The following is a 72,089-nucleotide window of genomic DNA, read 5'->3' as shown; positions in this document are numbered from 1 at the left end:
ATTAATTTGTAAACTGGACACCATCAAATTAGGCCCGAATAAAGACTGGGAGTGTATGGGTCACTACAAAAAGTAATTTTCCCTCTTCTGATACTCACATCTTCTTGTCAACTGTTGAGAATAGGCCACTTCCACCTTATTTGAATTGGCCTCATTAGCACTGACCCCCCCCCCCAAACTTGGTAAGGCAACTCCCATCTTTTTATGTGCTGTGTATATATGAAACACATATATATAAAATACACACACACACACACACACACAGAGCTTTCTGTATCTTTCACTCCATGCATCTGATGAAGTGGGTTTTAGCCCACGAAAACTTATGCCCAAATAAATGTGTTAGTCTCTAAGATGCCACAAGGACTCCTTGTTTTTGCTGATACAGACTAACATGGCTACCACTCTAGAACTTTGTGCATTTGGCAGCACTTTGTATACGGTCAGTTTCATTGAGGGGCCATGGAATGCTACTCGATGCATTAGTTGGTCCCTCTGCCCAGCATACAATTGAGCATCTTTAGTGTTCAATCTAACTCCCACTGAAATCAGAGAAGTTTTTACTCTCTAGTGGAAACTGGATCAGGCCCTAGATTCTTATCCTGCCTTGTCTGGATCTACCACATATAGGGGGTGGCAGAAAGGGCTCCATGACCCATCCTTCCTGCACACAAGTCAGATGAATTTTGCTCTGAGATGTCAAAATAATTTTGACCCTCACTAATAGGTTGAGAAATGGTGAGTCAGCTTAAATTAATGTGGCTCCCCATTTTCTTTAAATCATAAGACCACAGTGACTTTGGGAAAATCGATTTACTCTGAGTTCCTGAGGCATTAAAATACCTAAGCTGCTAAACTTTAGCTACCGAACAAATTATGCATAGATTTCAAGCCAGTCTGAACTAGTAAATCATAGAAGAATTTGTGGCTAAAACACTAATCAAAAGGACTATAATCCATTCAGACAGCTATTTTGACCTTGAAAAAAATGGAGTACATCAAGTCAGTTTATATTACTAAATTATTAAAACATTTCTGAATTTACAGAATTATTAAAATTATTAAATCTGAATTACTTGAGTGCTGTTAAGAGGCTTGAATTTGCCTGGAAGAACTGTCTAATTTTGTAGAGCTGGTCTTCTGTCCCATTTGGGCTTTCAGAGAGATTTTCCTCAGCACAAAATAGGCAAATCCTACATATTTGTATTACAGGCAGAAATAAAAATACAGCATGTTATCCTAAATAGCTTTCATCAACTGCAAATCAGTGTCTGTGCACCTGTGCATATATACACTGATTTGCAATTATTTTATATATTATATTGCATATATAATACACATACATACACTGTAGACTTCTGATACTGCAATCATTTCAACACCACCATATTTTGCAAACTTAATTTTAAGACATCTTACATCTGTCATTAGAAGGAAAGGGGATAACTAGATATTTAGCCCTGTGGGGGGGTATTTCTATTATGCTAATGCACAATTTAATTATTCTCATGGCAATGAGTGTAGAATTAAGTTTCTCAAATTAAATTGTTAATGGTCTAATTTTTTCCAGAAAAAATTAGACAGGGTACAGGTCTTCAGTCCTTGTACTCAGACAAAAAACAAACCAAACAAACAAACCAAAAAAACCAACAAAACTTACCACTCAGCTCAATGTGCACTGCATTGTGGAATTTTGAATGTCAAAGCACAAGATGAAGTGGTGAGCAGGACAGCGAGTTTCTAGAGTAAAGCTTAAGGCCCCTATTCTGATGTCACTTGCAGCCCCTGTATACTAGCGCTGTGGGTGTAAAGGGGCCATAATGCTGATAGATCATCCCACTGAGGAAAGCTGCTAGTGTAGGAAGATTACATAGCCAGCAGAACAGTCTCTCTCCAGCCCCTCACATTCCCACTGTGTAGATGAATAGGGGGAGCTCCAGCTATTCTGGATTGCTGGATGGCTCCACAGGGGTATTGATGCAGACAACATAATTTGAGTTACACCTGGGGTTACTCCAGTGTATGCTGGGAAACACTGATCTCTCCAGCTGCCCCGAGAATCCAGGAGGCACAGAAGTGGCATTTAGCAACCTTTGCCTTGTCCCTACTTGGTCTGTACCAAGTTCAGGACAGCAGCAACCCAAATGGGGGCTAACAGGAGAACACAGAATCATAGAAATTGTAGGACTGGAAGGGACCCTCGAGAGATCTTTAGTTCAGTCCCCTGCATTCAAGGCAGGACTAAGTAGTATCTAGACCAGCACTGACCAGTGATTGGAGGTTTTTTAGGAGTTAGACAATGACAGATTTCATAACCTCCCTAGGCAATTTGTTCCAGTGCTAAAGCCTCCTCCCTTGCTGCAATTTAAGTCCATTGCTTCTTGTCCTATCCTCAGAGGTTAAGAACTATAATTCTTCTCCCTCCTCCTTGTGACAACTTCTTATGTACTTGAAAACTTATGTTCTCCTTCAGTCTTCTCTTCTCCAGACTACACAAACCCATTCCCCCCACCCCACTCTGTCCTCATAGGTCATGTTTTCTAGACCTAGAATCATTTTTGTTGCTCTCCTCTAGACTTTCTCCAGTTTGTCCACATCTTTCCTGAAATGTGGTGCCCAGAACTGGACAAAATATTCCAGTTGAGGCTATATCAGAGCTGAGTAGAGTGGAAGAATTACTTCTTGTATCTTGCTTACAACACTCCTGCTAATACATCGCAAAAAAAATGAACATCATTCTGGAACAGTATTACACAGTGGAGCACAAGCTAAATATGAGTCAGTGACCCGCAGATCTCTTTCCGCAGTCCTCTTTCTTAGTCATTTACTCTTTTGTATATGTGCAATTGGTTGTTCCTTCCTGAGTAGAGTACTTTGCATTTGTCCTAATTGAATTTCATCCTGTTTACTTCAGACCATTTCTCCAGTTTGTCTAGATCATTTTGAATTTTAATTCTATCCTCCAAAGCACATGCAACTCCTCCCAGCTTGGTATTGTCCACAAACTTTATAAATGTACTCTCTATGCCATTATCTAAATCATTGATGAAGATATTGAATAGAACTCGACCCAGGACCAATCTCTGTGGAACTCCACTTGGTATGTAATTAAGAGCCTTCATTGTATCCTCAGACATGGCTATTTTCCACCTACATCCTGCCACTTTTTTTCCCCTATATACTGATGAGCACTGGAGCATGCTTGCAACATTCTTGGACTTCTCTGCACTGAGGGGAAGTATCACAGCTTGCTCTTAACACACACAGCCTTCACTCCGTCTTGTGCAGCCACACGCCACTGCCTTGCACTTTTCTGTGCACTGTGTAAGTGTAACAAACTGTAGCAGAGTAGTCAGCATTGGGGACTGAACCTGGCACCTCTAGCACCAAAACAACATGAATCCAAACACTTAATCTAAAGAATCAGCTCCAGTATGAGCTTTGCCTAAAAGTAAGAGAAGCAGGCTTAAGTTGAGGTGGTTTAGAGTCCAGATCTTGAAAACTGCATATGCTCTTAATGTTCAACATTATTCCCAATGTCTTGTAGAAATATATGTAATAAAATATCTTATTTACATAATAGAGCTTTTATTTGTCAGTAATTTCAGTTTTAAAAAGCTATTGACAATGAGTGTTTACAGATGATGGAGCGAATTTAGCTGAAGGTCATATCAGAGTTATACAGATTTGACAGAGCAGAAGATGGTCCATGTTATTTAAGTTACAAATGTACACTTCCACTTCCTAAACTAGCTAATCCTCAGTACTTAGACTCTATAACACTCAAATAGTAACAAAGGCAGGAATGTGTTGAAGATGTCCCTACTAAGGGGAAAAGAAGAAGTGCATCAAGATGAATCACTCCTTCTTACTTGATGGATATCTTCTCATTATTGCCATCATCATCATCTTTCCTTTTGATATTAAGCTATTTAATTCTACTTGCATTTTAATTATTCTATATCCAAGTGTTTGGTGCAGTAAAGAGAAGAAGGATGGTCCAGTGGTTAGGCTGGTAGCCTGGGACCAGGTTTGATTCCCAGCTCCAGAGATTGTGATTTTGTGTAACTCACTAATTTATGCTCTACATTTGTCAATATAGTTATGTTGGGGTGTGTGAAATTCTTTAGCAACATAACTATGCCGACAAAAGCTCCTACCACTAAGGCTTTTGCTGGCATAGCTACATTAGAAAATAACACACACCTTTAACTGACATAGCTGTGCTAGCAAAACTTTGTAGCATAGGTCAGACCTTAGTCTTTCTGTACTTCGGTTCCCTATCTGTAAAATGGAGATTCTAAGGATGTTCTGATAAATACATTTGAGATTACTTGAGTACCTTATACTTTGACAAGTTATACAAGTACCTTAGCCATAAAAATCTCACTTTGTATAGGATTCAGAGTAGCAGCTCTGTTAGTCTGTATTCGCAAAAAGAAAAGGAGTACTCAAATAAATTTGTTAGTCTCTAAGGTGCCACAAGTACTCCTTTTCTTTTCACTTTGTATAGTTTCTATATTGAGCATACAGCACATACTTCTCATTTATTTAATCAGAATCAAGCTTTTAGTACCAGGTGCTAAGCAGCCTCAACTCCCATTGACTTCAATAGGGACTGACTGTAACCACCAAATTGCACAAAATCCTCAGCTTCTAGGCCTTATCAGTATTTATAAGCAGTAGAAGCAATGATCAGAAGGGGACCGATTTCCCATGGAGGCAAATTGATACACTAGGCTATGGCCAAAAAAAAAAAAAAAAAAAAAAAAATCTTGTTTGAACGTCAAACATGGGGAACTTTTAGATAAACAAAAAGCCATTGTGGATCCCAATAAATAGATCAGAAAGTCAAATACATGGGACCCAAATTAAGTCATCTGTAACCTTTCAGTCTTATTGAACAAAATGCTCTCACAGAGAGGCTGTTCTGGGGAAAAAACTAATCACTATGAGTTATATTGTGAAAGGATTCATTACAGGCAACCACTATGTGCAGTTGTGCATGCAAACAGCAATAGTTTCATAAAGGAAATTTAAGAACCCAGAAAGTGATTTTGAATGCACAGCTGAGCACTCCATCATATGGCAGCTATACACTCAAAATATCAGGTTTTGCAAAAAATTAAAGGAAACATGTTTGTATTTCTAATTGTACACTGTGATTCCCCTTTGCTTAAATACACACAGCTCCCTCCTTATTTCAGCCCTCACTTGCATTATGAAAATGGATTCCTTCCCATAGTTCAAGCAAACAATAGCTTTTGCAACTCAATAACAAACAGATAAAAAGAGCCTAATTTTATTGTTGCTGAGACCAAAATATTTGTTATGTTTACATTCATTAAGGTAATTCTCCAGCTCCTTTTTTCAGTCCCTCACAGACATTAATGATATTGAAGGTGCCCGGTCTGCAAATTAAAAATACTACTTCCAAGTTTCATCCCAGAGTATGATTTTTTGTTGGTAAGTTATAAGTGCTTGAAAATAGGGACAACTATTGTATCACTGTAATATGTCTGACCAGAATTTAGATTCTGAACTTCAGCAATATACTCCAGACAAGCAAGAGTCACAAACGACATATCCCAGAAGTTTGGATATAGGACATTAAGACAGTAAATTTGACACACAGAAGTAAGTTCTTCAGAGTAGACAAAGGAGTACAGTTTAGGCTGGCAGTTTAGGGATTTACCCCTATGTAGCGTATAAGAATTAGATGGTTTCCCTTTAAATCTTATTTCACAACTATATTTGTCTCTTTATGCTACTATCCATAAACTGATTCTGAACTACATCTTAAATGGTATTCAAAAACCACACACAAAGAAAAAAGTTACTGGAATGAGTAACGGATCATGTAAACAAGTATTTAAAAAGGTATAGAACTTGAATCTAGAGCAAACATTCTAATCCAAGAGATAACATGAAAATAGGTATTATCTGTGTATGCTGCTCTCCTCAGGACACCCAGAACCATAAGCCACTGTGTTACCCCTCTGCCTCAGCATGGCAGAGCTTTGTTGGGGCTTAAACTGTCTGCTCCCTGCCACCCCAGTCTGTCCACCCCACCAGCATACTCCCTGAGACTCTGCCAGTCTTAACTTTGCCTTGCAGGTAACAATTAGTGAACCCTAGTTTCTCAGAGACATCTCTGCAGCGTCTAGTCCCTCTCACCGGACACTTAGAAAAATCAGCATTATCTTGCTACCTCCAAAGAGACAGCATACACACCAGCCTGTTAGGTTAACTGAGGTTCCCTCTTCACTTCAATATAAATGGCCCTGTGATGGTTTATAGTAAAACTAAAAAGAAGTTAAAATATATTCTTTATTAATAAAGTGCAACTAAGCAAGAGAAAGAGAGACAGATATGGTTACAAATAAACAAAAAACACTGCCGAAAACTTAATTCAAGCAAGCTATATCATTGCCTAAACAGCTCTGTCACTTACAGCATCTCCAGCTTTTCTTGTTAAGAGATTCAGAGGGTGCTGCCCCCTTCATCCCCTAAGTGATGAATAACTAGAGTGTCTTTTTGCTCTCCTTATGTTGCCTACAGTCCATTGTCTTTGCCTCAAGAGCCAGGATGACTTCCTGAGGATGGAGACTCTATCCCAGGATGAGCTCACTAAGCTGCTGCTTGTTAGCTTAATTGCTTTGTTTACTTTATATGTAAATGTACTTTCCTTCTCCTCTTCCTGTAATCAAGCTAGTCAGACAGGTAAATCCACATTTCTTTGTGGAATGCAGGCTTGATCTAGTCACTGCCTCCAAAATACATTTTAAGAACATATTTCCAGATTCTTGCCGAGGTGATTATCACCACCCGCCTTTAACTATTTTAGTTTCTACAGCTGGGGAGGAGAAATGCCCAATCTTATCTGATCTGTGCGTTCTTAGACAAAAGGGTCTCACATGATGAACCATTTTCTTATTGTCTTCATAGGTGGGTCCTATTTGGGGATAAAGAGAGGTGGGATATCATTTTTGAGAACCAGAAGGAATCATTAGCTATTAATCATTCAAGACACATGAGTCCCATATATCCCTTACAACATCACTCAGTGATATTCCTGACCATCACGTTGCCATTTACACATTGATAGCTTATAAGATACTTTTTGGAGACTTATCACAACAACTGTGCGTTAGGGATAGTGAGTGTCAGGCTTGGTATGAGTTACAGCCTAGTAGGCCTTCTGCTGGCAGGCACTGAGGTGTTCTTAGGATCACACTGTGTGCTTCTGTGACTTTCAAAACCAGTGATCTATATATAGCAACTATGAAGAAATGACATAGCTTTGTGACAGGAGATTGTTAGATATTGTAGAAAAGAAACAATTGCTTTATGTAATTGCAACTTTAAGACAGAATTTACCTCTCCAGTCTGCACTGCAGACGTCTATTGCCTATGCTGAACTTGTTCCATTGTGGAACAACCACTGGTGTCACATGCCAGCTATTCAAGAGAGTTTCACACTGCTAACAGTGTGAATCAAAGAGGAGAATTTTGTCCTATATGAGAAACTAAAGGGGGGAACTTACAATCACTGAAAGCTATTGTAAATGTTAATTATTAAGTGATTGCTTGGCCTTCATGTCATTCAAAAATAGTTTTCACTTATCCTGCAAGTATTTTTTCCCTGCTGATATTAACCAGATTTTTTTTGCCTGGTAACATGCAGCAAAATTATTTTGGCAAGATGTCTGCAGAGAAGATTGCTCTGGGAGCCACCATTTCACCCCCATAGAAAGTAATGTATCAAAACAGTTGCACCACAGAGGGGACAACCTTTTGAAGGAGTATCTTAAATATTTCTAGGTCCATGTCTTATGAACTCAAATCTCTCATAAGTGAGAGAGACTGGGAAATAAGAAATCGCCATACCATCCACAGCGGACAGAGTCACTTCTGCAGGAGTAATATGTGAATTCTACACACAGAGCAAATTCCACACACCAAATTACTTTATGAAGGACTGAGAAAAAAAAAATGTACCATAATTCTGACATAAGCAAAACAGAGAAAAAAAAAAAACCACAAAAACAGAACAGCTGTCAATTCTACTCAAGGAACCCTGTCTCCCATATGTTGGTCTCCCTTCATGTGCCCTTCAAGCTTCATGTGAGGATTATTGTTTTAATCAGGTCATCTATTCTATGCTTAGTACAAAAAGAAAAAACCCACACCAAACAAAACCACATATTGATGCTAAAGGGCTAATCATGGACCCTGCATGCAGCCCAAGCAAGTGGCTTTTGTGCAGGGGAGTTCTGGGGTGGCCAGTGGGAAGAATCCTTCCCCAGGCTATGAAACAACAGCCACCACTCTATAGCTGGTACTAAACGCTCAGGATTGAGCCACTGGCTGCTGCAATCCACCCCTCTTGAAGGATTTGACTAGTGGATATGCACAGTCATGATGGATCCTCTGGAACTGGGCCATTCATGACACTACCCAAAATCCCTCAGCATGCTGTGCAGAGCACAGTTTCATAGTGCACAGGGGTTGCCAACCTTCCCCTCACCCCCTTAAGTGTCACACATTTTGCTCCCTCTAAAGTAATACAACTGGCTACATTCAGGGAGAGAGGGCAATGTTTTGTCTCAGAAGGAATTGTGCACCTAGATAAAGAGGGAATAAAAGGACCCACCTTTGCTCGTGGATCATATGGTACAGCCTCACAGGTACCGATGAACTAAAATGGAAACTCATTTCAAACCATGTTTGCCATGGCCATGCAGGGGCTGCGTCAGTGCTCTCAATCTGCCTTAAGACTGGGAGGGAAAGTAGTTTCCCTCCAGCATCTGCATAGGCCCCTTTCACAAAGCTGGTTTACTTTGACTAAATAGCCTGGGGCCAGGATTTGGCCCTGGATGAGATTTAAAGACTCAGCATGGGAGTTTTAAAAAACACAACAGCCCTAGCCAAACTTTTTCTATTGAAGTCAATGGGAGTCACCCTTCTTTATTACTTGCTACAGACTAGTCAGAGAGATGCCACATCCTCCAGATCAAGGACTTTTGTTTTCTGTTTCCCTAATTTGTTTCATGGCATTTTTAGTTTTTTCATCAACATAATTAAGTGCTTTTGTTAGAGTTGAGCATATTTCCCTGATACTTTGTAGAAGATCTGCATTAATGCAAACTGCTTTTCTGCCATGTTTCAAACAGCTTTTGACTACAAGCAGCTATACTGTGTGTATGCATATACAAAAACAACAGGGAGTCCGGTGGCACCTTAAAGCCTAAGATTTATTTGAGCATAAGCTTTCGTGGGTAAAAAACCCTGCATGGACTCCATGCATCTGAAGAAGTGGGTTTTTTACCCACGAAAGCTTATGCCCAAATAAATCTTAGTCTTTAAGGTGTCACCAGACTCCCCATTGTTTTTGTGGATACAGACTAACACAGCTACCCCTCTGATGTATGTATATAAGCATTTATAAGGAACATACAGAAGGAAACACATGCATGATGTTTGCTGATGATAGTCTGTGCCAGTGGTGGGCAACCTGTGGCCTGTCAGGGTAATCTGCTGGCAGGCTGCCAGACAGTTTGTTTACATTTGCGGGATTGTGATCTACTGGTTGGTGACCACTGCTGTAAACAGTCAAACAGCAAGATGGAAAAAGAGACAAAGAAAATCTTCATATCCACACACACAGGTGAAAGAAAACAGCATGATCCATCTTTCCTACCAGATTCCTTCTGCTCAACTGAATAGAACTTTATGAGTGGGAGCTTAACTATAAAAGCGAGGGGCAAATGCCCCAAGGTCTCTCACTCCCTGTCCATTTCTCTTTTTACACCAAAGATGACAAAAAAACCCAGCCATTGGCCTTTGGGGGAGGCCTGAACATTTTGGTCAGTAATTATGTTGAAAAATGTGGTAAGGACTTTACCTTGATTCAAGTATAGTTTGTTAAGTTAGGAAGTGTTATTTTTCTTGTAACCATTTCTGACTTTTACGCCTCATTATTTGTATGTACTTAAAATCCGATCTTCTTTTATTAATGAAATTGTTTGATCCAATCCAGTGTTTTAAATTATTGTCTGGGTAACTCCATTTAAGGTGGCAACTTCTTGTTTATTATTCCCTCAAAGGGACAATGGCTCTAATATCTTTGGACTGTCCAGAAGAGGGCTGGACAGTACAGAACTTGGGAGGAAATCTGAGACTGGGATTGTGTTGGGATCACCCTGCAGAAGTAACCAAGGGTGGTAAAAGCCAGAGTGCAATCCATGTGTTGGGGGCAGGCTGCAATTACACACACTCACACTCAGAGATGTGACTTGAAGGCTGGCAGACTATTTGTGAGTGGCCCAGGTTGAGCTACTGCAGCAAGGCATTGTAAGTTTGCAGGGCAGGAGTGACACAGCCCCTAACTTGTCTTGATTGCACCCTGAAGATTACAGGGGCTTCCCCCTCCCCCCCATCAGATCCTGTAAAGCTTTTCTCTAGGGTGGCTCCTGCTCTGTCTGGGTTGCAGCTTTTTAATCACAGCTGTTGTTAACCAGCCATTCAGCCCCATCTGTGGGTGGGGTGGGGTAACTGCTCTCTTCATTACCCATTTAGTGTCTGCTGCCAGGTAGGGTCTATACATCCCATCACAGGACTGAATTTTACTGCTGCCTTCCATTGGTGTTCTAGAGTAGGGACATGGAGCTCTGAGTGCATCCGCGTAGGAGGCAATTATAATTTGGCAAGGTCAGACAGTGCTCCCTGCAGCATTCTGTATGTGACATCATGAGGTCTTGACAATGGTGTCATTGCTGTCAAGAGCCAGGAGAGTTATTTTTGGAGATTGGTCACTATGCTTTTGTCAGCACATAGGATTTTATCATTTGACTCAATATTTGACATACTTGTTAAAGCTGCAACTCCTGGAATCACTCAGCTATGTGAGACATTCAGTTTATTAAAAAAACACAACATTTCCAACCCTCACCGTTGGGGAGAAAAGCTTGGAAACCTGGCCTGCATGAGCCCTAATGGGCCAGAAACCAAGAATGAAGCCCACATTTGTTACTTTTTAAGAGGTCTTGTGATTTTTAATCTCATTTCAAGATTTTTCCACACCTGGGGGTGGCAGTACTGATAGAGCAGCACTTACTGAGAGTGGACTTCCCTATCAGGGATTTACTCCATTAACTACTAACTGGTTCATGATCTCAACCTTTAGCTAGAGTTTCTCAAACATATGTGGATTTAAGTAAAATGCCTGACTGCTTGTGAGTCAGTGTCTCTCCACAAACAGTACTCATGCTTGTACAGGCCACACTCCACTCCCTTTCCCAGGGTTTAGCTTAATAAAGAATAAAACAAAGATTAGCTCACAGCTTCTCCAAGCAGCTTTACTGCTTCCAGAGTTCCCCCTCAAGAACTGCCCAGCCCTCATCCCAGAGGGCCACTCCTGCCTCCCAGTTGAGATCAAGAGTCACCTGCTTCAGCGTCCCAGCAGGATCAGCATCTGCTAACTAGGTGGGATGTTTCATGGAAACATTGCCAGCCTGTAACAGCTCTGAAAAGTTTCATTTAGAGTCAGATTGTAGACTGGTCCTCCATGGTTGCACAGCAGCATAAAGGGAAAGCAACACACTTTACCATGTAGCCTCTCTGCACATCCACTTCATGTGTGTTGGGGAATGCCACATATGCATACCCTCTGTTCCCCATCCATGCAGGTGAGAAGAGAGTGGTCAGAAAGAGAAAGGGCTGGATTGAGTGTTACCTCCACATCCCATAATGCACTGCTAGTGTAGCTAAGCTCATATGAAGAGGCAGTAAACTGCTACTAGTTAGGAGCCAGGGCCAGGAGCAGATTATTTCCCCCAGAAATAAGGGAGGAGCAGGGAAGAAACTATGACTACCTGAGTCACACTTCCTTTCCACTCTGCTCTGGGATGGTGCAGCTATATGCCACCCTATCACGGGGCCCAATCACCACTATGGGCTCCTCCTCCTGGCCACTCTGGGGATTAGCTCCTTCCAGGTCTGAGGCTCTCTAATACTGCTTGCTTCCTCTTCATGACTTAGCCCCCTGGCCAGGTCACTATCTGTGTTTCCCCTTTCCAGGCTACCAAAATGTATCTTGACTGCTCAGGCAGTCTTCCCATTCACTGCCCAGCCAATAGGGGAACCCAGGCCTACCCCTGTTCCAGCTCAGGGGCCCTATAACAGCAGCCAAGTTTTGCACTACCTTATTCCTTACTGCTTTTCCCCTGAGCAATGCCTACCTTTCTGGTTCCTTCCCCCACACAGAATTCCATTTTGCCAGACCAAACTCCCCCCATCCCAGGGAATGACTGTGTCTACCCTTTATAGTCCTAAACACCCACAGCCAGGGAATGACAGAAAACTACTTCCCTGCACCCCTCCTGCTCTGTTCTTGGGCTCTATACAAGCCCCTCCTGTTCCTGTCCAGCTGAGCCTCATCTCCTCAATCCCTGCGCCCTGGCTCCTTCTCCAGGTGCAGCCTGAGGAGTTAATTGGCCTATCTAGCCACCTTAACCTTTTCAGATCTTGTGTGGGGTGTCCATTCCATCACATACTCCTTTCACAGAGCTAGGTTCACAGGCACAATATAGCAGGCACAGGCATTTTAATGGCATTACAAAATAAGAACTTGTGCTATGCTACATATTTTCTGCAGTCCTTACTCAGGTAAGGCTCTCATTAATATCAGTGGGAGTTAGCTTGAGAAAGGCTGCCAGGTTTGACCAATAAACATTGTCCCAGAATAACACGCTTCGCCATGGAAACAATTGCTCATGGTAACTCAGCTCCTTTCGAGATATTGGCAGAAATTGCACAAGATCCTTCAGTGAGTGTGCGTCATTGTTGCATATAGAGTTTAAGGGCTCAATCATGCGCTCAGTTACAGTGGTGTAACTCCACTTGGTTGTAACTGAAGGCAGGATTGAGCCCTTAATGGCAAGTCAAACTGAAAAAGAGTGGGTTCTCAGGAATATATTACGTGAAAACATACCCAGTTCCAGGATACTGTTATGCTTTATAGAAAGATTCCCCCGAACTCAAGGAATGTGTGTCTGTTCTCTCCATTGTCTCTCACCAGGCCTTCAGGCATAGCTTTCAGATTTCTCAGTGCATGTATGTGATTGTATTTCTCAGTGCTGTCTAGAGTCCAAAGTTTTGCTGCTAAATATTGAGATTGATTTCTGTCTTTTTATTTCACAAACTTTCATTCTAGCTCTGTATATTAAAAACTGCTGCTCTCACTAGCTAGGGTGACCTCATGTACAGCACGTTGCCACTCTTGAAATATTTTGCTGTGTGTAACCATCCCAAATTGGTCAAAATAAGTATGGCCATGCCAGAAGTCATCTTCTCTTCTAAGTGATGGGTATCCTGGTTTCACTAAGGATGCTTTGTAAGCTAGCTTCTTTTGATGTTTAAAAGTGATTCCTCCTAGCACATCCATCTCATAACCATTGCCTGAGTGCTTCTGGTGCTCCCCAAGTCCTACAGAGTGTATCCACCAAGCTAGCCAGTTGTCATCTCTAAAAGACTCGCTGACACATGGGATGCTTTAAGACATTTGTCCCACTACTGCTAGTATCTCACCTCCAAAAATAGCCTAAATTCCTACTCTCTTGTCCTGGTGCACTACATCACTTGAGGATCTCTTCACATTTTCAAGGTGGGAAACAGACACACGCTATGGTGTGCAATGCCCTTTCCTCCATCCAGCAGGGACAGTCAGACTCAACAGTGCCCATTTTCCATCCAAAAAGGCGGGATCACTCAGGCAGCCAACCAAATATCATATCATATGCTTCCATATTAGTATCCATCTCAGCACTTATATCCCCTTCCCCTCAATCACCATAGAATTGGAAGAGTCTAACCTATCAAAGATTAAACCTCATTAAACACATATGGGGTACAGAGGGTAGTTTATTAAATACATCAATTATGGTTCATTTGGTCACTCCAATCTGCTAAGAGAGTAGGTTGTAGGCAGTCAGGACCAGTGGCCAGACCAGGACATCAGAACCAGAGTCAGAGTCTGAATGCCAAAGCCAGGGGTTAAGACAGAGTCATCACCAGAAACCAAGGCTCAGCATCAGAACTGCAATCAGAGTCCAAATTCCAGAGCCAAGGGTTGAGACAAAGTCAGAGCCAGGAATCAGAGCTGAGGGTCAGAACTGGATTACCTGGAGTCAGAGAAGGCAGGAGCAGGGCTGGTTTCAGAGGCAGGAGCAAGTCTGGAACAAGATTGGAATGAGGCCAGTTACACGGCAGGGTCAAGGCAGGCGCAGAGCAGAAGCAGGGCTTGGAGTGAGGCAAGCACAGGAAGACAGAGAATCCACAGCCAAGTCCATTGAGCAGCCAGTGAGCTACTGCTGCTGCTCCTGGGCTTAAGAACCGGCCAGCTAGCTTCCTCAGCCAATCAGGCAGGACTCAGTAGGCCACCAGGAGACTGAACAAACAGAGTTGCAGGGCCTCACTCCAGACATGGCTTGGATAAATATGGCCATTTTATAGGTAATATATTCCAATAAGCATTGGCTTTGGGAAGGCATGCACCTATCACAGAACCAATGGTGATGAGTAATTCAAATACCTGCCCTCTCAAATTTTAATGACACATTCTGTGCCTACAAGAGTTAACATACAGACAAGTACTGTAGTGCAATCTATCATGAAAATGCAACTTAGAAATGTAGATTTTTCTATTACTGCACTCAAAAACAAAACAATGTAAAACTTTAGAGTCTACAAGTCCTACTTCTTGTTCAGCCAATTGCTAAGACAAACAAGTTTGTTTACATTTATGGGAGATAATGCTGCCCACTTCTTATTTACAATGTCACCAGAAAGTGAGAACAGGCATTCGCATGGCACTTTTGTAGCCAGCATTGCAAGGTGTTTACGTGCCAGATATGCTAAACATTCGTATGTCCCTTCATGCTTCAGCCATCATTCCAGAGGACATGCTTCCATGCTGCTGACTCTCGTTAAAATAATGTGTCAATTAAATTTGGGACTGAACTCCTTTGGAGAGAATAGTATGTCTCCTGTTCTGTTTTACCCACATTCTGCCATATATTTCATGTTATAGTAGTCTCGGATGATGACTCAGCACATCTTGTTCATTTAAGAACACTTTCGCTGCAGATTTGACAAAACACAAAGAAGGTACCAATGTGAGATTTCTAAAGATAGGTACAGCACTTGACCCAAGGTTTAAGAATCTGAAGTGCCTTCCAAAATCTGAGAGGGACGAGATGTGGAGCATGTTTTCAGAAATCTTTAAAGAGCAACACTCCGATGCAGAAACTACAGAACCCAAACCACCAAAAAAGAAAATCAACCTTCTGTTGATGGCATCTGACTCAGATTATGAAAACGAACATGTGTCAGTCCACACTGCTTTGGATTGTTATCAAAAGAACCTATCATCAGCATGGACGCATGTCCTCTGGAATGGTGGTTGAAGCATGAAGGGACATATGCATCTTTAGCGCATCTGGCATGTAAATATCTTGTGATGCTGGCTACAACAGTGCCATGTGAATGCCGGTTCTTACTTTCAGGTGACATTATGAACAAGAAGTAAGCAGCATTATTTCCTTCAAATGTAAACAAACTTGTTTGTCTGAGCAATTGGTTGAACAAGAAATAGGACTCAATGGACTTGTAGGCTCTAAAGTTTGATATTGTTTTATTTTTGAATGCAGTTATTTTTTATACATAATTCTACATTTGTAAGTTCAACTTTCATGATAAAGAGCTTGCACTACAGTACTTGTATTAGGTGAATTGAAAAATACTCTTTCTGTTGTTTTTTATAGTGCAAATATTTGTAATAAAAATAACTATAAAGTGAGCACTGTACATTTTGCATTCCATGTTTTAATTGCAATCAATGTATTTGAAAATGTAGAAAAATCCGAAAAATATTTAAATAAATGGTATTTTATTATTGTTTAATAGTGCGATTAATCACTCAATTAATCATGATTAATTTTTTTAATTGTGCAATTAATTGTGATTAATTTGTTAGTCGTTTGACAGCCCTTTACATTACCCACTCGCTGAACTAGGGACAAGGTCATCTTCAATCCTTAAATAAAGATTGATTGGAGAGCAAGTGTGGTGCCAGCAGCCACAATGATTCACATGTTCCAACAGTACATATTACAGCTGCTGCAGTTGAAAAACTCTTTAAAAGGAGTTTTAAAAAGTGAGATTTGGTGATTGAATTGGCAAACTACTGCAAACCATCACACTGGTACCATGAAACCATCAAACTGGTACGAGGCCCTGCCTTTCAGAACTCCCTTGATGACTTTAATCAGTGGTCCTTGTGGCTTTTACTTTGAAATATTCTATTCCTGATTCTTCTCCCTCTTACTGGAGTAAATCAGGAGTAACTCCAATGAGGTCAATGGCCCCAATTTCCTTGTGTATGGAGTCTGCTTTGTGCTGATATAGCTGGCACGAAGTGAACTTAGAACCATAGAACCATAGGGTGAGAATGGACCACAAATGGCTCGCAGGCCGTATCCGGCCTGCGGGCCGTAGTTTGCCCACCCCTGGCTTAGACACAACAAATCCTGTATCTTGACAGGGGTTAGGTCAAGGTTAGACCAGATGACCCGGTCATCCACATGGTTCAGCTCCGCTCCGGTGCTCTGGCTGGGGCGGTGGGTCAGGGGCCGCACCAGTGATTCAGCCCCACTCCAGCGCTCTGGCCGGGGCGCTGGGTCAGGGGCTGCATCAGCGGACGGCCCCACTCTGGCCGGGGCACTGGGTCGGGGCCACACCTCGCAGCTAGGCCCTGCTCCGGCGCTCCAGCCAGGACGCTGGGTCGGGGGCTGCACCAGCGGCTCGGACCCCTCCAGCCAGGGTGCAGGGTTGGGGCCTCACCACGCGGCTCCCAGAAGCCATGGCATGGCCCCGTTCCAGCTCCTACGTGCTCCAGTGGGAGCTGCAGGGGCAGTGCCTGCGGACGGGGCAGCGCACAGAGCCACCTGGCCTGGCCTTCCCATAGGAGCTGGAGAAGGGACATGCCACTGCCTTCGGGAGCTGCTTGAGGTAAGCGCCCCCTGAGCCGCTCCTCATGCCCCAACCCCCAGCCCCTGTTGTACCATGGGTACTGTGCTATATAATTGGTTATGTTTTGGCTATATACAGTGTATGTTTTATAGGAAGAATTAAGGTACTAGAATAAATGAATAGGATAGTGGATACTAGTATTAGCCATTTTCTTTTTATTCATGCCTTGCAAGTAACAGGCAGGATTTTGTCTGTGTCTATGTTAATTAGATTAGAGGACTTTCGAAGGCCTAGGCCCCAACATAGGAAAAGATAGTTGCAAGATTTAGGCTATGGCGACACTGGCACTTTACAGTGCTGCAACTTTCTCACTCAGGGGATTGAAAAAACACCCCCCTGAGCGCTGCAAGTTACAGTGCTGTAAAGCGTCAGTGTAAACAGTGCCCCAGCGCTGGGAGCTGTGCTCCCAGCGCTCTACGATAATCCCCTTGTGGAGGTGGAGTACCAGGAGCGCTGGGAGAGCTCTCTCCCAGCGCTGGTGCGCGACCACACTCACACTTCAAAGCGCTGCCGCAGGAAGTTTCGAGTGTAGCCATGCCCTTAGTAAGGCCTAATTTACGATGCCTTTCTTGTTCAATATAAAACACTGCTATTTCTTACCTTCTGGAGGTCTCTGTAAAGAACTGTTTGTGTAAATGAGGAATGCATGCATCAGGAAAAGATAAGGTGTGAAGGCCATTGTTAAAGCCAGATGACCAAGGGAGGAGGAGTGAAAAGACTGAAGAGACTTAAAGACACCAGACAACCATCAAGGTGCATCCATGGTTGAGGAGGGGCAGACTGACAACCTGAGGTGAAGGCTGGCACCCTTAAAACACAAGATAATTGATTAAATCGAAACCAGACAGGATGATGCTCCCGGAGGTGTTTTGGGCCATCAAAAGATAACACCCACTGAGGAGTAACCAGTCATAAACTGACACAGCAAAATCCATAGACTGGTAACGATAAACATTGACTGGCAGGACTGTGTGCATGGTGTGTGTGTGTGACTGAAAAGCATATGCTAATTGCTGTATTCTCAATAAATGCGGCGTGTTGCCTTTTCCCCTATAAAAAGATCTCGTGTGCTTTGTTTAAGCATAACACCCCAGCCCTGATCCCACTCCCGCTCTCCAAACCCCTCGATCCTAGCCCGGAGCACCCTCCTGCACCCCAAAGCTCTCATTCCCAGCCCCACCCCAGAGCCCGCACCCCCTTCTGCCCCCCAACCCCAATTTTGTGAGTATTCATGGCCCGCCATACACTTTCTATTCCCCGATGTGGCCCTTGGGCCAAAAAGTTTGCCCACCCCTGGTCGAAGCCATCCAAGACAGATGGCCATCCAGCCTCTTTTTGAAAACCTCCTGTGAAAGAGATTCCACAACCTCCAGAGGCAGTTTGTTCCATTGTCCTACTGTTCTTACACTTAGGAAGTTTTTCCTGAGATTTAATCTAAGGCTGCTATGCTGTAGTTTGAACCCATTGCCTCTTGGCCTGCCCTCTGTGGCAAGAGAGAACAATTTTTCTCCACCTTTCTTTTGGCAGGCTTTTAAGTATTTGAAGACTGCTATCATGTCCCGCCCTTAACCTCATCTTTTCCAAACTAAACATACCCAGTTCCTTCAGTCTTTGCCCATATGGCTTGCATCCCATCCCTTTGATCATCTTCATCGCCCACCTCTAGATCCTTTCCAGGTTCTATACATCCTTTTTATACATTGGTGACCAAAATTGGACACCGAACTACAGCTGATGCCTAATCAGTGCCAGTAGAGCGGTACTATCACCTCCCGTGACTTGCATTCTATGCTTCTGTTACTGCAACCTTAAATTGCATTTGCTTTTTTTGTAACAGCATCACACTGTTGACTCATGATGAGGTTGTGATCCACCACAACTCCCAGATCCTTCTCAGCAGTGCTGCTGCCAAGCCAGTTTCCCCCATTCTGTATTTGTGTATTTGGTTTTTCTTTCCTAAGTGTAGCACCTTATATTTGTCTTTGTTTAATTTCATTTTGTTGTCTATCACCCAGTTCTCCAATTTATCAAGATCCATTTGAATTTTAGTTCTATCCTCCAAAGTGTTTGCAACCCCCCCGCCCCCGCTTTGTGTCATCTGCAAATTTGATCAGTATGCCCTCTATTCCTACATCCAGGTAATTAATAAAGATATTAACTGCAAACAAAGAGTAACTATTAATGAATGAAGTCAGACTGGAAGAAGGTCTCGAGTGGGGTTCCACAGGGGTTCTGGGTCCAGTGTTATTTAATCAAGTATACATCTATTTAATGGTACTCTACTGAGCCTGCATTTCTTCAGTTTAGTTACAGAATGTGCGACTGTGTCAAAAGCATTGCTAAAGTCCAGGTATATTATGTCCATCGCATTCCTCCTATCCACCAAACTAGTTACCTTGTCAAAGTGGCCCCAGCCACTTGAAAATTCCCCCATTGTAATGCTTCGGGAGCGCTGCAACTTTGGATCTTACTCTTGAAAAGCCAACTAGCTCTGCAGGTCCTTCTCAGCTCTCTCCTTCACCCCGGGGCAGATCCCGCCTGCCCAACCAGCACACAGACCCCCAGCCAATGATGTACATATCTGCCACCTGCTGGTTACCCACCACTGCAGCCTCCTGTTTCCCCTATGCTGAGGGGGCAGGGGGAGGAAGAACCACTGGACTCACCTTCACATCACTCCTGCCTTCCCCACCAGGCCACCACACCCTGCATGTGAGGAGGGGCCTGCTGCAGCTACTTTTGTCCCTGCAATGGAGGAGGTGGGGAATCATTGCTACCCCTGATGTCCCACTTGTGGGACGGTGGAGCCAAGGTCACCTACTGCACTTGGCCATTCCCTTTTCAGAGCTTCCTACATAGCTTCCCCTTGTGCTCCGCAGGAATCTCAGGGCCTACTTGCCCCTCAACTGCTGCAACTAACTCCTACCACTTTACAGCCTTCCTGCCCATCCTCCCCATGATCCCGTCTCCAAGCTCTGCTGCCCACCGGATTTCCCCGCCCTTCCTGAATACTCAAAACCAATACATCCAGGAGGGAAAGGGTTAAGGTGGCTGGAGCACGCTCCCCTCCTCCTGTAGGCTAATGGGGCCCCTTCGTTTTCCCTGGAGTAGGTTTCTTGACGTCAAGCCCATGAATATTGTACGAAGCTTCAGGATTGTGAGTGCAGCGAATCCTCCTCGGGCAGAGAAAGCCAGGGCTCTGTGCTGGGGGTGGAAGCCATTGCGGCGGCTTTGGGGAGGGAAGGAAATCTCTCGCAGAGAAGAGGCTTTGGGCTGCCTGCGTGTGGCACAAGGGATTGCTGCGAAGGGGGAAGCTTCACGCTGAGCTCTCCAGAGGGGCCTCTGGGGCATGTGACATCCACACAAGGCACCGGAGCGGGAGGAGAGGAAGCCTGCTTCGAAGCACTCATCCCCATCCCTAAAAGAGGAGCCCAGCTCAGCCCCTTAGCCAGCATGTCTGCGAAGGAGAGGCAAAAAGGCAAAGTGACCAAGGACAGCGTCACTCTATTGCCCTGCTTTTATTTTGTGGAGGTGAGTGGAGCACCTGAGCGCGTGTCCCTTCAGCTTTAGCATAATGCAGCTCGTTAGAGGCATTTTAGGAACAACTTTGGTCCCTGACAGCATGCGTCTTTCACTGGGGTCTGCTCTGGTTAGTGCCTTCCTCACTGCCTAGGTGAAGATGTAGAGAATAGCACTACGGAGAGCTGTACATGCTGAGCGAGAGAATGTTCTATCGGCGTATTATGCATGTGTGAGAGTATGGCAGCGTGTCTCATTCCTCTGTCAGTGTTTGTTATGTCAGCATGTGTCTGGGTTCGGGGTCTGATTCGTACCTGGCTGTGGATTTCAGTTAGGGTAACATTAAGCTTTGCTTGTAATATATTTGCATGGAGTTCACGTCTGGTTCTGAAACTGGGTCTACATCATCTGAGCTGTAATCCACGGTGGGGTGGGGGGAGGGATGTTCTTTACATCTCGAAAAAGAGAGAGTTCATGTTGATAATGTTTCAGAACCATTTCATGTAAAATATGTAGGTGATGCTTTGCATAATAAAATCAGTACCAGACAGCCATCAGTATTCTGAAGAGCTGGTTTGAGATTAAAATCTTCCTTGCAGGATACAGGCTGCTTTTATGGGAATTATTTCTGAGAGAATCATTTTGCAAATGGACTGGCAGCGAAATGAAACCATGTCACAGACATAGGATCATCTCAACAGGAAGACATGTTTCAGAGAGGGGTTTATATGCAAACAGATATTGCATGTATTATCTCCATGAAAGGAAAGTCATGTTGTAGAAGGAATGTTAAAAAAATGAATATGGTTTAAAGTTGTTAGATAATCAGCATTGTGTTTTTAATCAGTCCCCAGTAACCTGCCTGGATTGTCAGAGATAGCTAGGTAACGATGCACGTTTTGTATCTTGAAAAAGTGAAAGAGTTTCTCAGTAGATTTTGTACTGAAAGATTGAAACATGTCATGGCTGCTCTGTTGGTGCCAGGTGAAGTTACACTTCCACAGGTTTCAGAGTAGAAGCCGTGTTTGTCTGTATTCGCAAAAAGAAAAGGAGTATTTGTGGCACCTGAGAGACTCAAATAAATTTGTTAGTCTCTAAGGTGCCACAAGTACTCCTTTTCTTTTTACACTTCCACAGGCTCTCACTGCTTCAGAACTGGTGTATTGCTTAGAGGATTTTAGCCTCTTTTGACAGTAAGTAAAAGAGCAAACATGGTTTCAGCTTCAGGAAATGAGTATGTGATTTCTGTGTTTGTTAACCGAGCAGTAAGTGAACACAGCTTGCTTCTGATGACTCCACTTACAGTAGGGCAGTTACTGAGTCACTCGGCCTCTGTGCCTTAGTTTCCCCATCTGTAACACAAGGATGGTAGTAATTGCTTCACAGAGGTGTGCTGAAGATAATGCACAAAAAGAACTTTGAAGGTTAAAAACAGGAGGGCTATGTAAGAACTAAGTATAATTTTTAGCCTGAACGGCAATATTAAAAATTTTGCTTAAATATACTGGGAGATAGGAGGCCACAGTATGAGAGGGGCTTGTAAGTGGTGGCAGGCTGTCTCTCTTCCCCCTAAATTCCCTACTAGTTGCCTGGGACAAGGGAGATGAATCATATTAAAAATAAATATTGGATGGGATACTTTTCAGAGACTGTTAGATTTTAAAGTAACAGACATGTCTTATTATTGTGGATTAGGCCCACTTGGTGAAATGTACCCACTGATGGAAGGCTCCTTCTGGGCCACATAATTCCTGTAGTATTCTTGTCAGAGGAAAGAGGTCATGTGTAGAGAAGCCAGCTAGGTGGGGGCCTCTCTATCCTCCTCATACTGGAGCAGAGGGTTCTATACTATCGGAGACCATCCCATCACTGAGAAGAGCTTAGGGGGCAGACAAGGGAAGGGAGCACTTCTATACTGATGCAGATCTAGTAACCAAGGGCCCCCTCACACATGCACACAAGGGGAGTAGCAGCCACTTGGGGATTTGAGGGGTTGCATTGCAACTCTATGGTCTGATCCCACACTGTGGTGGGATGATTTTTTCGAACAGTAGCGCATAGCCCAAGAACAGTGGTCACACTTAAAATCAGTTTTGCCTGGGATAACATTACCTCAGAATTTAGTATAGACTCAAGGAGCTCAGTCAATTTAGCTTAACAAAGAGAAGGCTAAAGAGGTGACTTGATCACAGTCTATAAATACCAACATGGGGAATACACATTTGACAACGGGCTCTTCAAACTAGCAGATGAAGGTATAACACAATCCAATGGCTGGAAGTTGAAGCTAGACACAAATTCATAGTGAAAATAAGGTGTACATTTTTAATGGTGAGAGTAATTAACCATTAGAACAATTTACCAATTATTCATCACTGGCAATTTTTAAATCAGGATTGGATGTTTTTCTAAAAGATCTGCTCTAGGAATTATTTTGTGGAAGTTCCTTGGCCTGTGTTATTATACAAAAGGTCAGAGTAGATATTCACAATGGTCTCTTCTGGCCTTGTGGCACCTTAGAGACTAACCAATTTATTTGAGCATAAGCTTTCGTGAGCTACAGCTCACTTCATCGGATGCATCCGATGAAGTGAGCTGTAGCTCACGAAAGCTTATGCTCAAATAAATTGGTTAGTCTCTAAGGCGCCACAAGTACCCCTGTTCTTTTTGCGAATACAGACTAACACGGCTGTTACTCTGAAACCTGTCTTCTGGCCTTGGAATCTATTTGCAGTATTCCTTAGAAACTCCCTGTACTTCGTATAGTGAGTACTGCAAACCACACTAAAGCGACTGCAGCTTTTATGACTAAGTCACTGGACTGGAACTCAGGAGATAAGGGGCCAGTTCTCAGCTCTAGGGAACACTCTTTGTAAGACCTTGGGTAAGTCACTTAATCTCCTTAAATCTCAGCTCCTCAGCTGTGAAGAGGAGCCTTTGTCTGTCTTTTCTATTTAGGCTGCAATTCTCTGGGGCAAGGCGTGTTTTTCTTTTTGTGTATGTACAGCACCTAGCACAATGGGGCTCTGATCTCAGTTGGAGCCTCTAGTATAGGCACTACTATAATACAAATAATAGTCTGTCCACTGACCTAGAGAAAACTGCTACTGCTGATGGTTATCTAAGACAACAGACAAGTTTTTAAGTATGACCATTGTGCTTGGGCTTTATGTAGGATTAGAAAATTTCACCCATTGTGCACAGACACTTTGGGAAATGCTGTCAGGTGACAAACTGCATTACTGCAAGATGTCACATGTCCGTAATAGTTAGGATTTCTTTGTTGTAGTTATTTTTAAACTCTTCATTATTAAATTCCATTTTCTATTGATTCACCTCCATTGGGCCAAAGCAGGACTCTGCCCCCTTCTTATGCACATTCCATTAGTGTCGGTGGGAGTTACATATGTTTATAGAGAAGAGAGGAGACCCCATACTGCTTGTTTGTAGCAAAGGATAAAGCAAATAGATTTTGTATGTATTTCTGTGCACCAGCCTCATCAGTGGTGGGCTGCAGGAATATGCCCAGCTTGGGGAATGAGTTTAATAGAAACTAGAAAAGCAAGGAAATCTCCCATGCTATATTATTGCTGTTGCAGAGGCAGAGTGGAGAGGTTTTTAGCATATCCATGTTGTTATGCAGAAATTGGCTTTCTGTATACCAGATGAAGTGGGCTTCAGCCCTCATCTGTTGTAAGGAAAGTTGTCAGGATACAGACCCTTACAAGTAGAGAGGGGAACTAAAACTGAAAACCTTGGGATTCCAGGACAAGCTGTGAGGACCCTTCCACCTTGCCCATGTCTAGCACCTGGGAGCACTGAGGATGTTCACATCTAGATTTGAATTTTATGGTTGGCCCCAATCTGTGTATTGTTCAAAACCAAAGCTCCAGATCTGAACAGATACAACATTTAGGGAAATTTGGATCCAAATCCAGAGATTCAAACTTTGCAACTGGGGCCCAACTCCAGTTCCCCTGAAGGTTTAGGGGTGAGGCTATTGTCCTCCTCTTCTATTTCTCTCCTTTTCACCTGCAGGTATATTTGATGAGACAGAAGGCCAAATTCTGCTTTCAGTTACACTTGTGTAAATCAAGAGTAAATTCAGTAGACTTAATTGATACCTGCGAAAAAGTGGACTGAGTCCAGAGTATCCAGTATTCAAATTAGAAAATTGTTATGGTTGCCTCCCCCCCCCCCCAACTCTTCTTCTGTTCAGTTTCTAGTGGTAAGACATATATTTATGATTTACCCACATATATCCAACTCTAATCTGATCCCTGAGAATGTGCTCCTGGAACTTTATAGGTTTCAGAGTAGCAGCCGTGTTAGTCTGTATTCGCAAAATGAAAAGGAGTACTTGTGGCACCTTAGAGCGTAACAAATTTATTCGAGCATAAGCTTTTGTGAGCTACAGCATCAGACGAAGTGAGCTGTAGCTCACGAAAGCTTATGCTCAAATAAATTTGTTAGTCTCTAAGGTGCCACAAGTATTCTTTTTCTTTTTGGAACTTTATAGTACACGATAATACTGAGATTAATGAAACAACCACCTGATAGCCCCTGTGGTGGCATTAGCAGAAGGAGGAAAATGGCTTAAACATTTTTGAATTGTTATTGGTTAAAGAAGAACGTGAAACTGGCTCACCTCTCATATATATGTGTTTAAATCAGGAATAGCTCTATTGAAGTCAATAGAGCTACCAATGTAAGGGACAAGACAGGCAGGCCCTGTGAGGTTAACTGGCATTAGTACACAATGTGGATGCTTTTTGCATACCATAGGCAACATCATCATCCAAATAAGTGTAAACATGAATATAGGAGACAAGATTTAAGTAAACCAGCCACCTCTTAAATGTACACAATTTGGGATTTTCAAAATTTATTTAATAACAAAAATGTTTTAAAGGGTTTAATTCAGTAGGTGAATAATGAAAAATGATGAAAAATGCAGTTTCTCCCCTCTGTACATCTCGCCTTTCTGTATATTTCCTTCCCATTCCATTCTGCCCTACTCTCAGGTCAGGCTTGCCCTCCCCTGGCCTGTTCTTAGTTGCAAGTCCCAATCCACTGCCCCTTGTGGCTAAGCAACAATTAGTTTCATTTTGTATTTTGAGAAAGACATGAGGAGCTTCTTTCTCACCTGTGCAATTAAATAATGAAATGCCAATCAGAAAATGCTGGAGGATCAGGGCCACAGGAAGAAGGCAGATGTATCACTAATAATGTCAGCAAAATAATGGGAAACTGTAGACAGGCATTATTTCCCCGAACACTAGAGGAAAGGGAGGGGCCCAGAAAATTATCCAGGGAAAAGGAGAAAATGGAAAACCAAAATCACACGATATAGAAGGGTAGGTTAATACATAAGCATAATGTAATACATAATACATAAACAGGGAAGGAAAAGATGCCTTATGGTCACTGATGTAACCTAAACATGCATGGAACTTTATAGAGCAAAATTAAAACAAACAGATTTTCTGCCTTCAAAGGGCTTGAGCCTGCAAACTCGCATTATGGGGAGCAGTACTTACTATCCTGAAGTCAAGTACTACTCAGAGGAATAAGCACAATTATGTCCAGTAATATCTGTTTGCAGAATTGAGCCCTAAAATGAAACAAAAAACAGTCAGAGACTACAATTAAGGGAGGGGATGAGGAAGTGGTTGAGAGAAGAGGAGGACAATGATTCCAATCCTGCAGATGCTTACTACTAGGCACAGTGTTTATTACCATGATGTCAACAAGACTACTCATGTTAGTAACCAATACTTATGATTATAAGGATTTATAACACTGGACCAAATATGATTATATAGTAACTTAGCAAGCGAGGCTGCATTTCTATTGATAGTTTCAATCTAAAAAAAAAATTGTGGGCCTGATTCTGATCTCATATACAGCAGTGTCAATCAATAGTAACTCAACAAAACTCAACCAAGTTACATTCAACATAAAAACGATGTAAGATCAGATCAGGCCCTATCTAACTTAATTTATTAGAGCTACAGGGCCACATTCTCCTCTCACTTACACCAGTTTTACATTAGTGGCTTCAGTGGAGTTATTCCTGATGTACAGAGATTAGATAAACGGAGAAGCAGGCCCATGGGTTAGAAGCTGTAGAAGTGAGAAGGAAATCTACAGACATACAGAAAAGAATTAGAGCAGCAGGTACGGTGGATGTGGCCTAGGCTGAAAAAATAGGGAAGCAGAAAACCTACAAAAAAGTTAATGAAACTTTATTAAACACAGCATAAAACATTTCATGACTTTTTGCAGTTTTCACTATTCGTGGATTAGTATGTATCTCATAAAAATGTTTAAAGTGTATTTAAACATTATTTTTAAATGACCCTATTATAATGACAGTAAGAGTCTTACACTTTGCAGAAGCACATATCACGTGATCTGGCTGGATTTAGTTTTACCTGTGCATCGCTACCTTCCTGAAGTGTATATTAATCAGCACTTCCACACAAAATGATCTGTGTTATTTTTTAATTATGTTTGTACATTTCACAGTTGTATAGAATATGTGGATAATCTGAGCTTCTTCTTTAAAAACTAAGGGAGAGGACTACTCATGGAAGCTCAGTTTGCATCTGTTTAAATAGAAGGATATTTTCATAATGAAAGATCTATCAGCATCAGGAAAATATTAGGAATTGAAACATTGGGCTAGTCTACACTGGCAACACTAAGCGCTGCCGCAGCAGTGCTTTAACGTGGCTTGTGTAGTTGCGGCAGAGGGCTGGGAGAGACCTCTCCCAGCACTCTGAAAAAAACACCTCCACGAGGGGCGCTGGTACACGGTCTACACTGGAGCTTTACAGCGCTGAAACTTGATGCGCTCAGGAGGGTGTTTTTTCCTCACACGAGCGAGAAAGTTTCAGCGCTGTAAAGTGCCAGTGTAGACAAGCCCATTGTCTGTGACCATTCCTGGAAAGAGATCTGCCCTTTGCTTTGTTGATCTTCCCTCGTTAGCATATTCAGAGTACATCCTCAGTACATTCAAGGACAATAGCCAGAAGGTTAGTGCCTCACATTTTAAGTATGAATCTGGAAAACTTCCAGGGATATATACCTCCTGTTCCCCAGAGGATGAAGATGTCTGCAGATGTAGCATGGACAAATACATTTATTCATAGTGACAGGAATATGCTCTGTTTCAAGGAAAAATCTGTGTGTGATTTTTCTTCACTCATTAACCAAACATCAAAAAATATCTGGGGTGAAAGCCTGGAGCCTGAGAGTTTTACCACGGACTTATATGAAGACAGGATTTTACCCCTTGCCTTTTGTCTTCAGGGTTAGCATGTACAAACACAGAAGGCCTAATTTTCTCTCACTTACACATGTATAAATATAGAGTAACCCCGCTGAAGTCAATGAAGTTACACCAATGTATAATGGGTATAAGGAATCGGAGAATCAGGCTCAGTAGATGAAATCCTGGCCCCGCTGAATTCAATGGGATCAAGATTTCACCCATTCTCAGTACGCTGAAATACAGAATGCCAGATCCTGAACTCCTGTAAGTCAGCAAAGCTCCGTAGATTTAAATGCTAGCTGAATAATTGGCCTATAAACTTTGTGTTAGTGTGGATTTATTGGCAGAATATCCCTACACCAGTTACTTGTCTCTGGGTTTGCTGAGACGCGAATGCAGCTCAGAGAGACTATCCACAGAGTTAAGTTTTGTTCCTTACCTTTTCATGTGCTATGTAAGGTGGTAATGGGGTTTCTTTTGGCAGTATTTCCTCAAGCAGACAGTATGTGACCCAACCAATCACTGTTATAATGTGGATCCCTTCTCTGAGAATTGATCATCCATCCACTTTTGTTGTCTACCAGACAGGCTAGAAAGCCAGTGGTAGGCAGTACCTTAGAAAACACAAAAGAGATCTATTATATTATTGTAGCAGTCAGTTCTGTAAACTGGTGGGTTTCCTCGGCTCCAGTTGAAATAAATGGGTGTTGAGGATGTTCAGTGTATCTCAGGACCAGACACTTAGTTCCCATTCATTTTTAACTTATACTGACAAGGTGAGATTCAAAATGTCAGATGTGGATGCACATCACCAAGTATCTCAACAATTCCACTTCAGTCATTTCTGGATTTTTTAGGTGTGTAGATATGCATGACACACATCCGCATTAAAATTATTTGCTTAGGACTCTGCAAGGTTTTTGTAGGCTTGACTTCCAGGATATGCATTGCCTATGGGAATTTAGTGATTAGAATGGGAGTTTTACCTCTATAAGGAATTATAGGATCAGCTCCTCAATTTCGGGGAAAGGGCAATTGCTGTATGCTAATTAAAGGGTTCAGAAAGAGTCAGGAACTACACCAATGTCTCTTGGAGGCACAATGGGGGACTTTCCTCCCTAAATTTAAATCCAATGAAAAAGCATGTTTAATCTTAAAAAATAAAATAAAAATAAAAAAGCAACCTGTAACACTGATGAGCTGCACACAATCATTTTGATGATTTGGTCCCATGAAGGGGAGTTTCCACTTTCATCACAATAAAGATCATATGTCTAGCCCTTTACCTTGTGAAGATAGCAGCATCAGTTTACTATTCCTAAGCTAATCATGTGAGCAACTATGAGGGGGTGAAATGGACAAGCACCTGGGTCATGCAGTAGCAGGAGGGGCATCCTAATGACCCACGCTCCTCACATATATACCTTTTTATGTGAAAGGTGTCAGTTCAGTCTGGTATGTACCTGAAAGAAGCTCTAAGCCCCACTGAAATCTTTTGGCTGGCCCTGAAGTGTGGTCAAGGTGCACAGGAGTCAGTTTTGTTTGGGGGAATTATGTTCAAGACCTGGCCAAAGCATGCTAAGGAGAGCTCTGCTTGTTCTTACTTCTAACACATTCTGAGGCCAGGACAGAGGTGTCTGCTGCTCAGTCAGGCAGCTGCCACCAAAGGTTGAGCCTGCTGTGGCAACTGCTACCCATTTATCACTCCTTATGCATTGCCCCCTGCACCACTAGAAGTGCATGGTGGATGCACTTGTAGACCTGCATTCCACACCACCATCCTGCCAGCCTCTCCAGCAGCTCATGAGAAGGAGAGGAGGTGGGAATATTGTGCCCTGAGCACATTTGGCAGTGTTGCTCTTGGGGCCCACCCCAGTGACCCTCCTAAACTGTGGAGCAGACAACAAAAAATATATATAATTGTGTGCAAGTCTCTTTAAAGAGAGTTCCCCCTCAGAAACTCATGCTTTAAAATATTACTCACTTCCAAAAAAGGGGACCATGGTCTTTTAACTCTAGCCCGGATTTCCACATTGAAACCCCGAGGCTAAGCAGCAGTGTGGTAGATCCCGTGACCTACTAGCCCATTGTTGTGGCCTCTCGGTGATACTGCAATATATGGTATTAAATAAATTTATCAACAACATTGTCCTTTGGCCTAACCAGTAAGTCAGTATTCAGGGCCTTGCTGGATTGTTTCTGTTAGAACAAGAAATTGATTTTACTAGTCAGATATTTCTTTGGTGCAGTCTTGTTTTTTTATGTAGAATGTACCCACAGTCCTGTTTCCCTGATCACAGTAGGAAAAAAAAGCAGAAGGCAGAGGAGGCAGTTTCTCTGCTCACAGTTTCAAAGCCTGTCTTTCCAGCCTGTACTCTGCACAAAAGAAAGCTCTCTGTTGGCTTCCTCCTAGGGCAATGCTCACACGGTTTCTCTGGTTTTCTGCTCACTTTCCCATTCTTTTCACACACTCAGGGCAGGTTTACACTTAAAACTCTGCAGCTGTAGCACTTCAGTGGAGCTGTTACTATGCTACAGCAGAGCTTCTCCCCGTCAGCGTAGTTAATCCACTTCCATGATAGGTGGTAGCCATGTCAATGGGCAAAGCCCTCCTAGCAACATAGCGCTATCTGCACTGGGGGTTAGGTCAGTAGAACTGCGTCGCTCAGGGGTGTGGATTTTTCACACCCCTGAGCAATTTATTTATACCAGTGTAAGTTTATAGTGTAGACCTGGCCTCAGACAGCTGCAATCAAATCAGTGCCCCAGCCCCTGCGTTGCAGTCAGTCTCCAGGCAAACCCCTCTGGCCACATGGCTCAGCTTTTACTCAGGCATTGCCTTTGATGGTTTCTTCTGTTGTTTCAGTTATCATGAAATGAAGAGGCTAACTGCTCCCTATTTACCCTTGATAGAAGGCAGCTAACACATCCATCAGCTTCATAGCTTATAGATCTAAGACACGCCTGCTGGCAGCCACATACACGCTCCGGCACAACAACAACAATATAAATAAGATAATACATATACTTTACGATCATGAAGAGAGTCATAGGTAACAAATAACAGGTGTAGAGTACAGCATGTTATGAAGAAGCACAAAGATTGCATAGATGTGTCATACAATGTATTATTGATACATAGAGGATCTATGAGGACAATTTCATGCAGGTGAAGATCAGTGTGAAGTCTTCACTAGGTGAGTTGTTGTAAAGACGCTAACCAGAGTTGACCATCAAGGTGTTTAGTTTTTTAGTCAGGGAATTTATTATTTTTGTGTTCCCTGAGCATCAGCAAAATACTGTCATACTGGGGGGACCAGATAGCCTATTATTCTGCCGAAGAAAATGCATTTCCAACTGGGAATGTGTTTTTTATTGGTCTCTTTCCTTTTGTTTAAGAAAACATATATTTTGGACCTAAAGTTCTTGACAATGTCATTTCATGAAACGGTCAATATTTGCTTGCTAGTGACTCAGAGCAAACATCACTTGCAGAGAAAATGAAGCTTTGGTTTGGAAAATTCTCCATGGGGGAGGAAAATCTTGTTTTTTTTTCTGATGGCTGGACAGCACGGTTATGAATGCAAATATAGGGATTCTGAAAAGAACCTGTGAAAGGGTAAAGCCCTCGGCCCAAGATTTTAACTGTGTTCAGTGCTCCAAGCTAGCAGGAGGGGTTTGTGGCTAGAAGCATCGAGTCATAGATTCTGTGCTAACCCAGCATTGATCTTACCCTTCTGCAGGCTTCTGCTCTTTAGTAAAGGCTTCTGCTCTTTAGTAACAGGGGTTTGTCACCATCACTCAGCACCAGTCACATTACAACAATACGAATGGTAGTGGTAATGATAACATCTGAGGCGGCAGAATGTAACTGATTATTGCTTCTGGGAGCATTCAGTCCTGTGTGCCTTTTCACTTGGAAATATTTTGGTTTAAGAATCATAGAAATGTAGGGCTGGAAGGGACTTCAAAATCCAGCCTCCTGCACTGAGGAAGGACCAAGTAAACCTAGACCATCCCTAACAGGTGTTTATCCATCTTGTTCTTAAAGGCCTCCAGTAATGGGGATTCCACAACGTCCCTTGGAAGCCTATTCCAGAATTTAACCATATTTCATAGTTAGAAAGTTTTTTCTTAATATCTAATCTAAATCTCCCTCACTGCAGATTAAGTCTCTTACTATTTTTCCTACCTTCAGTGAACATAGAGAACAATTGACTAAACATAACCAATTTTTTTAACCTGTTTCATAGATCAGGTTTTCTAAACCTTTTATCATTTTTGCTGTTCTCCTCTGGAATATTTACAATTTGTCCATCTCTCTCCTAAAGTGTGGCACCCAGAAATGGACAGATTATTCCAATTGAAGCATTACTGGTGCCAAGTAGATCGAACAATTAACTTCCATGTCTTACATACAACACTGCTGTTAATACACCCCAGAATGATATTAGACTTTTTGGCAACTGCATCACAGTGTTAACTCATATTCAGTTTGTGATCCACTATAACCCCCAAGATGCTTTTCAGCAATATTACAAACTAGCCAGTTATTCCCCATTTTGTAGTTTTGCATCTGATTTTTCCTTCCTAAGTGAAGTACTTTGCATGTCTTTATTTAATTTCATTTTATTGATTTCAGACCAATTCTCCAATTTGTCAAAGTCATTTTGAATTCTAATCCTGTCCTCCAGTGTTTGCAACCCCTCCCCTCCAAATGTTAGAAGTATACTCTCTAAGTAATTAATGAAAATATTGATTAGTACCAGACCCAGGACTGATCCCTGTTGAACTCCCACTTGACTAGACATCCCCCGCTCCCTCAGTTTCACAGCAAATCATTGATAACTACTCTTTGAGTATGGCCACAAAGGCATACGCAGTGCAAAGTGGCTGGTGCCTGGCTTTTTCCCCCTCCCATGCACTAGAAACTATGAATGTATGAGTTTACAAAAATCTCTTGGAGGGGCTTCCACCAGATCTGGGACCCCCTCTATAAGGTTTGGGTCTTGCTGACTAATTAGAGCTCCTTTGCTTTGCACTACATCATGAAACACAAAGGAGCATTTGGCCATTATTCTTCTCCTGAAAGTATTTGTGAATATGTTTATCTCTTGTTAAGTTTTTTGGGGAATGGCATGATAGGGCTAGGTCCCCTGCAATATAAATAATAATCATCATAGTAATGAATAATACAACTCTATGGCTTAAGAAAGCCTCTTAACTAGAATGGGGGTGGGGGCGGTGTCATGAAAATTTGACCAAAAATGGGCAACATTTGAAGTTTTGTAACCAGCTCTTCTCCTAACTGTGCTGATTATGATCCTAATACAAAGTCCTTTGAAACCAATGGGAATCTTTCCATTGATTTCACTGGGCTTGTATCAGATCTTCTATTTCCAGGGATAAATTATAATCCAGAGCAGAGATTAAAAGTCAGAAATTTCTCAATCGACTGATCATGTCAGAACACGAAGACTCATTAGCCCAGGTCATTGGGTTTACTTTTTGTATTCCAATTAGAAATAAGAAAAAGATTTTCTATTTTGGAATTAAAACAATGCATATTATTGCCTTCTAATTATGTCTCACATGTTCAGGGTGTCAGAAGCTAATGCTTGTAATTACAATGCTTATGCTGCCCTAAGCAGAATACTCAATCAGTATTCGTATTTTTAAACAGCCACTTAGAATTATTTAGGATATTGAACAAACACTTCTATTTTCTTTGCCTTTTTGAAGATGCATTTTATATTTAGGTTGATAAAAAAGATACGAGAACAAGACGTCTTATGGGACCTGACATACAATATATTGCAAATTGTCTGTAAAAGTATTTGTTTGTATTGCTGAGGAATTATTGTAGGGGTTATTAGGCCTTTAGAGTTATTCTTTTCTTTTGGGGAGAGGGTGGTTATGTTCCAAAAGAATATGGTAAACCTAGAAGTTAAAAGCACAATGTCCTGTCCTTTGTGGGGGTTTCTAAGCAAATGTGGATGTTTCCTGGATTTTGTAATTAGCAATAATAAAACTGCAGTTAGCATATGCAGAATGCAGATCCCTTCGAAAATGATCTGTAGGCACATTAACTCATTATACTACATCACTATATAAAATATTACATATTTAATAATAGCTGAATCTCACTAGATAAATGCAATTATATAGCTGGGAAACAATCAGATTGGAAATATGGACTTGTTGGTAACATACTGTCCTAAAACTCAAGAAATCTGGGTCCACACCAGTGTGACCTGGAGCAAATCACATAATCTCTTTGTGCCTCAGCTCCCCCTCTGTAAGAAGTAGGATAATTATTCCTTTGCCTGTTTTGTCGATTTAGCTCTTGGAGGCCAGGACTGTCTCTAATTATGTGATTTGTACAGCACCTAGCACAATGCTGCCCTGATCTCGGTTGACGCCCCTAGGTACTACTGTATTGCAAATAATAATAATAATAATGATTTTGATGTCAGATTTTACAATTGCCTAAACCATGATGTGTGGTGTCAGTGAAATCACATTGTGTGTGGGCCTACATGTTGCCTAGCCACGATAGAATGGTGCAGAGCTGCACTGGCCCAGGTGGAGCTAAGGTAGGATTGTGCCACTATCCCTCGCTGAGTTTTCCAGTGGTGGGGATAACACGTACACTGTACCATTCCATTGAATGGACATCTCCCAACCTCCCGCGAGCTGAGACACAAAGAGATTATGTGATTTGCTCCAGGTCACACAGGAACCCACCTGAACAGCTCTGGGTGAGTGCATCAGGGGAAGATAAGGGAATACACCACTATAAGCCTCCATCTTCCCACCCCATTTGGAGATATTTGTGCACCCAGAAGCAGTCTCAATAATCCCCTGAGCACAGGGGCTGTGACTGTCCCTTCCAACTGCTGGGGGAGAAAACCGGGGGAAAGCTCCTTGTTCCTTACTTATCCATGCAATCATACTGAGTTACTACACATGCAGGACTGTCACTGAAATGAAAGGGAGTTCTCTGGAGTGCCCAATGTGAGATGAGAATTAAACAATTCATCTAACTAAAAAACGTTATTTCCAATGACAGCAGAAATCACGAAATTCAAATGGGATGAATTTACTATTTATTTAAGTAAATCTAATGGATTTCTTGTGTTATTTTCAAGACACTCTTGGGAATGCCACTCTTTGCTTTATTCAGGATGTCAATTCACATTCCTTTCCTATGCAATCACAATCAGCCTCAAAAATGTAATTACAACACAATCAACCTGACCACTGAGAACAAGGAATGCAAAGTTATTCCTTAGACTACCTTCAGTGCACTTTTCATAGCAATACTTTTGAAAACAAGCTAAACTCTGCAGCTCTTTGCACTGTGTAGCGCTTCAAAGCAAAGCTGTTATTTTCAAAAACCAAGACCCATTATAAAGCCTGTTTCAGTGGAGTCCAGCTAACAACCTCTTTCACCCCTCCCCCCCCCCAATTACATTTTCTTTTTAAAAAAAACCTGTACTAACAAAAGCAAACATCTTAAAGTTTGGAAATGGCTAATTAATGGATCCGGACAGTTTCCCATTGCACTTTACAAACATCATCATTCATTATCTTGTCACCCGACATACCTTACACACCTAGTCTTCACTCTGTTTTACTCCAGAATGGCTATAAGCAGAATGTATCACCTGCTTTTATCCCTTTTTATGAAATGTGCAATAAAGATTTAAAATGCAGCATAATCCAGTGATACATTAAATTCTGAAGGAAAACTACATTTTCTCAGTGTGATGTGTTGGCATAGAAGAATATTTTCTGCAAGGGAAATAGAATAATTCATGTTTGGTGCTATGAAATATCTTCACTGTCTGGTGCTGTAGGTATATGCAAATCTATGTGGACCTTGCAAGTTTGTACTTTTAGCTATATTAAGAAGTGGAGGAAAAGCAAACATAACAGCCATCTTCAAAATAAGAAGGAAAAGTAATGCTAGCAATTACTGTTCCATTAGTCATGTTTACCTTCACTGCTGCAGGGAACTGCAAATCTTACCTCCCTGGGTCAGCCAGGTTCATTGCATCCCAAGGGATTTCCGGCTAAGGGAGGGCAGGCAGGGTGCTTCTACTGTGGCCCTCCTCCATGGGTGGTGCTGGGTAAATGCAGATTTCAGTTCTATTGAGCACTCAGTGAGGACCTCCTCAATGGAAACTGAGAAGCAGGAGGATGCAGTGAATCATCATATGCTGCTGCCCCCTGCCAAGCTGCCTCCCCCACCCACTCCTGGTCACTTTGTGGACTGTACTAGCCCTTACATGCACCCTCGTAGAAGGGTGCTTTTGCCTGCTTGCCATTGCCACAGCTTCTCTGGTACACTGTCTGCCAAAGAGGGCCCTCTGATAGAATCGGTGCTTTCAGAAGCTCAGGGAGAGCCTGGGTGAAGTTTCCTCCTTAAGTCTAACTTTTCTCCCTAATGAATTAATGGAACTAATCTCTAAAGGGTAAAATCACTAAACATCTAGATAAAGGAACCATGACCCATAATCATCAGCGTTTTCTACAGGAGTAAATCCTGCCAGGCAAAGTTAATTGTTTGGGTTTTTTTAATAGAAAAAAAGCCTTCACCCATAATGAATAGGTGAAGGCAATTCACTCTCTCTCTCTCTATATATATATATAAGAAAAGCATTGGATACAATTTCTCATAAAATCTTCATGATTGTCTCACCGATGAAAAGGCTAAATTGTTTGGGAAATAAGATTGCAACAAATAGTTTGACCAGCTCAATTGACTAAGGCAGTGGTGGGCAACCTGCGGCCCACGGGCCACATGCGGCCCGTCAAGGTAATCCGCTGGTGGGCCGCAAGACTGTTTTTTTACATTGACCGTCCACAGGCACGGCCACCTGCAGCTCCCGCGGTTCGCTGTTCCTGGCCAATGGGAGCTGCGGGAAGCGGCGCGGGCCACAGTTTGCTGCTTTTGCATAAATATTATAGGGTTGTTTGGGGTTTTAGGTTTATTATTACAAAAAAATAACAATGAATTGTTTTTCTTTCCTTCCTTCCCAGTTGCCCATACTGGCATCTTCTGTTATTAGTCTCTATTTTCTTGAACTTACTGATGTCTTCAAGCCAGTTCACTCTGGATTCAGCTGCTATGACAGGAGTCTGAGTATGCCATACATTGAACCTACACAAGAGGCTGTTCCCTTCCTGATGTTGCTTAGTTTGACTTTTGCTGGACCTGCAATCACAGTAAGTTATGGGAATGTTCACCTGCCTCACCTAAAAAAAGATTTAGGAGCAGATCTTCAGTTGGTTTAAATCAACACGACTCCATTGAATTCAATGAATTACATGAACTGATGATCCGATTGTTAGGTTTTAACATGCAATTTTTATCCTTCTAACACAAAATGTTAATAGGGCCCCAAACTTTGCAACAGAAAAAGTGTGGATTTTTAAAAATCTCTTATTGACTTTTAATAGGCTTTAGGGTTCCCAAGTCACTTGGGCAATTTTGAGAATTTTACCCATTAATCCTAAGTAGTACAGTTATGAATTAAGAATAAAACATTCATCATATTGAAATTAACAATGGAATTTCTCTCTCTCTCTCTCACACACGCGCACACACACACAATGTTAAAGTATGTTAAAAGGATGAGAGTAAATAAGAAAGTTTCCTTCTTAACTGTTTATATTGAGATGCCAATCGGAAATGCATAATCAGACAAAGGCTATCATGGAAGACACTCTTAAATGCAAATTAATTTTGTTCTCTCCTTTTCACTCAGAATTTAAATACCTTTTCACGTGTGCTAACGTTTTTGTCAAGTAAATCTTCCTGTGGTTACAGAGCCAGAGCCAAATTCTGCTCTGAGGGCACGTCTTCACTGGCAATGTTAAAGCGCTGCTGCCCCCAAGAGGGGAATAGCTACCAGCGCTGGGAGTGCGGCTGGTGCACTGTCTACACTGGAGCTTTATAGCACTGAAACTTGCTGTGCTCAGGGGTGTGTTTTTTCACACCCCTGAGCGAGAAAGTTGCAGCACTGTAAAGTGTCAGTGTAGACAATCTATCAAGCAATCTGCAATTCCAATGAACACTCACTGTAGTTGCCTGAGTGTAAAGACAACAAAATGGAGCCAGTACATTTGTGTGTAGGCTGGGAACAGCAGAAAGTTTCTACACAATGTGAAAAAGTCCCTTAACTCTGTCTTAAAATGACTCCTAGTAGCACACTAGTAAATTATGGTTGCAGTTCACCCCTCCCTGAGCAACTGGGCTTTGTGCAGAGAACAAAGACGGGTGGGAGGGATAGAATTCACCTTTTACAGCCTGGGATGAAAAGCAGGCTGTGTATGGCTGTTCATTCAGTGCATTTCCCAGCCTCCTCCACAGTGTTTTTTGACTATTCATTTGCATAAATTGAGATCCCACTGACTACCCATTGGCCAATCAAACAAGTCCTTAACACTGGCCTAATTAAAACTAGCATAAAGATATTTCCATCTGTAGTTCACAGGAGAGACTGTGGAGTTCCACCCATGCCCTCTTTGCTATGGGCATGAACATTAGAGGGCGTGCATGGATCTTCTGTCCCTTTGTGAAGATCACCCTATATAAATCACTGTTCTATATATTATGCTGAATGAAATAGTGTTTGTACAGGACCTTTCATAGTTTTGTTAATGAGCATGATCACTAGTGCAGGATTTTTTTGGCAAATGGAGATGCCAGGTTACACTCAGCAGTGGCTTACATGCAGTTTTAGATATAAGAGCCAGGTTTCTTCAGTGAGTGAATATTGACACTGTGGTTTTTTATTATTCTTTCCAAAACTGCCCTGGAGTATCTAACTTGTAAGCTATAGGATAGGCAAGAAGGAAACTAATTCAATGGCTCATCCAAAGGGAGAACAAATTTTTAACAGAACCTTCCCAGTACAGCACTTAAATATCAGTGTATGAGCAATTCAACTACTTTTATATAGTAAATGAAATAAAATGATCTTTACTAGTATAATAACCCTGCTGGAATGACAATGTGAAGGTAAAATGAAATGTAAAAACGTTATTTTTATGTACGCTTAGAGTGCTGTCTACACTGCTTTATTGGGGCACTCATTTGCTCATTTAACTGTGCACTTAGTAATACCACAATGCTATAGCTACCTCTAGTACACAAGAACAGGCAGGCCAACAAATTCATCCCTGTTCCTAACTCCTTTGAGTTTAACCAGGGATTAATTCATTCCTTTGTGCTATATCGGATAATATGAAATTGTGAAAACTCTAAAATGCAACTCTGCATATACAGAAGTGAAGAGAAGGGGTGAAATCCTGCCCCCACTGAAGCCAATGCCCAAACTCCCATGGAGTTCAGTGGAGCCAGGATTTCACTCTATGAGTTTTTAAATAGAGGTATGGCACTCTGGTAAACATCTGTGTCACTACTTCTGTTCGGGTATCCCACCTTTTTGAATGTGCAACGCAATGAATGACAAAATTCCTTGAAAGTGACCTATGGGCCCTGTATATACACTGGGAGAACTTTGCTAAGAACAACCATGTTCATAAACTGGTAGGAAGCTCACCTACATTCTTTATCATTCTTGAACAGCTGCTCCTCTCTTGCCCACAGTCCCTTCCATCTCACCGAGGAATTCCGCCTCAGGGTCATTCATGTTGGTGTGCATCTAATTTCAGTATTCCCAGCCCAAGCATTTCAAAATCATGAGTGGAAACCAAAAAGTCATGTGATTGACTTAAAGAATCATGAGGGGTTTTTTTTTTATTGGTTTCTTTTTATAGGTCTCATGTAAATAATATGGTTTCAGCAGCAGGGGCTTTAAGAAAAATACGAGCTATCATGACACTTGTGATAAAAACAAGAGATTGGCAATGTTGCTGTGTATGTGGCCACCTTGGGCTTATTCACTGCTGACTAAACTGGATCCAAAAGGCTTGCCCTTGGAGAGCAGATTGGCTGGGTAACTATGGGTTTTTTTAATTCTGTCAGAATGGATTTTCACACTGGCATCTACAGGGAACAGCTGCAGGAGTCATACTGAAGTCATACAGGCTCAAGGACTATGAGCGAGATGCAGTCTTGGCATAAGTGCACTGAACTTTATTGATGTCAGTGTATTTACACCAAAGCTGACTATTAACAGACACTTTCAATGGAGGTAATCTCTGTTCTGGGAGCACTTCTAGCTTGAATGGAAGAACCATGGTATATTATGAGTTTTTCATGTCTTTTTTGACACTGGATTCATAGGACTTATTTGGTCATGCCTCTGGGCCAGGAACTGCCCACATTTCTATGATTCTATATACAAGTCAACTGGAATGCTCTAAGATTGCAAAATAGTTCCTATTTTAACCCCTTGTTTTTATACACTCATAATTTATTCAGCCACCCATTGGATGGAAATTTTCAATGCTTTGTATATGCCTGAAGATTATGTTTTCTAAGGGCTCATTTATACAAACACTTAGATCACAACAACCTGGGGTGTAATCTACCCTGCACTTGCCTGCCACTCACTAAGTGTTCGTGTGGACCCAGCTGTCAAATGCTAAAAAGTTCTCTAATGCACTTTGGTCTATCCTACTTGGAAGCAGGAGCAGAACAACAGGAACTAGGAAATTTTTGCTGCATAGCAAAAAAAAAAAAGGGGGGGGCGCCACATGGACATTTAGTGCATGGCAGGCCAGTTCAGGGTAGATTTACACCCGAGCTTGCTGCAAACTATGTGTTTGTGTGGACAAAATCTAAGTCTGAGCAAAATCCCTTGAACTAGGCTTCAGTTCAGTGAGAATGTCAAAAAAAAAAAAAAAAAGTACTTTCCCATTGTGAACAATTCTAATCACAATGTTGCTTTAGACAGGGCTAAATGCAAAAAAGGCTGAAAATTAAAACCTACTTTGAAAATAATCCTCACCAATGACTAGTGCATTTTCTTGCTTTTAAAAAAGATGGTTTTGATTTGCCAGTTGTGATTATTTTAAAATTGCATGAGACTGTGCAGTAGAAAATGTTGTGTTCAACAAGTGAGTACTTAAGCCCTTGTCTTGCAAAGATTTACATGTGAGATTATTTTATGCACATGAGTAGTCAGAGTGAGTCAGTGATGCTACTCATATGCGTCAAGTTAAATAGGTGTGTAAATCAAGCAGGATTACAGAATAAAAGATGCATCACAGTTAGTTCATTGTGCCTTTTTCAAAACTATCTTGCTGATTTTAAACGTTCATAATGTTGAAATTCCTGAAGCCATTTTCTCTGAACTTGGCTTGTCTATAATTGTCTGAGTATTTTTTTAAAATATTTTTGAGACTTAAATACTGAGCCAAATTTGAAGAAAATAAGTCCAGAAGCGTCAAAGTTATAACCATTAATTATTAGCCAGCTCTAGGAATGCCTTAATTCACGCATACTAATAAGGACATACACCAGTACATTTCCTTGTACCAAAATGCATACTTAGCTTGTATTAATAATAGAAACTAATGACAGTGGTACACACCAGTTGTCTGTTACTCACTGGTACCTGTGAATTATGGAACTAGAGACTTACCTTTCTTCATTTTTTTCTTCTTTCCTTTAAATAAAAATCCTAGGAAGTTAATGCACAAAGAATATACTTATGCAAAAGTTGAGTTGCACAGTTAAGTATTTTGTATTTAAATTTTCATTAATTTTCCAAGGAATCATAATTCATACAAAAGATGCAATATATAAAATGAAGCACTGAGAACCATACCAGGAACTCCAATACTCTAACATAAAATTTCCAGAAGCCTAAGAGATCCGTACATAACTTACTACATTATGGGAGCAACAGGAACTGAATATCATTGTCAAGGTTCCTTCCCCACTCTGAACTCTAGGGTACAGATGTAGGGACCTGCATGAAAAACCCTCTAAGCTTATTTTTACCAGCTTAGGTTAAAACTTCCCCAAGGTACAAACTATTTTACCTTTTGTCCCTGGACTTTTTGTTGCCACCACCAAGTGTCTAACAAATATAACAGGGAAAGAGCCCACTTGGAAACATCTTTCCCCCCAAAATCCCCCCAAGCCCTACACACCCTTTCCTGGGGAAGGCTTGATAAAAATCCTCACCAATTTGCAAAGGTGAACACAGACCCAAACCCTTGGATCTTAAGAACAATGAAAAAGCAATCAGGTTCTTAAAAGAAGAATTTTAATTAAAGAAAAAGTAAAAGAATCACCTCTGTAAAATCAGGATGGTAAATACCTTACAGGGTAATCAGATTCAAAACACAGAGAATCCCTCTAGGCTAAACCTTAAGTTACAAAAAGACACAAAAACAGGACTATACATTCCATTCAGCACAACTTATTTTATCAGCCATTTAAGCAAAACAGAATCTAACGCATATCTAACTAAATTGCTCACTGACTTTTTATAGGAGTTCTGACCAGCATTCCTGCTCTGGTCCCGGCAGAAACAGCACACAGACAGAGAGACCCTTTGTTTCCCCCCCTCCAGCTTTGAAAGTATCTTGTCTCCTCATTGGTCATTTTGGTCAGGTGCCAGCGAGGTTGTCTTAGCTTCTTAACCCTTTACAGGTGAAAGGGTTTTTCCTCTGGCCAGGAGGGATTTAAAGGTGTTTACCCTTCCCTTTATATTTATGACAATCATGTTAAAAAAAAAACCTCATATACAAATTGATGTAATATTTAATGATCATGGCTAACAAAAAGGAAAGGGGAGAAGAAAAACAAATCCCTTCTGAACCCCCAACCTCAATCCCTACCCAGAGGCCTAGAAAGGTAAAAACAGTTAGAGCAGGAATCAGTTTGCCTATGTTATCTGGTGAGATATTCACTTACGGTATCCCATGTTTAGAGTATGGTTTAGGTCTATTTCCTTTAGAGTAAACAGTCTTTACTACAGTATCATCCAGTAACTTATTTTCCCCAAGCTATTACTTTAGGAGTATCTGTGTCTTTCCATTAAACCAAATTAGTTTTTGCTCACTATCAGTTCCATTAAACAGTAGCAGTTTTTAACTAGACTTATTTGCAGCCCTGAGGTTCCTCCTAAAATGCCTGTACTTGGTGTAGGCATACGTTGTGTATGTGTGTGTGTGTGTGTGTATGCCTAAATATATACACACACACACACACACACACATTTACACACAGAGGATTTTTTTCCAGCAACTCCCAATGACAAGATGACTCTGAAACATATGTATTAAACTCTCAGAATGGGTACTGCATCTCCAGCATTTGCCTGACCCCCATTCACTTCAGTGGGCTTTGAATCAGGCCTCTAATATTTTTTCCTCTTACAAGGAAAATAAAAGCACTATAAAGCATACAAAATTCATATGGTGTGGTTGTTTTAGCCATGTCAGTGTATGTTAGATGGCTAAAGACTGTTTGCTCCCTTTGTGCAACCTATCTGCTTTGTCACAGAGTAACTGAATGTTAGCTCATATAGTTTATCAGATAGTTTGCAAGTTTGATTGACAGTACCAAAGCAGAAAGAATAGAGGCTTTGCACCACTGCAGCAGCTTTATGTTGTCCCCTTCTCAGTCAACACAACTACCCAGTTGAGTAAAATAAAATAAAAAGTCCCAGAAATATTTAGTAAAGTAGCACAACTTTTGGCTTTACCATGGTCCAAGCTTTTGTCCTGTAAATTACCTAAGAAGGAGAGCAAATTCGCAATCTGCTGAATCTGCCAGCCCTAATCTCTAACATGATTAATCCAGTTCTCCGGAAAGACACCAACATGAACAGCTGAATATACTACCCCATGTTGTCCGCTTTGTTTCCCTGATTTCCCTTCTATAACACATGATGGTCTATCTTTCCAGGTTTTTTCTCCTTGCCAAATATCCCCTGATGCTTCCCAAAAGCTATTTAAGATTCTGTAAAATTTTAATTTAAAATCCCACTGCTTGCTCCTGGACAAAGTCTTAGCATTATAATGATGATACTGAGATGGATAATAATGTTATAGACTCTTTGTGAAATTAACTCTTAGCTAATAAAACTCTCTACATCTCCTCTACCATTGACTTTCCCATATACTGATGCAACCTTCACTGCATTTATTTTGCTCTAGGGGAAGAAAGGAAACTCAATTAAGACCAAATGAGTGGTCAGCAGGGGGTTGATTGTCCAGAAACTGCTGTCCCATTTAATTTCCTCCCCCTTGTACAGGGGGTTTCACTGAGATAGTACAATGCATCAGCACTTGTCTGATGGTTCCATCAGGTCCTACATAGTTTGTCTTCATTTATTTTTTTTTTAGCATTCAGCTACATTGCAAATCTTTTGAATCACACCTTACACAGTGCCGTTTTACTGAATCTGCAGACAAACAATCTGAATCTGTTCTGAGGTCTGAACTGCCCATTCACATCAGTGCAGTGTTAACTCTGAAGTCTAAAAACAATATACTTGCCAACATTCGAGCTGGACAAAATTTTTCAGCCAAAAATTTTTGGTGAAAAATGCAGATTCGTTGACACTAAAACATTTTGCAGATATGTGTCTGTTCCGCCAAATTGTTTATGTAAAAAAACATAGAGAAAGAGTCTAAATATTTTGTTTAAACATTTTCTAAAGAAAATATTTCAGTTTTCAATTTGAAATTATTTTTGTTTTGAAATGTTTTCAATTTCATTTAAAATATATAAAAATGTTAAAAATACCTTGAAAGTGAAACAGAACATTTAGTTTCAGGTTGAACAAAACGTTTCGTTTGACACTGCCCTGCCCCCATTTTTTTTTATGATTTTTCAAAATCGCCAACAAATATAAAACAATTATTCACACAGCTCTGGTCAGCATTGCTGACATAACTATATCACTGCTGAGAATTTTAGCAGAAACATCAAATAAATCTGAGTGTGTGGAATTTAGGACCATGTCATGGCTTCCATAGAACAATATCACACTTTCCTCCTTATATCAGGGTGACTTGCCCTGGGCAAGCCAACCCTGATTACAGAATGAGCCCCACTTGAGGGGAATCAGGGATTTTCCTTTAAGGAGCCATAGTAAGAAAAGCTCAGAAAGCCCCAGTGAGATTGCAATCAGTGAGAGAGGCTCCTGCAGGGAAGACCCTGAGACTAGGGGAACTGGTACAGCTAGGAAGGGCTCGGAGTAGCCTACCAATACAGGAAGGACTCTGCCCAGACCAGGGGAGTTTGGCTGTACCTGGCTGGAGGGAAGACTTTTGTATTTAGTTTTGAACTGTAATTAATAAATCAGCCAGTAAGGAAGGCTGTTGTGATTGGACTGGAAACCCTGTGTGGATTTTATCTGGGGATCCAAGAAGGGAAACTGAGATAAGGGATTGCATACAGGCAGGGTTGCCCTGAGGCCACCAGGATGGCATGAGGCAGCCACTCATCTGCACTTCTACTTTCTCCTTCCTAGCTCCACTCTAACCCCTTGCTATCTCTCTCACTCTGTTAATTTATATGGCTATAAGGACAGAACCCCAGTCTCTGCAGTGGATCTGGTTAAAAACCAAACCTATTATACAATTAGGGAAGAACAAGCTGTCATGGAATTTTAGGCTGCCAGGGATTGCTAGGCAGGCAGGCAGCCAAAGGTTGAGTGCTAAATCCACCCCAGAAATGCGATGGGAGTGCTATGGCTTTTCACCATTTATGATACAGCATTTTCTAATTATTACTTTTTTATATTATTGTATCACCTAGAGGCCCCAGGCAGGGCCAGCGTTCCATGCACTAGGCACTATACACACACACATACACACAAAATGCAAAGATGGTCCCTGCCCCAAAGAGCTTATGTCATTTATATTTAATGTCAGTGCCATCTTCTCACCTGCCCTCACTCGGGAAATTGCATTTGTGAATGTTTACATATTGATGTAAATCCTTTAAAGGCAAGTACACATCTGTGAATGATGAGATTTGTTCTATTATAATATATTTCAGCCCTTACAATCCAGTCACTAACTGCTGCATAACTGCTACCTATGCCATGAATACCTCCTTTGTCATTGCAGATAATGGTAGGAGAAGGAATTCTCTACTGTTGCCTGTCTAAAAGAAGAAATGGGATTGGAGCCGAGGCCAATATTAATGCGGGAGGCTGCAACTTCAACTCTTTCCTTAGAAGAGCTGTCAGATTCGTTGGTGGGTTTTGGGTATTAGTTACCAAAAATGCCTTTTGTGACGCATTTTTTATTTTAATTACACAGGTTTTTTCGTTCTTTAATATAGCCTTTTAGGACAGTAAACGGCAGTTATTGGCATAGCTCTCATCCTGCCAAAAAAAAGTGCAAGAGAAGCTGTTGAATGGTATTGCAAAGTAAAAACACACATTCAATGACGTAACACTTCTGTTGTCCATTTTTCACTTTCATCTATTGCATTATCATCAGTATTGCTAAATCAATAATTTGGCTTATCATTATCCCACCAACCCCCCCATCTCTTTTCAAAGTCCATTTAATTGTTAAGATGTATGGCTTTTGTTTTGTTTTGAATGTTTTTTGCCCTGTAAAAAGAATCACTATTCATGAGCAACACAATAGAAACCGCTTGAGCTGATAGCCCTATCAAAAAATATCAGTGGATTTGATATTCCATGTGTGGATGGTGGGTCTCTCAGGCTGGCTTCACAAAAGGACATAGGTGTTATAGAAGACCTCCCTTTACCCCAGTGGTTAGAGTACTCACGTAGGATATGGGGGGATCAGTGGGACAACTTCAATAGGAGAGAAGAGAGACCTCCCCCACTGTCTCAGCACAATATCCAGTAGCCCAGTGGTTAAAGCACTCTCCTGAGAGGTGGCAGGGTGCCTGTTCAAATCCCATCTCCTCATCAGGAAGAGGGAAGACTTGAACCAGTGGTCTTCCACAGCCCAGGTGAGTGCTGCAACCACTGGACTAAAGGTTATAACGGAGAGCCTCCTCCTTGGCTGCTCTGCCTGGAGGTAGGTGGCCTTGTGTATGCTTGCCAGATTGGATCTCCACACAAGTTAGGTGGAAGAGCACCTATCTTCCACTGGTTTGTGAATCACTCTGTGGTGGAGATAGGCATCTGGACACAGAGTGAGACAGAGGTGTACAGAAACATAGGTGCCTAGGGAATTTTTACTGCAAAAACTTAGGTACTGAGTTTGGGCACCTACAGGGGTAGGTGGCAGCGGAGCAGTTTTGTGAATTGCAGTGGTGCTTAAAAATGGAAATTTGTTGCCTATATCTGCGGGTTAAGTGCCTAAATACCTCTGTGAATCTACCCCTTATCTCCTGGAAAATGGATGAAGGCTGACATTCATTTCATATAAGCCATTGATAAGAAGGCAATTAGGTGTTTTGTTTTGTTTTTAATTATTGGTGACCATCACTGGATTTGAATTGACAAGTTATTCTTTGCTCTTTGTGTAGAATGAAGTGTACCTGTTGGTGAGAGATTCAAAGCACAGTCCTCTACGCTAGAAACCTGCATGGGCAGAGCAGGTGCACAGGAGGGCAATGTTTTTGAGCAGCGGAGGGCTTCACCACAGCTCCAGTTATGCTGGAATGGAGGAAAGTGCTAGAGTGGGAAAAGGAAGAGGTTACTGGACCCATACACAGCACAGATTCAGTGGCCAGAAACCCTCACATAAGAGCAGCAGGGGTGGGGACTCTGACAAGGCTAGAATAGCCATGAAGGAGGGCTGCAAAATTGCTCCATATCCTGCTCTATCCCACCTAAGGGGTCCCCTCTCCAACTCCATATAAACCAAGCTTTGGAGGTGTGTGGATTTCACCCTTAATTTATTCCCTGAATCTGATCTTTCATTTATATGTCTTATTTAATCATCTCATGATAAAGCAATAACTTCAGCCTTCTTCAAGTTCTCCAATGGAAAAAACTACTTTAAACAGTACAAGTTGATCAGGGAAACAAATCTGAAAACCATCCGAAGCAGGAAAAAAATGCACCGTAAAGCAACCACATTTACTTGAACTATATATATTCTGTCTCAGGAATTTGGCATTCAAGATACTAGTGTTATTAGTCAGTAACAAAAAGAGAACATTTGGAGGAAGACTGCATTTTTCAATAGATAAACTCTTAACAGGAAGTGCAGTTTAACTAAACAATTTAGTTTGTTTTTTGTAATATAATGAAAAAGAGTGACACTGTGATTCAAGGGTTAAACCACTGCATGGACACAAACAAGGTCTGCAATGCCCAAAAGTCATTACAATCTGACTGGTGTTTGGTGGTCTGTGGGAGATGAGCTGGTGCTCTCAGATCCCTTATTAATAGACAGATGTCCATACTGAAAACAAAAGAACACCACACATCCCAGTTGGCATTATTTGGCACTACAGGTGGCCATCTCATGAGAACGAACAAGTGTTGAATGAACATGCATATTCTCATGCCTAGAGAGTTGCCCATCCTTGGGGCAGTGTGGGAAAGCTTGCACTGTCATCACTTCCATTTCCTCTACTGCCAGTTCTGTGTATAAACAGATTAATGAATTATTGAAAATATTAAATAAGATTGGTCCAGAGACAGATCCTTGAGGAATTCCACTAATATCCTTCCTCTAGCCCAACAGTTCTTCTTTTAGAACAACCAATTGTTGTGTCTCCTTTAGCCAGTTCCTTACACACCTCATAACTCTTGTAATAATCCCCATTTTATCCAGGTAAGCTAATAATTTCCCAAATAGAACTGTATCAAATGCTTTACTGAAATCCAGGTAGATTAGATCTACCACATTTCCCTTGTCTAAAAGATCAGTTAGCTTAAGGAAAGATCAGGTCTGTGTGACACAACCTACTTTTGGTAAACCTATGTTGCATTTTATCCCATTTTCAGTTTACGTCAATGTCTTTAATTATTCTTTACTTTAATATTTGTTCTAAAACCTTGCATACTATTGAGGTCAGACTAATGGGGCTGTAGTTACCTAGATCACTTTTTTCCCTTTCTTATTATATAGGTACTAGGTTTGATAGTTTCCAGTTATACGGTACCTCAGTTTGATAGATTTATTAAAAATCCTTGCTAACAAGATGTTTGGTTATTAAAGTTAAAGACAAAAAATTGGGAGAGAAAAAAGGAAATCAGTGTAGAGTCAATTTTCCAAAGTACAGAATCTCCATTTCTTATATTCATAACATCATATATATTTTCCAATATGGTACTGGAACACTGTACAGTTTACTACAGTTTATAAGCCAAATTTACCCCTGCACAGAGGGCCCACAAAAGGCTTATTATTAATTATTATTATTATCAGATGCCTAACAACCCCAGTAATGGGCTGGGATATTATTAGGTGCAGTACAAACACAGAACAAAAAGACAGGCCCTCCCCCAAAAAGCTTACAGACTAAATAATATTCCACTTAAATCGTACCTAAACTCTGGTGTAAGCAAGCTTAATACCACTGAATGCAGTGGAGCTGTGGTTACTCATGTTGCAGTGAATTTGATCCAATGATCTTAACTAAGTTTAACCAGCTGGTTTGTTTTACTTTCTAGGTGTTCATGTCTTTGGCCTTTGTTCTACTGCTCTCATTACTGACATCATACAGCTGTCAACAGGGTATCAGACACCATATTTCCTGACTGTATGCAAACCTAACTACACATCCCTAAATGTATCCTGCTCAGAAAATTCTTACATTGTGGAAGACATTTGTTCAGGATCTGATCCCATAATCATCAATGGTGGAAGGTTAGTTCCATATTTCATTGTGTAATAATCTTTCCTTACATGGTTGCTTTTAAAGGATATAGGTATTCACTCTTATTTTTAATTATCTGTCCCACTTACCAGGCTTAATCAGTAACTATCATCAACTCTGAGTGAGTTTTTTGACAGTTTTTATAACAAAATTCAGTGAATAAGTTGATCTTTAGATATGTTTACCGTAAACTTAACTAAGGCCTAAGGAAGACTTTGGAGAGTATTCAGACAGTCTTGAGTGCCTAACGGTGTGGTGGTACCCACTATTAACTAACAATTGTCCTTACCTGTCTAGGGACAAGAGGATAGTTCATTCTCTCTGGTCACTCAGGGAGATCACTCCCATGGAGATGGCCAACAAGCATGGAAGTTAACGCTATTTGTGGTGGTAGTTTATGTATGCTGGACATCAGTTCTCTGGGAACTTAGAGACCACAAATGCGTTTTAGACAGGCCAGCAGTCATCAGATGGTAAAACAGTCACTACTAGAGATGAAGGTCTCTATATCCTATTGCTCTGATGCACCTGGTCCTCACCATGAGTCTTAATATTTGACAGTTAGTTCAAGAAACTTATCTATACTACCCTAATTATACTTTTAAAAATGTATAATGAAATAATAAATAATGAAATAATAAAATATGTATAATGAAATAATAAAAATGAAAAATGCAGTCACATCTCCTCTTAAAACTCTTTATTCCATTGAACACACCACCAGTTTTTCCTAGCTCTCCCACAATAGGTTAACTTTCCTTTCTTATTTATCATTCATGTTGAAATCCCTTGAATGTTCTATACTGTGGTTTTCTAATTTGCACATAGGTATCTAAAAGAGATTCAGCAAAATTATAGAATGGCCGGAGCATGTGAGCTGCTTGGACACACTAGCGTGACCAGGGACAACTGCCAGTGAGCCTGGTACCCACCGTAGTGGACAGGGCTGAGGGCAGTACAGCCATGCCAGAGGAGCTGCCTGGGCTGGGCACTGGCTCCTGCAAGCGACGGCCTGACATGCTGCTGCTTTCACTGTGTGGTTCCTGGCCGTGGTGCTGACCATGGCCCTGCTGGTCTCGCTTGCTGTCACTAGAGCCCTTCAGCTCCGCAGATATCTACTTTATGCCCACAGATATAAATTGTGTGTCCACGCAGGGCTCTAACTATAATGATAATTAAGTATTGGAACAGATTTCCAAGGAAGGTTACAGAATCTCCATCACTGGAGGATTTTAAGAGCATGTTAGACAAACACTTGTCAGAGTGGGTCTAGTTATGCTTGGCCCTGCCTCAGCACAGGTGGCTGGACTAGATGACGTCTCAAACTCCCTACCAGCCCTACATTTCTATCATTCTATAGTGGCTAATTCTTCACTCTGTTCTTTCCTACCCTATAAGCCTTTACTCTCACCTAGGCTCTGATTCTGCAAGGTGACTGGGGCAGGCAGTACCTTGCGTCTGCATGGAATCCCACTGAGTTCAGTGGGGTTCCATAGGTCCACCCTTGCTCCAAGTAATTTCTTTATCCTTTCACATAGGGCATCTACTGTTCTGTGTTTGCTGCACTTATTAGTCCACTCTGTCAAATGCCTTTTAGAAATTTCAGAATAGTACTTCACCCCTCACTTCGCATATCATCACCTCTAAAACATCAATCAGATTTGTCACATCAGATGAATATTTTATGAAGCCCGTGGCCAATTTTAATCAGCTCATATTTCTTCAGAAATGTTACAATCTCATCTCATATTAATATCTCTATGTTATTCCTGACACTGAGATTGCATTTGATGATCTATAATTTTCTGGCTCCTCCTTAATTATTATTTTTGTTTCCTTCAAGTCCTTCTCCACTCATGCTGGAGTGGTCAGATATCTCTTATTGGTCCAACAGACTCTTCAGTCACCCCTGTTGGGGTTTTATGGTATAATCTCTCCAACCTTGGAGAGTAATCTGACTGTCGTGATTTTAACTTGTACAAGTCTTGTTTTTGTGAGATTGCTAATGGCCTTCATTTTTAATTTATAATACACCAGAAACTTTGTTTCCATATGTCGTAACTAGCCTCCAGACTCCCCTGTGAACAGTAAAGAGAAGAATTTGTGTAATTATTCAGCTGATAGAGAAAATTAATTTTCTCTGTTATCCCTTAGTGGTCCAGTGGCATTCCTCATCAATCTCTTCCCCGGTTTATAGTCAAAGTGCCTTTCCATAATTTTATTCATATCATAGGTGAGTTCTGTCTCCTTTTGTTAGTTCTAGTTTTCTTAATCAGTTTTATACCCTCTGTTTTGTTTCATAATCCTCTTTATCCCCTTTGCATTGTGTGTTCTTACACTCTGCATGTTATATGAACTATTTTTCCTCTCATAGCTTCCTTAGTTTTATGCCCCATGTTTATATTTCATGACTCTGAGTGGTACCTTATTTCTTGTGCTCAGAGTAGGTTTTCTTTCAGAACTCTGAATTTATCTACCACATTAATACTAGATGTCATGCTTTCCATTCACAAAGAAGAGTCATACATTTTCAGCCAAAATTATTTTCATTTTAAAATTAAAAGATAACAAAACAAGAAAGAATAAAAATAATATCTCCCTGAGAGAGCCCTGTATGTACCTCTCCTCTGTAACAGCCTGCATTTGCACTGAATGCAAAGAAACAAAAAGGTTCAGTAAATAGAAAATAAACCAAAACACAATGACACAGCTACACATCAAAGTCATGAAATTAAGATCCAGACCTGAACTTTGTCAAAGTTCAGAGAGCTGGATCCAGTGCTGTGCTCAGGCCTCTCTCTCTGTTCATTGGCACAATTGACTCTTTGACAAAGATGTGCAGACCATAAATACATGGTTTCATTCACCCAAATTGGGGGAGAAACTGAGTGGCTTCTACCACAGCCTATAGAGCAGGAGTGGGCAAACTTTTTGGCCCAAGGGCCACATCGGGATTGCAAAACTGTATGGAGGGCCGGGTAGAGACGGCTGTGCCTCCCCAAACAGCCTGGCCCCTGCCCTCTATCTGACCCCTCCCACTTCCCACCCCCTGACTGGCCCCCTCAGAACCTCCGACCCATCCAACCCCCCCTTGCTCCTTATCCCCGATGCCCCCTCATGGGACCCCCAGGCCCTAACCGCCCCCCGGGACCCCACCCCCTATCCAACCCCCTTGCTCCTTGTCCCCTGACCGCCCTCCCTGGGACCCCCAGCCCCTAACTGCCCCCAGAACCCTATCCCCTATCCAACCCGCGCTGCTCCCTGCCTGCCCTGACCCCTGTCCACACCCCTGCCCCCTGACAGGCTCCCTGGGACTCTCACGCTTACCCAATCCCCTCCCATCCAACCTCCACCCCATCCAACCACCCCCTGCTCCCTGTCCCTTGACTGCCCCCCGGGACTCCCTGCCCCTTATCTAAACCCCCCCACACACACACACACTCTCTGCCCCCTTATTATGCCACTCAGAGCAGCATGTCCGGCAGCTGTGACCCCTGGCCGGAGGCAGACATGCTGCCACGCTGCCCTGCAGGAGCGCACAGCCCTGCTGCTCAGAGCGCTGGCGGCATGGCAGCATGACTGCAGGGGAGGGGGACAGCAGGGGAGGGGCCGGGAACTCAAGAGCCGAGCAGGATGGTCCCGCAGGCGGGATGTGGCCTGTGGGCCATAGTTTGCCCACCTCTGCAATAGAGGCTCCATGTCCTAGAGAGGGAAGATTTTTGTCTTTCTTCCCTATGCCACTCTTAATACTTATGGATATTCCTTGTGAAAGGCTCTCAGAATTTACAAAGGAGTCAAAGATCTAAATCTCTGACCTTACTAATGAGAAATTAACACATTTCTATTTAGCCAGAGTCAAAACTGAGGAATTGCTAGGGCATGTCTTCACTACCTGCCGGATCGGCGGGCAGCAATCGATCCAGCGGGGATCGATTTATCGTGTCTAGACTAGACATGATAAATCAATCCCAGAGCGCTCTCCTGTCGACTCCTGTACTCCAGTGCCATGAGAGGAGCAGGCAGAGTCGACGGGGGAGCGGCAGCCGTCGACTCACCGCGGTGAAGACACCATGGTAAGTCAATCTAAGTACGTCGACTTCAGCTACGTTATTCACGTAGCTGAAGTTGCATAACTTAGATCCAATCCACCCCCCCCCCCCCACTGTAGACCAGGGCTTAGACACAAAGTTCAGATCAGTGGAGTTGCATTCACACTAGTTCTGAATTTGGGCCACAGAGTTCATTTACACAGAATTATTTAGAGAAGACAAAGCAAAACGCAGAATATAAAAACATATGATGCAGCCTCTCAAAGGAAAACCAATTCTTTAATTCACCAGGACATACTGTAGACGACAACGACTTCTTAGCATTGCTGTAACGTTCTAAGAGGGGCATATTTATGACAACAAATTGACATATATTTTCTATTTAGAGTGCCCCTTTTTAAAGGTCAGAGTCGTTCTGTTCATCTTCCACAGACCTTTAACTAGGATTTTGGTCAAGAACCCTGGCTGTACAACAGAGGTTGTTGTTTTTTTTTTTTATAAACTGAATCTAGCCCTTTATTTTTTTTCCTCTCATGCCCTTGTGACTTTTTTGTTCTTCTTTTCAGAGAAAAGAAGGTGTTGAAATGCAACCATAAAGGGGCAAATGTCAAGATCCAGAATATCTGATGTGACAGTTTTATTTAGCTACTGCTGTTATGGTTCTGGCTGCAAATGTTCTAAAATAATAGACGCTAAGCTACACATTGTAACTTTCACCCTCGTTATAGCTCCTTATCTGGGACTCAATCCTGGAATGTGCTGAGAGCACTCAACTCTGTCATCACTTGGAGCCGAGGCCTCCCCCCACCCCCAGCACGTTGCAGAATCCGGCCAAAAATCAGGAGTCCCCCACAATCTTGACATCTTCAAGGAATCTTCTAATTTTTTTGTCTTGCTGGTCTGCTCCTTTAGCTGTTGGGTGAAGGGGCTGGATTACTTTATCCTGAAATGCTTTCTCCAGTTCCTTTGCCGTACGCGAGCCTGTCACATCAGGAACTACTGGGAGCTGAATCTGAGGAACTAGGAGACAGAGCAAATGAAGGTTCACTATGCCTGCCTCCTTAAGACAAGAAAGCTCCATTGTTATTCCCCCCTTTTCACAACAGTAATATGGGGAGGAACGAGGAGAGAGAAAGCACAGAGAGGATGCATGGTCTCTGCGCAGTCAGAAGAAGACATTTAGGGGGATGTCAGAGTGCTGAAGAAATTAAGCCTTCACACTGCTCCTCCAGACCACCTACAACATTTCAGGATGCTTTCTGTTTTCCATCTTATCAGTCTTACTTGTGGGCCCCCATTTCTCATATACGGCAAAGCAACTTTCTGCTATTCTGGTGGTGCAAAGCTGCCCTTCAGCCAGTGGATCTTGGCACCAGAGGAGCTCTTCTGCTTAGGGTGATCCTTGGTTGGTGTAGAGACACTGTAGCAACAACTATTCTAATCACCATCCTGACTGACTGTACAGGGGGCATAGCTAGGGAAAACAGGGTGTGACCACAACTCCCTCATGCTCCAGCAACCCCTAGTTACTATAACAGTACATTGGTAGCAGTCACAAATTAGAGCAGCCCCCAGGAGTGGCATTCAGATGGCCCAACATTTGGAGAAGCAGACTGCTTCCTGACCTGTGCTGCGCACTCTTAGGCCACAGCTAATCATCTGAGCCATGAACTTCATTGATTAAGATTATGGAGATATATATAATGTAATCAGTTATTTGCACATATTATTTGACTAGCAGTAGAGTAATATTGTTGATGAATAAATTATTCACAAATAATAAAACTCCATTATTTGACTAGCTCTATAGATGGCTAAACAATGTGCCTCAAATAAATTATTCACGTTTTTCCCCTCAATCAGAATTACCTATATTGATAGAAAAGAATAAGGTAGATAATGTGTAGCAGTCCTCCTGTAATACTCATTCCAGTCACTAACCACTTAAAGAAAGAATTAATGAAATCTCAATCTATTTACTATGTAAGAATTTTTTTTAATGAGATTTTTGAGCTTATCTCTTTGGGCCCAATCATCCAAACATCTACTATTAGTTGTTAGTCAAAAATGAACTCCCTCTGAAGTCAGCGGAATAATTATATAACTCATATGAACAGACTTTTGTAGGATATGGCCCATCATGAAAAAAATATCCAGAAATGTAATGATATATATTTGCCCCTTTAAAAAAATCAAATATCTCAGAGTTCGGTGCATCTAATTAGTTTTTTAATATCAGAAAATGACTTGGTGTTGAATATTTAAAACAAAATGTGATTATTTTATTAATTCAGTTCTTAGCTGATCCTTTCCCCAGAATACGGAATGGGTACTTAGGAAAAAATATAAAAGATAATTTATTTGCTTGTGATTTGTAAGTTAAAAAAGACTGTACCATCCCATGTGTTTTTAAATGAGCAGTCGCAGAGTGTATTTGAACTGAGAAGCATAATTTGAGTATCCTTCCTTGGCAGAAAGTCATTCCCTTCTCAACATGCGACTCTGGCAGCCTTTGCAGCTGTATATATTTCGGTAAGTAATCAACTCTGTTCATTATTCATTTGTACTAGAGAAAAGTCAGAATGTCATTTACTCTCTGGCGTAAAGTGACTTGACTTAGATTGTTGCCTAACGTAGTAAGGAAATAAATAAGCTCTTATCCTCCGAGCCTGACAGCAAAATGAAATTACGAATAGCTAAAATAAACTCAATATTGTATTACTATAAAAGAAACAGTAGGGACACAGTAGTTCCACACAGTTTGTTATCTAGCAACATTATCCTTTGTAGTGGAGTGTAACATTAAAGCATATTTAATGCTTCATATTATTCACATACAAAATATGATACTTGTCTTATAAAGTGATATTTTAGTTTGCGTTCAAATAATGCTTAACATATCCTGCCTCTTTTCTTCCTCCCATCTTACTTCAAACATTGCATCCAAACTCTAGACTCTAAGGGACAAATTCTTCCTTGATATCGCTGCATTGACTTCAGTGGAATTACATCAGGAATTTGTTTGTTTGATGTGAATAGCTCCACTGATATTTACCAATAGGATTGGCTGGCTAATTTATGGTTAATTGTGCCTTTGTTGAATGTTTAATTTTTAAAATCTAGGAGGAGCACAGGTCAGAGGCTAGGAACTCAGCAAGATTCAAAGAGCAAGTGGCTGTTTATGTAAACAACAAAAATATCTAGAGTTAATGCTAACGGAGGATTGGAAGCAATGTGAAACCTTATGTTTCCGGGCTTAAATCAGTTACTGCAGACAGTCTTTTAGTTCTGTGTTTGCACAGTGCCTTGCACAATGGGGTGCTGATTCATGACAGGGACTTCTACGCACTTCTGCAATGCAAATAAATAATAAATAACAACCACCATTACTGATTAAATTGAAACCTTCTGGGGGGGGGGGGGATTGATTACCCCACATCTGCCCACTGTGGGATCTCTTGTGCCTTCCTCTAAAGCAGTGTTTCTCAACCTTTTTAGGTTAGTGATTCCTTATTCAAAGTCAAAACATTACACCATGCCCTTACACTTACTATCAAAATAAGAATAAAAAATATATTAAGGATAACCATGATAGGTCTATATAATTTAATTGTGTGTGTGGTTACATATTCAACAGACAATACTTGACCATGAAGGTTAAGGGAAGTGGAGGAGCAAGATTTTCTTTGCTTTAGATTATAATAAAATTTTCAGCACATTGCGATTGCTTTTTGTGACATACACCCAGGGGTCATGACCCACTGGCTGAGAAACACTGCTCTAGAGTATCTGGTACTAACTGCTCTCAGAAACACTGTATTAGATGGACGATGGGTCTCATCTGGTAGGACAATTCCTATGTTCCAAAAGCACTATCTCCTTAGCTAGTAATATTTGCAACACACCAAATCCTTACTCAGGTCTGAGTTGCATTGTCTTCGATGAGAGTTTGGCTTGGATAAGGCCTTTGGAAGTGGTCCCATTTTACTAAAGATTTTTCTATAGCAGTTGAATGGATTTTACCAAAAATGAAAAATAAAAACAACAAAATTGATGCAATAAGAATATACCACGCATTCCTTTGTATTCAGTTGAAGAAACCATACATGAAATAAAGTCATGTCCTCTTAGGTCAATCTGAAATTTCATAAATCACTTTCTTTTCTTTTCAAGATGTACTTCAATTCCACTTTAACCGACTCCTCCAAACTTCTGAAACCTCTTCTCGTCTTCGCATTTATCATCTGTGGAATTATATGTGGCCTGACTCGTATCACCCAGTATAAGAGCCATCCAGTTGATGTCTATTGCGGTTTTCTAATAGGAGGAGGAATTGCTCTCTATTTGGTAAATACAGTATGAATGTGTTCTAAGTTTTAGAAAACACAAGTCATTCATATTGCAATGTGCTAGTGAATTCTACACAAGTAACATTTCTGGAGATAAACTGATAAAGGGGGAACAGGAGTCTCTCCATTTAAAATGGATGCCTGTCATAGGGATGATACCCCACCTGGGATGCCCTCATGCAGCAGGCTGCAGCACAATAGGTGTGCCAGCATCAGTTTCTTTTTTCTCCACCCATGAAAGGAACATAATTTCCTCAGTGTCCAACACAAAGCCCCATCTCTAGGTATAATTTATTCACAAGCAGCAGTTTCCCCAAAACCTTTGTAGTAAAACCATTCTCCATAGACCCACAGTAAACATATAAAGGTACAACACTTTCTCCATTCTCCTCCTCAGGGACAAAACCGCTGTGTCCCCCACCCAAAAGTCAATAGCAGCAACGTGTTCCCTGTTCTTTTTTGCCTTGTTCCAGGGCCTCCCTTTCCAGGCCATCCACCTGGGAATAAGCAGTCTCATGACTCTTCTACCCCAGACACAGGATTAGTCCTTTCCAACCTCCCAGCACTGGCTCCCCAGCTCAGCAGGCTAGCCCCGCCGCTGGTCTCCTAGCCCGGCCTCCCTCCCTGTTCCACGGAGGCCTGCAGGGCTTTCCATTCTCTGCAGCTTCTCTGTCTCCCCCAAGAAGCTCTCACCTGACCCTTTCCTTGCTCCTCCAGCCTGTGCTCTCAGGCACAGCTCACCCTGCCCTTTCCTGAACCTCCCTTCTTGGGCCCAGAGCCGTCTCATAACCCCTGTTGGAGGAAAGCCAGTCAGTCGCAGTGCATTGGACCCTGCTTCATCTTAAAGGAGCCAGTCACCCAGTGAAAATAACATAATGTACAACGTTGCTATAAAATTTAAGATTGAACATGGAAACAGCTCTAAGACTGTGTGCTATCTGAAAGTATCTTGTGACTTTTCTATCCAAACACTAGCTAAAATAATGGATTAGATCAGAATTTGCTGCCATGTGTAGTTTATATTACAAATATCAGTTTTGTTTTCACAATTAAATATGAACTTTAAAACGGCCAAAATTAACATATGCAGTTACAATAAATTGCCAAGTTGGTAATAAACTAAGGGCAACATAGTGCCTTTGTACATCATTGGAACATGTTGGGAGGTTGTGCAGAACTCTGCGGCCTGAGCAGGGATCCTCCGAGGCACTCCATGTGTATAGGGTAGAAGGATTCAAGAAGGGCTTAGCTCTCCTTACATCTGTTGGTGAAAAGCATAGCAAGTATTCCTCCAGTGCTTGGTGTTGTGTGTGCTAGGAAGTGGGGCTCTGGACACATCCTCAGTCTGACTGATCTACATCATCTTAAGTCTCCAGAACACTGTCAGGCTAGCTACCTCCTAGCCTCACCAGTGCTCAAGGAATTCTAGTGACAGCATTTTGCCTGGGTCCTGTGTGGGTGAGGAAAAGATGTTTCCCTGCATCCAGCTATGAACCAAAATGAGTCAGAAATGCTCTTCAATATAATATTAAAACAGATGATGTTCAGTCACATCATGATAATCACATGACAGTACAGGCTATATGCCAGGGGTTCTCAAACTGGGGGTTGTGACCCCTCAGGGGGTCGCAAGGTCATTACATGGGGGATCGCAAGCTGTCAGCCTCCACCCCAAACCCTGCTTCACCTCCAGCATTTATAATAGCATTAAATATTTTTAAAGTGTTTTTAATTTATAAGGAGGGTCACATTGCTGTGTGAAAGGGGTCACCAGCAGTGATGACCTGCCAAAATCTTAACAACCGGTTCCCTATTAAAAGTTGTGATTTAAGGTATGTGCCCCAGTATGTATTTTTTGTACCAGCAGGGTTACCATACGTCTGTATTTTCCCTAACGGCGATTTAAGAACCAAAAAGCCTGATCTGTCCGGGAAAATACAGATGTATGTTAACCCTGCCTAAAGTTCTTTTTTAAAAAGATGGGCCTGAACTAGAAATCAGCTAAGTTTCACATGTGTGGGTCCCTGCCACTCCCTGGGGGTGTGCTAGGGTGACCAGATGTCCTTATTATATAGGGACAGTCCCAATTTTGGGGTCTTTTTCTTATATAGGCTCCTTTTACCCCCCACCTCCTGTCCTGATTTTTCACACTTGCTGTCTGGTCACCCTAGGGCGTGCACATGTGTGGGTCCCAGCTGCTCCCTGCCCCCCTCATTGAAGCAGGTGTGCAGGGTTACTGCCCTGGGAACTGCAGGGCATCAGTGGATGGGAGCCAGCTGCAGACAGGGGCATGGGGCAGGGCTAGCTGGAGGCAGGGGGTGTGGGGGCTGGCTTGAGACAGGAGGGTGCGGGGTTGGCTGGAGGCAAGGGAGTGCAGGGCTGGCTGTGGGCAGGGCAGGGGGTGTGGAGCTGGCTGGAGACAGGAGGGTCTGGGGCTGGCTGGAGGCAAGGGGCTGTGGGGCTGGCTGGAGGTAGGGCAGGGGCTGACTGGAGGTAGGGGCTGGCTGCAGGCAGGGCAGGGGGGTTCAGGGCTGGCTGGAGACAGGGGCTGGCTGCGGACAAGGCAGGGGGTGTGGCAGGGGCTGGCCGCGGGCAGGGGGTGCGGGGGGTGGCCGCGGGCAGGGGCTGGCCGCGGGCAGGGGGTGCGGGGGGTGGCCGCGGGCAGGGGCTGGCCGCGGGCAGGGGGTGCGGGGGGTGGCCGCGGGCAGGGGCTGGCCGCGGGCAGGGGGTGCGGGGGGTGGCCACGGGCAGGGGGTGCGGGGGGTGGCCGCGGGCAGGGGCTGGCCGGGGGCAGGGTCTGGCCGGGGGGTGGCCGGGGGCAGGGGCTGGCCGCGGGCAGGGGGTGCGGGGGGTGGCCGGGGGCAGGGGCTGGCCGCGGGCAGGGGGTGCGGGGGGTGGCCGGGGGCAGGGGGTGCGGGGGGTGGCCGGGGGCAGGGGCTGGCCGGGGGCAGGGGGTGCGGGGGGTGGCCAGGGGCAGGGGGTGCGGGGGGTGGCCGGGGGCAGGGGCTGGCCGCGGGCAGGGGGTGCGGGGGGTGGCCGGGGGCAGGGGCTGGCCGCGGGCAGGGGGTGCGGGGGGTGGCCGGGGGCAGGGGCTGGCCGCGGGCAGGGGGTGCGGGGGGTGGCCGGGGGCAGGGGCTGGCCGCGGGCAGGGGGTGCGGGGGTGGCCGGAGGCAGGGGCTGGCCGCGGGCAGGGGGTGCGGGGGGTGGCCGGAGACGGGCTGGCTGCGGGCAGGGGGTGCGGGGGGTGGCCGGAGGCAGGGGCTGGCTGCGGGCAGGGGTGGCTGGAGACGGGCTGGCTGCGGGCAGGGGGTGCGGGGGGTGGCCGGGGGCAGGGGCTGGCTGCGGGCAGGGGTGGCTGGAGACGGGCTGGCTGCGGGCAGGGGCATGGGGGAGGGCTAGCTGGAGGCAGGGGGTGCAGGGCTGGCTGCGGGCAGGGGGTGCAGGGGTGGCCGGAGGCAGGGGCTGGCTGCGGGCAGGGGGTGCGGGGGTGGCTGCAGGCAGGGGCTGGCTGCGGGCAGGGTGGTGGGTACTCACGGGGAGAGCAGCAGGACGCAGCCCAGGCCCAGCAGAGCAGCCGGGGACCCACCAGGCAGCATCGGGAGCCCCAGGGCCAGGGGAGCAGCAGTAGCAACAGGGCTTGTGTTCAGGGCCAGGCGGCAGCCCACATGGCTCCCACAGCGCAGCGCCCGGAGGAGGAATTACATCACTTCTCGGCCGGAGCCCATCAAAGCCTCAGCGCCCCCTGCAGGGAAGCGGGTTAACAACCGGTTCTAAAACCGCTTCAAAATTAAACAACTGGTTTGCGCGAACCAGTGCGAACCGGCTCCAGCTCACCACTGGTCACCAGTACAAAAGTTTGAGAACCTCTGCTATGCAATGCCCTCACCAGAGGATGATATTAGAGGCAATAGCTTTTAGAGTGGTAGAAGTAACACCAATATGAGTAGACCATTGAAATCACACTGTATATGAAAATGGTCAGTTCCTGTGTATTGCAACCTGATCTGGAATTGATTTTTTTACTCTGGATGCCACATAAAATGACAAGTGCATATAAAGACATACAAAATTCACAGCAAAATTGAGTTGTGCCTATGTTTGAAACACACACTCAAGCATGTTCTTGACTAAGCTTGCTCATAGGCTGTTGCATGATGGCTTACTTCAGAGACTCTTCATTCTAAATACTCTGCAGCCAGCAAATCGGCTCTGAAAAGTAAAAAAAAAAAAAAAAAAAAAATCAATGGGGAGGTTGAGAGGGAGAAATTAATACTGTGTAATTACAAACAGATCTGGGAGTAGTGCAAAGAATTAACCTGAGTGATTAGCTCAAGCATTTGGACTGTTTATTAAATATTCTCTCTCACTAGAATTTCTTTAAAATGATATTGTTTTACAACTGGCCCACTGAATGGAGTAAATGTCACGAAGCTAAACCTTGTTGAAGTTCTGCATACCTTGGAAGCCAATTGATTCAAATTGTTCTATCATGTAGATATTGTATTACATGGTCATTACACAGTAGAAAGGGCAGAACCAATGAGCAGAGAACTAATCTAGCTGGAACAAGATTCAGTAAATCAGAGCAGACAGTTGTGTAGCTGTAAACATTACTTAAGTGAAGGCCAGGAATTGTGAAAACATTATTTTAAAAACAAAACATTCTCCCTTGTACTTTATCTGCTGCTTTGTAGGAGGGGGAAATAATCCTCTGCTTTTCCCAGTTATTCTCTTAGACTACCTGTGTGTAATAAAGGATCACAATGGTACCACTTTATACATACCTGCATGTACAGAACTGAGGGCAAAATTTGGAACAATAAATAAGATTTGTATTGGTGAGGATAAGTAGTAATGGAAAGAAAACAAACTGAACCATTTAGCTGTATTAACATTATGAGTTTTCTATTTATTTAAAGCCATGAAAGTATAATTAAAGTGTCTGAAAATATTTGTTTTTCCATAATTATCTAATGCTTCTATCCAAATATCAGGGTCTTTATGCTGTGGGGAACTTCTTGCCAAGTGAAGAGAATGTAATTCACCAGAATCTGCAAAGAGAACCATTAAGATCTTTGACAGACCTGAGTCAAGATGCCAACAGAATTTTACCGGGTAAAAATGGTGGCAATAGCGACGGCCGTTCCTCTCACCATTCTGAGAGTATTCTGAATCGAAACCATAGAGATTCTGGATCCCTGACTAACATCAAGAGAGCAAATGCTGATGTAGAGATTATAACTCCACGAAGCCCCATGGGAAAGGAAAATATGGTTACTTTCAGCAACACTTTGCCAAGAGTCAACACGCCATCACTGGAAGATCCAGCAAGGCGAAACGCAACAATTCATGCATCAATGGACTCTGCCCGTTCCAAGCAACTTCTTTCTCAATGGAAGAACAAGAACGAAAGTCGAAAATTGTCTTTGCAAGTAATAGAGACTGAATCCGGCCATTCACCACCAAGGGCTATTGAAATGCGATCAAGCTCTGAGCCATCCAGAGTGGGCGTTAATGGTGATCATCATGGCCCCAGCAATCAGTACCTCAAAATTCAGCCTGGCAGCGTTCCGGGTTGTAATAACGCTGGTCTTTCTGGAGGGCCAAGAGTCTCTATTCAGTCACGTCCTGGTTCTTCACAGCTAGTCCATATTCCTGAAGAGACCCAGGAAAATATAAACACATCTCCCAAAAGTAGTTCAGCTAGGGCCAAATGGCTGAAAGCTGCAGAGAAAAGCGTTGCATGTAGAAGCAACAGTCAGCCAAGAATCATGCAAGTAATAGCCATGTCAAAGCAGCAAGGAGTGCTTCAGAGCAGTCCTAAGAATTCAGAGAGCAGCACAGTCACCTGTACTGGAGCCATCCGATATAAAACCTTGACAGATCATGAACCCAGTGGTATTGTAAGAGTTGAGGCCCATCCAGAAAATAACAGACCCATAATTCAGGTGCCATCAGAAGGTGAAGGGAGTGGATCTTGGAAATGGAAAGCTCCCGAGAAAGGTAGCCTTCGTCAAATTTATGAGCTAAATGATCTCAATAGAGACTCTGAGAGCTGTGAATCCTTGAAAGACAGTTATGGGTCTGGTGACAGGAAAAGAAGTAACATAGATAACAGTGAGCATCACCATCATGGGGTTACCACTATAAGAGTCACACCAGTGGAGGGAAGTGAGATTGGCTCAGAAACTCTGTCCATCTCTTCGAGCCGTGACTCCACACTTCGAAGAAAAGGTAACATTATTTTAATCCCTGAAAGAGGGAGCAGCCCAGAGAACACCAGAAACATCTTCTATAAAGGAACATCCCCCACAAGAGCTTACAAAGAATGAAAAGAGACATGTCAGCTGATCCATATTACCAAGAATTAACACATTTTGATAAAGCTTGTGCTCTATTTCTTTTTGAGCAGATTCAGAAATATTCTTGATGTGCCAAATTTACTGAGCATCGGCCTGACTATTGTTGGATGTTGCTGATGTATGGTGTGCATGAGCTTGTGGATTTCATGTGGTTGGGGGGGAGGGGGAAAGCACAATGCAAGAACCTAATACAAAGAGTTTTCTTACAACTTGTTTCGTCAGACTAAAAACATTTCTCTGAGGGTGACGATATCAATCAAAGTGATGGTCTTGAACACAGACACTTTATTTCCTGAATGTGCCAACTTTTTGATTTTATTTATATTTACGTCTGAGGACAAATAATTTTTTCACAGCAAAGGCTGTATCAGTGTTGTATATTCACCTTTGCAGATTTTGCACCAAAACTTTAATACAGGGTGGTGCTGATTATAACTTTACATATTTTGAACATTTACAGATGCGTTAAACTCGACACATGACATACGGATGTGCGGTTACTTTAAAAGTAATACTGCTAATACTAGGACGATGCTGGCTGCATTCATGTAGAGTAGGAAATATTTACAGCTTTGTTATAGTGGATTTGTCACATTAAAAGATTGCAAAGATTTTGTGTAGTTCTTTGAAATAATGTTTACTGCAACAAAAAAATGTGGGTGACATTCCATTGGAGTGAAATCACTATCTAGTTCGAATAGTTTAGCTGCTGCTGCTGCTCAACTTTTGTTTAAGTACAGGCGCTACTAATGAAGAGGCTTCTTCTTAGTGGGCTAACTTGTAGAACAGTTTTAAATATTGTTTTTAAAGGGATCTTTTAAAGCACATAAAATAATACAGATTTTGCATTTTTACAAGTTCTCATTTTGTCTCTCTGCAGACCTTATATTTTTCTGTTAATTTTTAACTAGATAATGCTTGACACTGATAACTGCAAAGAAATTTGCTGTGAAAGAAGGTGAGCCATGAAAACTGAAATTGCTACTGCCTGATCAGTCACTAACTATTGATTAACCAGCATTCTAGCTCACACTTGGACGTACACACTTCACTTGCTTAGCTTAGCACAAAATGACCATAAGCTTCACTCTCGTCATAGAGGATCCTTATTTATAATGCTTTGCTTTAAATTTGGAATGTCTTAGTATGCAGAATCAATACACGAGTATCGCATTGTGCCTCGGGTGCTACTGGGGTCCCTGGGACAGACTCATAAGACCCTCCTTAAACATGACTTTTTTTCAGTTAGGAATCAAGAGGGTTGTGTCCTGGCACTGGAGAGAATATGGATGAACTCCTAATGGTGTGATTCTTCCTGTAATACTTTTATAATATGAGGAAATAACTTGCCTTCTTGGAATCTGTGTTGCCAGGAGTTACTAAGATAGACTCTAAAGGGAACTAAAATGGCTTTGTCCTAGACAAAGGAGGACAGACAAGATGCAAGGGATTTGGTGTAATTAGGCTGCAACTTTATTAATTTAGCTCATCTGGAAACTATCAGGCAATATCGTGTACAGTTCAGGTCCTGATTCCTTCCTTAATTGTTTCCACCTAGTGGATCAGTCCCCCAACTCTCCACAGATGGTCTCTAGCCTGTTGCTGGGACCCCACTGGGAGGGCTAAGGGGGGCTTGTCTGATGGGGGGCTGTCTTCTTGCTGAATCAGACGTTAGGAGCCCTAACCCCTTTCCTCTCCAGGCACCTCCTAAGTCAACTTCTTTAGGGGAAGGCACCCCCTAAGTCAGCTTCCAGTTCTGGTTCATGAGGGAGCTGGGCCCCTATAGAATGAGTACCTGTACTGAACATCTTCCACTTACCAAATTGCAGCAGCTTGAACCTAATCTCCTAACCTACTCCACCAGGTCACTGAGCTGCTGTGGAGAAGGCAAAAACCCCCCAATCTGGCAGTAAGGGGAAAAAATCCTTCCTAGTCCGAAATAAGGTGCCTAGTGCAATGCCCACAGATGACCAAACAATCCCAGGACCTACTATAATCCCAGGGACTGGAGGCATGGAAGGGAATTCCAGCCAGAGGAACAGGGTTTATATACCCTCTCCCCAATCCAGTGTACAGGGACAAATGATTGACCTGAGCCCTGCTGGCCAGCCCACCACTTCAGGTGATGCTTTCCCCTTCCCCAAACTCCTGAAGGAAGGGGACAGGGAGACCCTTAATGGAGCCAGTATCTGTTTTCCCCACCAGTCCGAACAGACGCCCCCACCCCCTCACCTCTGAGATTCCAAGTTTGAATTCTGCAGATTATGTTTAAGGAACTATCCTGTGGGGGTGGTGTAGCCTGCTACTAATGGTGAGTGTTACTACTGGGCACTATAGTGGTGAACGTAACCATAGAAACTAGGGAACGGTGAGAAAAGAAAAGTAATTTTTTAGAATATGCAGTTTCAGATTACAATAGTTACAAGGTTTGTTTTGTTTTTGTTTATATAAATAAAACTGAGTCTTCAGTCCTTGGTATTTAATATCAAACCTTTTTTTACACATTTTCTAGGGATTGCAAACACGTGGATTGTCTTGGATAAAAATATGTAGGCTTTAGCTTAGTTTGGGTGTACAATTGAGCAGGTAGGATTAGCTTTAATGGAATGGGTAGGACACAGTCATTGCTGGCCTATAAATTCAAGAGGAGGGGACATAAGTAGATAAACCTGAAAAAAGAAATGGAAAACTGCAACTGGAAATACTGGCAATAAACCAAGGATTATACACTACTCTCTCCAGCAGTATAACTGTTTTGGAGATGACAGGGTTTCTGGTGGGAGTGGTTGCTCTTTATTCCTTGGTTTTAGTTGAGCCATTTATGGGTATCTAGCATATGTTGCTTTTACTACTATGAAATTTGCTGCATTATTTCAAGTGCAGTGTGATATTTTTCCTATCAAGCTTTCCTATTTCTTAACAAAAGATTTTAAAGCACTTGTGTAATCATTGAAATTGTGTTCTTTACATAATATTGATATATTCTTTTTTTACTCAAAGTGCCAAAGGCTACTCTTTTTAATAATGGCTTATCAAATTATATTACATTAGAAAACAAATGTAATAAGAAATACATTGGAACTCAGATTTCTGCATGTATCTCTGATAAGGAGCCTTTTGTAAAATTAACCTGTGTTTACATTCCACTAATACCTTAATTTAAAATGGATGAAATAAATTGACAGGTGGCATCTTCTTAGTGTTCTAATTTTTCTTACTTGTGAAAGGGGGAACCAATTTCTTTGTTAGGCTGTGCTCTACTGAGAAAAAAATACTGGAAATATAAAATTAAATATGTTTTTCAATGAAAATTCTATATATAAAATATTGTGTTTAATAAACTGTTACGCAATGTTTTCAAATGGAAAAATTTGTAAATTGCTAGAATGTATTTTGTTAAATAAGTACAGATCAATGCTACTGTGTGAGTTTATTGTGCTATCATAAAAATAAAGATTAAATTCCTCATTGAAGTTCAGTCATTTCATCTGTAGTGCAGTAGAAGTCAAGTTCCCATTTCCCCTCTCTTTCCCCACTCCTGGACCCCTTCTTTTTTGTATCATTAATGTGTAGCTTAAGAAATGTAAAATCTGGCAGCACTGGCAGCTAATCCGAGCCATTAGCCGTGCCATCTAAAATATACAGGAAGTCATAAGGGACTGCTTAAGGACAGAAAGTCTTAGATCTATGGGAAAAAATCCACATGAAAATGTGAAGCCAGTGAATCTGGACATGAAGGTCCTGATCCTAAGCCTGGTAAAGTCAATGGAAAGACAGCCTTTGATATCAGTGTGCTTTCAATTGGGCATTGCCATTTCCACAAAAGGGGACAGTGCAGTTTTTCATTTGTTCTCACCAGTAAAAGGCAGAGGGGTTTACTCCGCTTCTTGTCATGCAATTTTAGAGGCTGAATTTTACTCACATAATCAGCAATGCTCAGAATGCAAAAAAGGGCAAGGAGAGGGGGTCAAGAGTCATAGAAGGAAACTGAGAAAAAGCCATAAAGTAATTGTTGTGGGACATAAGAAAACTAACTTCTTGTGGAGGGAGAATCAGAAAGACAGGACTTAACATGTACGTGCAATGGAAGGAAAAGAAAAAGGAGGAGGGTAGAAGAAAAGCAACGGATGAGAATTCCTCTTCTACCCACACCAGCAAAGTTAAGCATTTTCCTAGACAAACAGGTAACAAAGGCAGGGGAAAGACAAAATCAGCAGTTAGAAAGTGTGTGGATGATTGAGAGAGACAGAGACGGATTCATCAGGTAAATTAGAAAAGAGAAGTGTGGTGTAGAAAGAGATTATTGGGATGGGAAAGAAGAAGGCAAAGACAGGAAATACAATAAGAGAGAAAGAAAAACAGTCATGGAAGGAGAAGATAGCCCATGTCCTATTCTAGGTAAGAAAAAGTGTAGTGAAACCAGGAAGGGAAAGAAAGGAAAATTAATGCATGAGATGGAGTAATTTTTATATTTCTCCCTATATATTTACACTAAACAGAAAGATGAGGGACAATGTTACCTCATTAAATAAAGTGCCTAGCATAGACCATACAAGTGTGTTAGTGTTTTAAACTGCATGAACATGCCTTTAGGTTTTGTGGTCTTGGAAGGAATGGTGACCCAGGACTCTTACGCTGTGGTTATTGGGCATCAGATAAAGGTTTTAAGCCCTGTCCCTAAGTGAATTCAGTTGAGTTTACATTATCATTCACCGTGCCTATCTCCTGTATGTTACCACCAGGCCGAGCTGGGACATTACAGCTCTATGCGTGTGAGTGTGTGTGGATGGCAAAAGCCGGGGAATTGAACAAAAGCAAAAGGCTGTGCAGGTAGTATTTGCAGGTGCTGCATCTTAAGGTGACTCGACCTCTGAGTACTAAGGGCCTGTTAATATGTAGCCAAGTACAGTGAACCAGATTCTCCATTGCCCTCCATCTTTTGTAGTCCTTAACACCAGTGCAAAGGGGGTGTAATTCATAACTATTCTGATTCACCAGTGTTTTATGCCCACTTTGCACTCATGTAAATAACTACATGAGGTGCAGGGCCATGGAGAATTGGGTCCACTATGTCCTTCTCTACATTTCCAGTTTTACTGAGTCTACATGCTTGGCTCAGAAGTCGATCTTTCATAAATTGTTCCTGTGTCTGTTTTTTTAATACAGAAACCATTGATTGCCTCAAATTAAATATGCCAAGAGGTCTGTTCAAAGCATTTGCAGGCATAAGTGAATAAAGTGAATCTATTAAACATATTTTGTCCTGGATTTAAAGCAAGCCACAGAGGTCCTGGAAGTGAGAAGTCAAATGAGGCCAGATTGTACTGCAATCACTTAACTATAAATCTAAAGACCTTTTATGTGACATAACTGCACATCTGATTTGTCAGGAATATTTTAAAGGCCTTTACAACCAAGGATTCATAAATAGCTTGAGGTTCTGAGTAAATTCAAGGTTGACAAAAATGTAGATAAGATATCTAACAAATCCTATAGCTCAGTATGAATCAGGCAGCAAAACTCAAGCATTAACAAGTGGCTTAAAACTATACATAGAAAAGGAAAATCTGACAGCTTTCCACCCCAACCCATATGTGCATACACATGGGTACATTACCCACTACTGCCTTCAGCTCATGCTTTAAAGAGTGGAATCAAAATAACTAGTTTACATTTAGGGAAGCATTGTGTCTAAACTTCAGCTCTTCTATATAAACTTCCTTAGTCCAGTAGACCTTCACCTGTCCTATGGTAAATTCTTCAAGTGCTTTAGGTGCTCAGTAACACATTCAGTTACAGCTCTCATAAAAGAAATCCATTCCTACATTTGTGAGCCATTTTGTGAAAGCATGGGAGAATAGGAATCTTGCATACTTTGTGGCTTTAATAGTGCTTTGATCTCTGGTTTGCTACAGGAAAAAGGAAGCCCTCAGATGCCAGGAATTGGGGAGAGAGAAGTAGTTTAGAACTCAACCAGATCAGCTGGGCTTATGAATCTACAACAGTAAGATAAAAGTAGCCACTCTGGAAAAACTCAGATTGGATCTGGGGTGGGGATGTCAGGAGGTTGTAGCACTGAATGTATGGACTTAGTGGGAGGTGGAAGATTGAGGACCTAATTCATAGCCCATCAAAGTCAATGGAGACGCTCCCACTGACTTCTCTGAGCCTGAAAGTGGTGGAGTCTGCAATAGGAATGATACCCAGGTATTTGAGCAGAGGGTAGGTGAGATTCTACAGTGGGAGATAAAGAGGAAATGGGACAGAAAGAACAAGTGGAAATAATGGGGGAGGGAATACTTCTACACATGAATCCAAACCTTGAAAATTATTCAGTCATTCTTACTTTGCCCCAGTTGGTTTGCTTGTACCCACTTACTAGAGCTTGACAAATAAAACAAAACAGTTTTTTCTGCAATTATTTCCTTGAATTGAATAATTAACTCACTTCGGCCATGTGTTCATTTTCTGAGGGCATATGAGACCCCAAAGGAATTAAGCTTGTGGCACTTGAGTACTGCAGAGAATGAACCTTAAACTCATGCATGAGTATTTACACTGGATGTTTTATATGGGATGACACATTGATTGACACAGCAGAGGGACAAAATATCCGGGACTCATACCTGATCCCTGGAAATTACCCAACAATAAACAAACTTTGGAATCAGGACTGTGCACATAAATGCAATTACTTTGTAGCTGACAAGAAAAAATTACATTTAAAAATTTCATACAGCAAATTAATCTTACAGTATCCTAACTTGTATAGGAATAATGCTTCTAGTTAGGCCTGTGATATTCAGAAAGGAAAAAGTTTAACATTTCTCTAAGTGGGAGAGGGGTGGGCACAAAAGGTGGCTTAGGGCCAACTCAGGATTGAGGTAATAGTTTTCTGTACTTCTGATTTCCAAGAAAAATCAAGCATTATCAACTGTCAACTAGTGCTACTGTCACCCAGCTGTTTCCAAATTGTATTACTGCTTCATGTGGTGGGCATGAACATTAAGAAGAATCTGAAACCTGTCAAATATCTGCCCCTTCTAAATACAACATAATTGAAAGCACCATTCTCATCGCACCAAAGCATTCAGAGCTGAAATTAACATGTGTGTATGGTATCCAATAGGTGTTGGGTTTTTTTCCTGTTCTTGTAACTACCAAAGAGCATTTAGCTTGGTAATTATAATATCTGTTTTGCTTCACCGGTCTTCAGGTGTTTAGAAATCTAGATCTATGATCATTGCAAAGAGGATAATGTTATACATTTGATTGCAATAGCTTAATTTACTGTTTCTCTAGGGAGAAAATGACAGCACAATGAGTACTGAAAATAAATCATTTTCTTTTTTCCCTGTAGGATTTTTTTGTATTTTTTTTCTCTTCTCCGCCTCCCCTTCCATTTTCCCCTCCCCCTTAGCTTTCTGCTTAGCTGTAGAAGACAGCAGCAGTCTTTTGGACCTTAAAGATAATAATTTTACTGCAATAAATAACAGCTCAACAATAGCTCATACCACACATTCATGTTAAACACTTGCTTCTCTAGCACCACAAGTATATACAGAGCACAGCTGAAAAGACTTCTTGACAACATCCACTCTTAAAATGTGCTTTATCTGCCAATAATTGGTTGATGCTTTCATATGTAAAATAGTGGGCCACATACCAGTATGGTTAGATGATTTTTTGTAAAGATGTGAAGTATCCTAGAGTGGCAATAAGTCCAGG

At 42.2% G+C, this 72,089-nt stretch overlaps 1 protein-coding gene across 1 annotated transcript; it reads left to right on the top strand.

Moving 5' to 3' along the window:
* The first annotated feature begins 20,235 nt into the window (after positions 1–20,235).
* Positions 20,236–67,808, top strand: PLPPR4 (phospholipid phosphatase related 4). Its single transcript, XM_074961275.1, has 7 exons — positions 20,236–20,622; positions 36,938–37,123; positions 45,908–46,037; positions 49,396–49,591; positions 56,125–56,182; positions 57,824–57,997; positions 62,994–67,808. Exons 1-7 carry the CDS (start codon positions 20,545–20,547, stop codon positions 64,329–64,331), a joined length of 2,160 nt encoding a protein of 719 aa, XP_074817376.1. The 5' UTR covers positions 20,236–20,544; the 3' UTR covers positions 64,332–67,808.
* The last annotated feature ends 4,281 nt before the right edge of the window (positions 67,809–72,089 follow it).

The sequence above is a fragment of the Natator depressus genome, chromosome 8 (assembly GCF_965152275.1).
Source record: "Natator depressus isolate rNatDep1 chromosome 8, rNatDep2.hap1, whole genome shotgun sequence".
Taxonomy (NCBI): domain Eukaryota; kingdom Metazoa; phylum Chordata; order Testudines; family Cheloniidae; genus Natator; species Natator depressus.
The sequence above is the reverse complement of the archived record's forward strand: the minus strand, read 5'-3'. Positions and strand labels throughout refer to the sequence as shown.

What these genes read in the sequence shown, in the direction of transcription:
- PLPPR4 (XM_074961275.1), top strand. Translation starts at nt 20,545, where the DNA reads ATGTCTGCGAAGGAGAGGCAAAAAGGCAAAGTGACCAAGGACAGCGTC. An exon ending in ATAATCATCAATGGTGGAAG is followed by an intron (nt 49,592 to 56,124) that starts GTTAGTTCCATA and finishes CTTCCTTGGCAG; the next exon opens with AAAGTCATTCCCTTCTCAAC. An exon ending in TTGCAGCTGTATATATTTCG is followed by an intron (nt 56,183 to 57,823) that starts GTAAGTAATCAA and finishes TTTCTTTTCAAG; the next exon opens with ATGTACTTCAATTCCACTTT.